Source organism: Sciurus vulgaris, assembly GCF_902686455.1.
Source record: "Sciurus vulgaris genome assembly, chromosome: 11".
Lineage (NCBI taxonomy): Eukaryota > Metazoa > Chordata > Mammalia > Rodentia > Sciuridae > Sciurus > Sciurus vulgaris.
In genome coordinates, this window is record NC_136472.1 from 53,403,487 (window position 1) to 53,475,575 (window position 72,089).

The 72,089-nt window shown below is 38.9% G+C and overlaps 3 protein-coding genes and 5 pseudogenes across 8 annotated transcripts; 6 read left to right on the forward strand and 2 right to left on the reverse strand.

Moving 5' to 3' along the window:
* The first annotated feature begins 14,278 nt into the window (after window positions 1-14,278).
* On the forward strand, window positions 14,279-15,184 carry LOC306639824 (mas-related G-protein coupled receptor member X2-like; annotated as a pseudogene). Its single transcript has 2 exons — window positions 14,279-14,596; window positions 14,701-15,184. The product of its transcript is annotated as a mas-related G-protein coupled receptor member X2-like (transcript).
* A 2,999-nt stretch (window positions 15,185-18,183) lies between these two features.
* Window positions 18,184-18,717, reverse strand: LOC306639826 (dynein light chain 1, cytoplasmic-like; annotated as a pseudogene). The gene has a single exon. The product of its transcript is annotated as a dynein light chain 1, cytoplasmic-like (transcript).
* A 3,718-nt stretch (window positions 18,718-22,435) lies between these two features.
* LOC306639827 (mas-related G-protein coupled receptor member X2-like) lies at window positions 22,436-23,366 on the forward strand (annotated as a pseudogene). Its single transcript has one exon. The product of its transcript is annotated as a mas-related G-protein coupled receptor member X2-like (transcript).
* An 8,652-nt stretch (window positions 23,367-32,018) lies between these two features.
* LOC306638637 (protein FAM117A-like) lies at window positions 32,019-34,260 on the forward strand (the record flags this gene model as incomplete). The annotated part of the gene is given in 4 exon segments (XM_079101863.1): window positions 32,019-32,111; window positions 32,113-32,783; window positions 32,785-32,933; window positions 32,936-34,260. Coding segments are annotated over 4 exon segments (1,344 nt in total). The 3' UTR covers window positions 33,367-34,260.
* A 15,342-nt stretch (window positions 34,261-49,602) lies between these two features.
* On the forward strand, window positions 49,603-50,508 carry LOC306639828 (mas-related G-protein coupled receptor member X2-like; annotated as a pseudogene). Its single transcript has 2 exons — window positions 49,603-49,920; window positions 50,025-50,508. The product of its transcript is annotated as a mas-related G-protein coupled receptor member X2-like (transcript).
* Window positions 50,509-53,506: 2,998 nt separating this feature from the next.
* Window positions 53,507-54,053, reverse strand: LOC306639588 (dynein light chain 1, cytoplasmic-like; annotated as a pseudogene). Its single transcript has one exon. The product of its transcript is annotated as a dynein light chain 1, cytoplasmic-like (transcript).
* A 3,577-nt stretch (window positions 54,054-57,630) lies between these two features.
* LOC306639830 (mas-related G-protein coupled receptor member X1-like) lies at window positions 57,631-58,626 on the forward strand (the record flags this gene model as incomplete). The annotated part of the gene is made up of 1 exon (XM_079103537.1): window positions 57,631-58,626. The coding sequence occupies one exon, from the start codon at window positions 57,631-57,633 to the stop codon at window positions 58,624-58,626; it is 996 nt and encodes a 331-aa protein (XP_078959663.1).
* An 8,755-nt stretch (window positions 58,627-67,381) lies between these two features.
* On the forward strand, window positions 67,382-69,626 carry LOC306638638 (protein FAM117A-like; the record flags this gene model as incomplete). The annotated part of the gene is given in 2 exon segments (XM_079101864.1): window positions 67,382-67,474; window positions 67,476-69,626. Coding segments are annotated over 2 exon segments (1,350 nt in total). The 3' UTR covers window positions 68,733-69,626.
* Between the last annotated feature and the right edge of the window lie 2,463 nt (window positions 69,627-72,089).

Sequence of the window (72,089 nt, forward strand, 5' to 3'; positions counted from 1 at the left end):
GTACCAACAAATAAAAGTGCTTGAGTAGAGCAGGGACTGGCTTTTGAATACCTCCTCTTGTTGTCATTTCAAAAAATTTAGGGTCTAATACTTATTAGCTTCATAAAATAAGCAAGCATGTCCTTCAAAAAGAAAGAAAGAAAGAAAGAAAGAAAGAAAGAAAGAAAGAAAGAAAGAAAGAAAGAAAGAAAGAAAGAAAGACTAGAAAAGAAAATATTGCTGGCTGTTAAAGCTTTTCTTTTCTTGTATTAAGTGGGGATATTACAATAGATGGCCATTAAGGCACACAGGATTCATTAGTAAAATAAGCATGGTTTATGTCTTATTGAGCTTCTAATTTAAAGGAATCAAATACATCACATCCTAAAAACAGCTGAGTGAACTGTAAGTCCCTTGATTGCAAATAACACAGGTTCTATATTTCCTCCCACATATTTTTCTGGCCAGTCAGGAACATGAAGTTTCTTTCTCTAAGGAAGCACATGATGGAGGCCCTCACTTCAGTCCTGGACTCTTGGATATCTTCAGAAGACATACATTGTCTGTGCTCTTAGTGGTCTCGTTTTCCTGTGAGTGATCTTGGATACCTGTATCATCTATTCCTAACTAATTTCCACCCATCCTTCTTTTGTTCTTTATCTAAGTGATTTCTCTTCCTTTCTGTTTCAGGAATGTGCTTGAGCTAGGCTTCATTTTCATCCACAATTTGACCACCATGTTACATACAACATGGGAATTTCTCCTCTGCTTTTCCTGCATCCATGTGGGATCAGCACACAGAGGGTGTGAGTTACAAGGGCTGGACTGGGGGAAGGCTATGAAGCAGCACTGCAGGGTTCAGATTCACGGTGTATGAGGTCAAGGGCTAAAAACACAACCTGTTTGTAGTACAATTTAATCTTCTGTAAAATGGGAAATACCAATTCTTACATTATTGATTTTTCACAGGATTCAAAGGTGAAAAGCCAGGTATATTCTCAAGCACATGCCAGTTGATTTCCACTCAGGTAGGAGCTTGTCCTCTTTCCCATTTGAAATTTGTATGAGAAACTCTATTTTATTCAAGCTCTGAACTTCTACAACTCCTACAGACACTTGACAAAAACCTTTGATCTCTAAAGTAACTCTGGCAGAGAAAATGAAGAACATTTCTATTGTACACACCCCAGAGCACCACTTAATAGTTCTCCACAGACACTCCAATACTTATCTCTCTCTTCAGTGGCACTCAGACCCTACATTGCTTATTTGTTTCTCATTGGTGCTGCTACACAACTCAGTTAAATACAAATTTCACTCCCATAGTGGATGAAAATGCTTTTAGGTGCTCATTAAAGCCATTTTGAGGCTTCACTTTAAATGCATTCAGTGCTCAATTAATTTCTTTGGTTACACAAAAGGAGTGCTAAACACACCCAAAATATTTCACTAAAATAATGACAATATAAAGTTACTTTCATTTAATGTTTTATGCATTTTCTAATATTTTTTGTTGAATTTTCATTCCAGCAAAATCTTCATTATGGTTAGACTCCTCTTTCTTTCATGCATTCAAAGAATGTATATGAATACACAAGATGCTGCACATAGAACTAGATGCTGGAAATACAAACACTGCTTCTGTCTTCACTGACACACTTGAGTCACTTCTAGTTCACCAGGCCAAGACATCCTCCCACTTGTCCAAAAAGAACGCACATTCCCTCCTGGGCCCTAAAACAAGGTCTTCTTCTGTTGCTAGGAAGGGACATCTTTTACTCATGGTGGTGTCATGGCCACCTCTACATTTTTATGAATTCCTGAACCTGAGAGAAAATTTCTGAAAGCTGCTCACACTCAGTGGTACTTCTCTCCTTTGCTAAAGGATGTTGACTGGGGACGTTGGGAATAGAATTTCCCATGCAATGGAGAATCTGCTTTGCAATGCAAAGTACAAACTTTAGAGAAGCTCAGAAGTAGGATTGTATCAGGTTCCAGGACTGTCTAGCCTTTGATAGGTTATATAAACTCTGTAAATCTCTCTTTCCTCGCTTTTAACAGCCTGATAGTAAATTGAATGTATGGTTCTGAGAATAGTAATCATGCACCAGATGCTCACATAGGAAAATGTCCCCTAGGGCAACATGGAGGTTTCTCAACATTAACCCAAACATCTCAACCTGAGGGATGGAACTTATACCAACAAATGGAAAGGACAGGACATTATGGCAACTTTTTCTTTTATATTTATTAAATTGTTGATGGGCCTTTATTTTACTTATTGATTTATATGAGCTGCTGAGAATCAAACCCAGTGCCTAATTTTTAACAAGAACAATCTGATCTAGAATGTGGTTGTTCTGGTAGGTAATGTGGTTGTGCTGTGATTTCTGGGTTTTTACAGGTAGAGAAACTCTACTCCATCTACATCCTCAACCTAACGTGTGTCTACTTTCTCTTCACCAGCTGCAACATTATAGATTTCCTGCTGGGACTCATCAGAGATTTCCATTCCAACACTATCTTCCTCCAGGTCTTTGCCATAGATCATATTGTGTACATTGCAGGCTTCTGCATGCTCAGTGCCACTAGTACCAAGCACTACCTGTCCTAACTGTGACCTATCTGGAAACACTGCTGCCACCCAAAATACACTTCAGGTATGTGCATGCCCAACTCTGGGTCTGCTCATTGCTTCTGAGCATTCTGATCAGGTATTTTCATGGAGTCCTGGATATAAAATATGAAGATCATACAAAAGACTTCAAAGCCTGATGCCGTGCATCTAGGGTGTTCAATGCAATGCATCTAATATTTTTAGGTGTGAATTGCTCTGGGTCCTGAATGGAACTGTTTTCTAGGTATTTTTTGTGGATTCTTGCAGATGTAGCTGAGCAGGTCTTATGTGAAAATCCAGCTCTTGTGTCAGACTTCTTCCCCAGAATCCTGTACACCCTCTTTAAAAGATTATTTTCTCCTGACTTTACTAGTTTTCTTAAGTAAAAAGTTCATTTGGAAGTATAATTTCCCCATCTTACATGATATTACCAGCAAATGTCTCAAGTTAAGTTCCTCCTAATTTTTCTTATTAAATGTTATCTCTTTTAAATTTTGTTCTGCACTGGAAAGGATTCCTATCAAAAACCACAATTGTCTGGGTTTCTACCAAATATTGCAGAAAAAGAACAAACCAGGTTTGCAAACAAGCATCTTCAAGGTTCAACATTCTCACCATTTCTCTACATTCATGAAATCAAAAGACTCATTATGTCAAATAGCCCTCATGCTACACTCTCACATCAAAGCAAAATGTTTACTACTAAAAACATTTTTAGATGGAGAACCTCCAGGTACTTAGACCACAGGCATTGCTCCACTTCCTACTCCCACTACCCTGTGATCTAGCAAAAGATTGCTTCTCTCCAGCCTGCTCACCTCAGCAACCAGAACAAAAATTACCTAAGGATGCACATCCTGAGTATGTAATGGGGAAGAGCACCTCACTTGGGTTCACTTGGGTAACCTGTATTCTCAGACTGATCAGTGACCACCTGAGCCCACATGCCCATCCAGAGCAACTCAAGCAGGTAATGAAGTTACAGATTTCCAGTGGTCTGATCTTAACACCATGAGAAGTATAGAATCTGTGCTCAGAATAAATGTGTGGTGTTTGAGATTGACTGTATGCAACTACCATACTAATGAGGAAAGGCTCACAAGTTAGTATCTATATACCATAAGTATAAATATAATGGACATAGACTCTTTGTGCCTGTTTGTCCCATACCTGCAATTTGCAAACACTGCTGTAATGCTCTTTCTGTATGTCAGTATATTATATACTGAACCCAAATACTGTCAATTCACCAAGGCTGGCCCTAACAATACGTGAGATTTGGTTTCAATGCCTGGAAACTTACTATAGAGTAGGGAAGAAGAGATTTCCTTATACACACAAAAATGTAGGTACAACTGGCTCTCAATCCTTCCAGGATACAAGATGACATGGGAAGAGAGAGGGAGACGATCTCATTAGCAATTGTGTATACAGAGATAAGTGAATCTGGGAAATCTTCATGATATATTTAATTTATACTGAGGAATCTACATTTTTGCCAACTACATCACCTTTTGTTTGTAGGTGTTCAAGGATAAATAGAACCTAGACAAAACAAAATGGGAGAGAAGTAATTCATAGGGTGTTTTTAATGAATGTTGATGCTTCTTTAGTGAATGACTATCAGGATGCATAAGTTTCATTCCCTGTGCCTCTCCATGTGTTTGGTCATAGTGAAATATTCCTCTTAAGAAGCTAGAGTGCTCAAGCAAACTGCCAAGTCTTTCAGGGGCATGAAGTGACTAAAATTGGCATAATGTTTAAAAATTCATTGGATTCAACTCCAAAATACTGTAAATTGAAGACAAAGCCAGGTGAATCCAGGACAAGGCCACAACCTGTTCATCCTACCCTCTTCCAAGGAATATGTACAACCTACTGGGTCAGAAGCCACAAATGAAAAGCAAAGAGAAGTAGAACAAGGAAAAGCTTGAGAGTAAGGGGCAAAGATAGAAGCAATGGAATATATCCACTTTCCTGATGCGTTTTAGACCTGGAAAAAGCACTGATTGAGAGTAGACAAGGTAATTCATTTTGAAAATAAATTAAAAATATTATTCCTCACATAAAAATTCAACACTAAACTTGTTTGTAGTCTTGATATGGCTTAAGAGTTGGTAACAAATTTTCATAAGTGTGTTTAAATTTTGCATGTCTCCAGCACCTCTTTGGGCATATAGCACCAATAGTATCTCTTTGGTTTCTTCACTTCAGTACAGGTCCTCTTACATGCCAGCTAGTGTTCTACCCCTGAGCTCCACCATAGCTGATTTCCTCCTTAATTTTCAGATTAAATCTTTGTTTTAACATCCTGTGATGATGTGATAGAATAATGCTTATCTACTGGACAAGAGCTGAAGAGCACAGTGGGAGAGTAGATACAGAGTTGAGCCTATAGTTCTACCTATAAATATTTGTTCTTTACAAATTACTTTTGAATGAAAATATCATAAAATTTTAACATTTGTTTAATTATAGTGGAGAGTATGCAAATGCTTATATTTTCTACAGGCCTTGGACCTGGCTTGCAAATTCTCTCTAGCATACCCTATGTCCTCACTTATGGCGACTTCAATATTCATGTAGTTTGTGCATCCCACAAAGAAACATTTCAATTGTCTTTAAGCAATTCCTTCCGTATTAACTGAGGACTAGCAAAAATTTTAGAGTTTCTGTACACCTACCATCCTGACCACACTATTAGTGATATTTTACATTAATGTAGTATATGACCAAAACCACACAGTTGATGGTAGTACAACCAAATCACCTACACTACAGATCTCATTTGGATTTCATTGTTTAATGCATGCACTACTTGTGTGTGAAAATCTATGACATTTAATATTTTTAAAAAATGGAAGTTTAACTGAATGCCTGAATTACTCTTCTACTCGTCATATATAAAAAATCCAGTTTATCCAAATTCTTCCCACATTTATATTAACAATTATTATATATAAGGGGAGTATAGCAGTCTCTTATATGGGTGTGTTATGAAACATTATTCAGTGCCTGTAAGTGGAGTCATTTTCTTCTTTTTTCTCCTTTTTGGTCTGCCTTTGGCATGGCTGTTTTGTAATCTCCTCTTAAGTACACCATTTACTTCAGATAATACCCATCATAATGGATTTCTCTTAATTCTCCTGAAGGATTCCATCTCCAAAGAGATATATTCTGAGATAACAGAGGTTAGGACTTTCAAGTAAATTTTTCTAAGACAAGTCAGAACATAATTCAGGTTCTTATGAAACATTTGTTGAATCACTCCACAGAAGAAAATTTCTGAATTTTCAAATTATCTTCTTTATTATTTAGCTTTACTTACTATAACAAAATTTCTGACACAAGCTATTCATGAAATAAAGAGGTTAAATTAGCTTACAGATTTGACTGAAAGTCAAAACTTCATACCCTAGGTTCTGGGTCAGGCCCCATAGTGGGTGGTGGAAGTACAAGAAGGAAAAGTGGTAATAAAGTGGTGCTAGAAAGTCCCAGAATGGGAACTCTATCAAGGAAGAGAAGAAGGATGGAATAAAAACTGTCATAACACATGAAACTGTGCCTCACCACCCCTTCTATCTTCCTACACTCTGGGGTTTTTATCAGTCTAATATCATTGAATCCATTCCCAATTTATCTCCTTTGAAATAATATTTCCTATTTTCTCTTCCATCAATTTTATGGGACGATAACCTACATTAATTAAAAATGCCTTGAAAATGGAATGTCATTTTAAATGGCAAAATCTTCCTTCTTGTTTAGAGTGAAAGTGTGGCTAAAAAGAACCACTAATGACTGTCACCGGATATGTGTTAGACCTGTGCTGTAAGCTCCAGAGCATCAGACCCAAGGTATACTTTGATAGTGCTGCTCTCCAGGCCTGGGAGTGTCCCATCATCCTGTGGTCCTCAATGACTCCTAGCCATATCAGAATGGATGTCTGGGGAAAATCAGAGAAGGAAATGCAGGCTAGTCTCCTTCTATTAGTCCTATAACCCAGGAGTTGGTTACATTACTCTCCTCACTGGCTTTGGTCAATGCCTAGTCACGTGATGATATCAGCAGTAAAAAAGGAAGGTAAATGGAATCCTTGAGACCTAAAACTCAATCACTGTTACAGAACAGAAAATTGGTGTTATTGGGGTAATCTAGAAGTTGTGACATGTGTTGATGGTGTCTCAAATTCTATGGTCACATGAAGATTCTTTGGAAGCTCTGAAAACAAAATAAGGCAAGATGGGGCAGAGAACAGTGCCAAAGCATCATATAGGGCTCCAGGAGAACAGGGGCTGGAATTAACTTACTCTGAAAGATGTGATATTGGAAAATTCCTTAGTTTTAGCCTTAGATTTTTGTTGTTGTTGTTTCTTTGTTTTTTGTTTTTGTTTTTTTTTGTTTGTTTGCTTTTTTTTAAACACATTCTTTTTATTTAAAAATATGAGTATAACTGTTTTGTGGAATTCTGAAAACAAAAATTGTATTCAGAGAATAATAATAGTGTATATATTAATAATATATAATAATATATATACTATATACTATTATTTTATTATTATTTCTTTTAATTAAAAATCATAAATTTATATAGGGCAATGTTGTTTGATTCATTCTGTTATTTTTTTCCCTTCCCCCCCACCCCTCCCACCCCTCTTTTCCCTCTATATAGTCCTTCTTTCCTCCATTCTTACCACCCTCCTTATCCCTAAACCTAAACCTAACCCTAACCCTAACCCTAACCCCTCCTACCCCCCATTATATGTCTTCATCCGCTTATCAGCAAGAACATTTGTCCTTTGGTTTTTTGAGATTGGCTTATCTCACTTAACACGATATTCTCCAATTGCATCCATTTGCCTGCAAATGCCATAATTTTATCATTCTTTATGGCTGAGTAATATTCTATTGTCTATATATGCCACAGATTCTTTATCCATTCATCAACTGAAGGGCATCTAGGTTGGTTCCACAATCTGGCTATGGTGAATTGAGCAGCTATGAACATTGATGTGGCTGTATCTCTGTAGTATGCTGATTTTAAGTCCTTTGGGTATAGGCCAAGGAGTGGGAGAGCTGGGTCAAATGGTGGTTCCATTCCAAGCTTTCTGAGGAATCTCCATACTGCTTTCCAGAGTGGTTGCACTAATTTGCAACCCCACCAGCAATGTATGAGTGTACCTTTTTCCCACATCCTCGCCAACACCTATTGTTGCTCGTGTTCTTGATAATAGCCATTCTAATTGGGGTGAGATGAAATCTTAGGGTAGTTCTGATTTGCATTTCTCTTATTACTAGAGATGTTGAACATTTTTTCAAATATCTGTTGATTGCTTGTACATCTTATTCTGTGAAGTATCTGTTCATTTCCTTAGCCCATTTGTTGATTGGATTATTTGTATTCTTGGTGCAGAGTTTTCTGAGTTCTTTATAGATTCTGGAAATTAGTGCTCTATCTGAAGTATGAGCGGCAAAGATATTCTCCCACTCTGTAGGCTCTCTCTTCTCATTGCTGATAGTTTCCTTTGCCGAGAGAAAGCTTTTTAGTTTGAATCTATCCCAGTTGTTGATTCTTGCTTTTATTTCTTGTGCTATGGGAGTCCTGTTAAGGAAGTCTGATCCTAAGCCAACAAGTTGAATATTTGGACCTACTTTTTCTTCTATAAGATGCCGGGTCTCTGCTCTGATTCCAAGGTCCTTGATCCATTTTGAGTTGAGTTTTGTGCAGGGTGAGAGAGAGAGGTTTAATTTCATTTTGTTTTTTGTTTTTCAGTATGTGTGTGTGTGCTAGGTAAGAATATTACAATAGATGATCTAAAAAGAACACATTAAGATTGTGATACATTAATAAATAGAGGGAACAAGACATGCCTTGAAAGAGGGTAATTTTTAGTTTAAATCTTTTTATATTTACAGGCTGCATTTTGGTTCATTGAACACAAATGGGGTACAAATTTTCATTTCTATGGTTGCACACAATGTAGATTCACACCACTCGTGTAAACATATATATACATAGGGTAATGCTGTCTGTTCATTCTACTATCTTTCTGTCTTCTACCTCTTTTCACCCCATTTTCCTTTATACCTTCCAAAGTCTTCATTCTTCTCTTTCCCCACCACCTCCCCTCATTATAAATTGTCACTGATCAGAGAAAATATTTGGTCTTTGATATTTTGGGCTTGGCCTATTTCACTTAGCATGATATTTTCCTACTTCATCCATTTACCAGCAAATGCCATAATTTTATTCTTCTTTATGGCTGAATAATATTCCATTGCATATATATATATATATATATATATATATATATATATATATACCATATATATATATACCATATATATATATACCATATACCATAGTTTCTTTATACACTCATCAATTGAAAGACATCTTGGTTGGTCTAACAATCTAGTTATTGTGAATTAAGAAGCTATGAATATTGATGTGGCTGCATCACTGTAGTATGCTGATTTTAAGTCATTGGATATAAACTGAGGAGTGGGAGCTGGGTCAAATGGTGGGTCCATTCCAAGTTTTCTGAGGAAACTCCATATTGCGTTCCAGAATGGCTGCACCAATGTGCAACTCCACCAGCAATGTATGAGTGTTCCTTTTTCCCCATATTCATGCCAACACTTATTTTTGCTTGTATTCTTCATAATAGTCATTCTAATTGGAGTTAGATGAAATCTTAGGGTGATTTTCATTTGCATTTCTCTATGATTAGGGATGATGAACACTTTTTCATGTATTTGTTAATCACCTGTATATCTTCTGTGAAGTGTCTGCCCATTTCCTTAGCCCATTTATTGATTGGGTTCTTTGTATTTTTGGTGTAAATTTTTTTAAGTTCTTAATAAATTTTGGAGATAAGTGCTCTGTCTGAAGTGTGTGTGGAAAAGATTTTCTCCCACTCTGAAGGCTGTCTTTTCACATTATTGATTGTTTTCTTTGCTGAGAAAAAACATTTTACTTTGAATCTATTCCATTTATTGATTCTTGCTTTTATTTCTTGCATTATGGGGTTCTTGTTAAGGAAGTCTGGTCCTAAGTCCACGAGATGGAGATTCGGCCCTACTTTTTCTTCTATTTGGTGAAGGATCTCAGGTCTAATTCCTAGATCCTTGATCCATTTTGAGTTGAGTTTTGTACCGGGTGAGAGATAGGGGTTCAGTTTCATTTTACTGCATATGGATTTCCAATTTTGCCAGCACCATTTGTTGAAGAGGATATCTTTTCTCCATTGTATGCTTTTGGCACCTTTGTCTAATATGAGAAAACTGTACTTATGTGGGTATGTCTCTGTGTCTTCTATCTTGTACTTGACTATTTGGTCTACCTGTCTATTTTGGTGCCAATACCATGCCGTTTTTGTTACTTTTGCTCTGTGGTAGAGGTTAAGGTCTGGTATTGTGATACCTCCTGCCCAGGATTGCTTTGGCTGTTCTGGGTCTTTTGTTGTTCCAGATGAATTTCATGATTGCTTTTTCTGTTTCTATGAGAGATGACATAGGGATTTTAATTGGAATTGTGTTAAATCTGTATAGCATCTTTGGAAGTATGGCCATTTTGATAATATTAATTCTGCCTATCCAAGAACATGGGAGACCTTTCCATCTTCTAAGGTCTTCTTCAATTTTGTTCTTTAATGTTTTGTAGTTTTCATTGTTGAGATCTTTCACCTCTTTGGTTAGATTGATTCCCAAGTATTTTAATTTTTTTTTGTTTGAGGCTATTGCGAATGGAGTTGTTTTCCTCATTTTCCTTTCAGATGTTTCATCACTTACGTATAAAAGTGCTTTAGATTTGTGCATGTTGGTTTTGTGTCCTGCTATTTTGCTGAATTCATTGATGAGGTCTAGAAGTTTTCTGGAGGAGGTTTTTGGATCCTCTAAATATAGAATCAGTCATCAGCAAATAGTGACAGCTTGAGTTCCTCTTTTCCTATTCGTATCCCTTTTATTTCTTTAGTCTGTCTAATTGCTCTGGCTAGTACTTCAAGGATGATGTTGAATAGAAGTGACACAAGAGGGCATCCCTGTCTTGTTCCAGTTTTTAAAGGGAATGCTTTCAGTTTTTCTCCATTAAGAATGATGTTGGCCAAGGGCTTAGAATAGACAGCCTTTACAATGTTGAGGTATGTTCCTACTATCCCTATATTTTATAGTGTTTTGAGCATGAAGAGGTGTTGTATTTTGTCAAAAACTTTTTCTGTACCAACTAAAATAACTACATGATTCTTATCCTTAAGGAACTCAAGCTGTCACTATTTGCTGATGACATGATTCTCTATTTAAAGGATCCAAAAAATCTCCTCCAGAAAACTTCTAGACCTCATAAATGAATTCAGCAAAATAGCAGGACACAAAACCAACATGCACAAATCTAAAGCACTTTTATACATAAGTGATGAAATATCTGAAAGGAAAATGAGGAAAACAACTCCATTCGCAATAGCCTCAAACAAAAAAAATTAAAATACTTGGGAATCAATCTAACCAAAGAGGTGAAAGATCTCAACAATGAAAACTACAAAACATTAAAGAACAAAATTGAAGAAGACCTTAGAAGATGGAAAGGTCTCCCATGTTCTTGGATAGGCAGAATTAATATTATCAAAATGGCCATACTTCCAAAGATGCTATACAGATTTAACACAATTCCAATTAAAATCCCTATGTCATCTCTCATAGAAACAGAAAAAGCAATCATGAAATTCATCTGGAACAACAAAAGACCCAGAACAGCCAAAGCAATCCTGGGCAGGAGGCATCACAATACCAGACCTTAACCTCTACCATAGAGCAAAAGTAACAAAAATGGCATGGTACTGGCACCAAAATAGACAGGTAGACCAAATAGTCAAGTACAAGATAGAAGACACAGAGACATACCCACGTAAGTACAGTTTTCTCATATTAGACAAAGGTGCCAAAAGCATACAATGGAGAAAAGATATCCTCTTCAACAAATGGTGCTGGCAAAACTGGAAATCCATATGCAGTAAAATGAAACTGAACCCCTATCTCTCACCCGGTACAAAACTCAACTCAAAATGGATCAAGGATCTAGGAATTAGACCTGAGATCCTTCACCAAATAGAAGAAAAAGTAGGGCCGAATCTCCATCTCGTGGACTTAGGACCAGACTTCCTTAACAAGAATCCCATAATACAAGAAATAAAAGCAAGAATCAATAAATGGAATAGATTCAAACTAAAATGTTTTTTTTCTCAACAGAGAAAGATCTTTACAGAGCTTCATAATTGATAACAGAGACAAATACACCACACCCTAAACAGAAAAGTAGAGACTGCATTCAGTAAGGACATCAAGATTTCCATTTTTCCTCCTGTTTCCTGTGCAAATCAATTATTGCTGATGGAACTTGGTATATAAGAAAATGTGTGATGGATACCTTCACTTTAGGATGCCCCTCTGCAGGCCCAGAGGAGAATGTGCCCTCTATCCACTTGGGTGCCTCCAGTACCTGTGTGTCTTGGGTGCCTCCAGTACCTGTGTGTTCTCTGGACTCTGAAGTCATAGTTTCACTTGTGTGCTAGCAAAAGATTTCAGGATTCTCTTATCTGCTCCTGATTCCTTCCAAGATTCCTTTTGTGCCCTATTTGACTGGCTTCTCTTCCCATTTGTTTCTGAACTTTGCTTCTTCTAGATTTATTGTATCTACATTTGACAGTCATCTGAGATATAACTTGGGATTTACTGTTCTGTTCTTCTCTCATCCACATATAATCAACACAGAGAAGTGGAGGATTCAAACTGCTGGCAAACATGTAGAACCTGGGGTGTCCAAATCCACAATGTGTAATATCAGGGGTAATCACTCATCTAGTTTGTGCTCCAAGTCTATCCTGTGTAAAAATGAGATGAATATATATTTTTACCTTAGGTTCTTTGGAAAATGCAATGAGAAATTATGTGATAAACTCTTAAATTAACTATTGTTAATAATTAAGTTACCAGTGGGTCCCTTTAACTGTTTGGCACATTGTCCTAGGGAAGCTACAGGAATTGAGTACAGACACATCAACAGGAAGGTCACTTGGGCTACAACAAATAAGGCCACAGGGGCAGAGCTGCACATGCCATTTTCAGAGAATATCAAGATGCCATGTGCTCCAGGTGCCAGACATGGAGCTAAAGGACTTGTTTGCCCAGCAGGATTTCTGTCTTACTTTGGCCCTATCCCTTATTCCTACACCCCTATTTTTGTAAATGTAAATGTTTACTCAGTACATTTATGTGTTGGATGTTTGTAAATTGCTTTTAATTTTATAGGAACTCACAATGCAAGATTGCCTTGAGCCTCAGAGATGACTTGGACTTGAACTTTGAGCAATCTTGGGACTGTTGAGACTATGGGCACTCTTGGGAATGGATTAAATGTATTTTGCATTGTGAGATGGTTATGAGCTTTTGAGAGCCGGGGGGGAATGGTACAGTTTGGATGTGAGGTATCCCCCAAAAGCTCATGTGTGAGTCAATGCAAGAAGGTCCAGAGGAGAAATGATAGAATTTTGAGGGTCTAAACCCAATTAGTGAATTAATCCCCTGATAAAGATTCACACAGTGGTAAAGTGGTAACTGAAGTGGTAGGGTGTGGCTAGAGGAGGTGGAAATTGAAGCATGGCTTTGGAGTATATATTTGTATCTGGCCACTGGAGTCTCTCTCTCTGATTCCTGATAGCCAGGATGTGAGCTGTTTCCCTCTGCCACACTCTTCCACTATGATGTGCAGCCTCACCTCAAGCCCCATGGAATTTAGCAAGAATTCTATGGACTAAGACTTCTGAAACAGTGAGCCCTCAAATAAACATTTCCTCCTTTAACATTGTTCTGGTCAGATCATTAGATCACAGCAGTGAAATAGATGACTAAAACAGCAGTCCTCTGTAGATATTCTTTTTTCACACTTCAAAGGAACATCGCTTGTCAACATCAGTTATTGGGTTAGATGTAATTCTAAATACACCCAGTACTGCTGACATTAAGGTTTGTGGTGAATGCTATTTCCTTCATCTCATTATGCACATGTGTAAGGTCTTTCACTGTGTTTTTGTATTTATTTTCCATTTAACCCACATCATCCTGTACTGTAAGTCTTCAAGTTCATATATTAATTCACTAAATAGATACTGAGGGCATGTGGGCCACAGGGGATTAAAAGTGAACCTGTCTCCAATGCTTGACTCAATGAGCTATTTCTATGATCAACCATTCTCACTCCCTCTTTAGCAAAAACTCACATTGCCCTCATGGCAATAAAGTCAGGTCTTCTTTTACCTCCTTGAATGAAACTTTCTTTATGATTGGGATATTATAATCACTTATGTGTCTGTCTACATTTCTGCACCTGAGAAAAAAACTGTCCCAGGACACAGTAATGCTGGTCCCCTCTGAGTGAGAGTGTTCAGATTATAGTATATTTCTTTGTCATTTATGCTCAGGTCAGAGAGCTCAGGCTGTTCAGATAATAACTACTGGATTGGAATTCATATCTCAAGAATCCCCAGCTGGTGATAGATTACCTCACCTATTCCATCCTGTTTTCCTTCTTTTTTAAATGTAATCCCCACATAGCAGGGTGATCCTGAGAATCTGAGCTGTTGCTGCAAGTGCTCAAGTCTTCTTTATGTTCTCAGGAGTCCCACTGAAGAGATGAGGAGCCTTGATCCAACCATCTCAGCCTGGAGGACAGAAGCCACACCAACCAATGGAAGCTATGAGAATCATCCTCCAATTTGTGACATGAATAATCTGATTCCACATGTGCTCATCTTCATCATTTCCCTGACTGGGCTGGCAGGAAATGCATCTGTGCTGTGATTCTTGGTCTTCCACATGCCCAGGAATGCCTTTTACATCCTAAACCTGGCTGCTGCTGACTCCCTCCTTCTCTGCCTCTATGTTACTATTTGCCTGATAGAATTCATCCTTCACATTAACATTTTTACAGATGGCATCATACAAACTGGGGTATTCATTTTCCAGACTGCAGGCCAGAGCATGCTCTGTGCTAGAAACACTGAGCATTGCCTGTCAGTCCTGTGGCCCATTTGGAACAACTGCCATCACCCAAGACACACATCAGCTACCATGTGTGCCTTCTGACCCTGTCTCTATTTCTGAGCATCATGGACAGTGTCTATTTTTTTCATGTCAACAAAGCTAAAGATCATAATAAAATAGTTGATTTTACTGTAATGGTATTACTGGTTTTTTTATTGGTGAATCTCTCACGGTCTAGCCTGGCCCTACTGATAGGATGCTCTGTGGATCCAAACACAAGTCTCTGACCAGGCTTTATGTTACCATCCTGCACACTGTGTTGGTCTTCTTCTTCTGTGGTTTACCCTTTGGAGTCTGTTTGTTCCTGTTAATGGGATTCAGAATTATATTGCACCAAACAGTTTCCTTTTTCTCGATTCACTTGTCTTGTCCTCTGTTAACAGCTCTGCCAACCCCATCATTTACTTCTTCATTGGCTCCTTTAGGCAGCAGTTGTGGGGGCAGAACCTCAAGCTGGTGTTTGAGCGGGCTCTGCAGGACACTCCTGAGAAGTAGGAATGTGGAGGCAGCCTTTATCAGGGGACCTTAGAGATGTCAGGCAGCAGGGTGGAGCAGGAATGAAGAGCCTCTGCTCTGGTCCATCAGTTGTGACTTCAAGAGGCAACAGTGCCCAGCCACAATTGACAGTTGTCTGCTCTCCTCTCAGTCTTGTGTCCCTGAAATACTTCCTAGCCCCTAAGAGTACTTCTGTCTTCACTGACTGCTGCATTTAGCCATTTCTAGCTCATTAGGCTCAGCCATCATTATATGTGTCTTAGCAAGAACCCACATTCCCTTCAAGTCCCTAAACCGAGGTCTTCTTCTCTTCCTAGGATGGAATATCTCTTAGTCATGGTGGTGTCATGATCACCTCTACATCTTTATGAATTTCTATGCCTGAGAAAATTTTGAGTGGTGCTTGGGGACTTCACCCAAGCATGTTGAGTGGGAATGCTGGAACCATAGAATTTCCCATGAAATAGAGCAACTGCTGTACAGTGCGGAGTCAAGGCTTTAGAGTACTCTAGACATGACTTTGTATCCAGCCTCCAAGACTCCCTGGACTGTGATTAGTACTTGAACACTTCAAGTCTCTGTATCCTCCCTTGTAATGGCCTAACACTAAATTCCACACAGAAGTGTGGCCCTGAGAATAGTAATCACACATCATGTGTTAATGTCTGGTTTGTGTTCCCAAGAGTAATAGTAGAGTATTCTGAGCATAAGCCCATATATCTCAGTCTGGTAGATGTAACTCACCCAACCATTAGAAAGAAGAGGGACATTTCTGGAACTTTCCAAAAGAAGACTGATCTCTACAATGGTGATCCTCATCTCTGAACTTCCTCTTCTGGCAGGCAACACAGTTGTGCTGTGACTTCTGAACTTTTGCATGTGAGGAACACTACTCCATCTACATTCTTACCCTATGTGGGTTGAACAGAAGACCTCTGTGATGGGATTTGCCTGTGATCATTCCCTGAGTGTACCTGAGAAGCTCTTGTGATTTACAACCCTATGTGTATACATCCAAGTTCTATCTTCTTATAAGAACACCTTTCATCTTATAGAAGCTCCACCCTAATACTGATACTTCTTAATTTCATTTGCTCTTGAAGGAATCCATCTCCACAGATAGTCATATTCTGAGATAATGAGGAATTATAGCCTGCAAAGGTGAGTACTGCAGATCTTTCACAACTAAATATTGAAAGGACATAATTCAACCCATAACATCATCCTTATTAAAAAAATTTCTAAACTTACCCACTGAAGAAATTTTCTGAATTTTGTTAACTTATTTATGAGATAGTGCTTTTTTACAACAAAATTTCTGGAACAGTTGACTCATGGTTTCAAAAGGTTAAATTAAATTATCTCTGGGCCAGGATCCATGGTGAATAATAGGAGTGCCTACAGAAGAAGGATCATAGTTCCAACCAAGAAGTAGAGAGCCGATTGAGTGAGGGCAGCCATGTTCTTTCATAACAAGTCTCTCACAAGAACTCTATGAGTAGCTGAGAATCAAATTCTCAGAGCCCATCCCAAGGACCTAAGGACCTCCCACCAGGCCCCATATCTTAAGGGTTCCACAGAACATCCCAATACTGCCACCCTATAGACCAATCAAAATCGCATGAATGCTTGAGTAGGAGATACAATGAAACAATATCCAAATCATAGAATTCCACCAATGACCCTCAAACTTCATATCCATCTTGGCTCCTAATATAAATTAAATTTTGTAAAAAATACAGTAGCCTAACATAACTATAGTAAGAAGAGCAAAAAAATGAAGCCATGTGAGACAAGACTTCAGATATTGAGTGCCTACCCTGCATGAAAATAAATTTAAAAAATTCATGAGGTGTAGAGATGACAAAAAAAATGTGCTCAATACATCATATTTCATAAGGGAAGTTAGGTAATTAAGTTCCTCATACTGACAATTTAAAAAGAGAAATGTGAATTTGTTCTTCAGGGATAATAATGAGGAAATAAAAATTGGTGGAGGTAGGAAGTGATGAGTTCAGGAGAATAGAATTCAATGAAATTTTAATTTTGTTTACATTTCTCTGTAATTTGGAACACAATTACAGAAGTAAATGCATTTCTGCAGAGGTAAAGTACTAAAAAACATGAGGTCAGGATGCGATGAGCCTTGAATGACCCAATGATATACTTTATTACTTAGTAATAAAGCTCCATTATGAAAGCTCACATTGCTTATGTTACTACCTAGGATCATAGTTGGCAATTAAAGAAAGAACGGCAATAACTTATAAGGAGGTGGATCAAAAGGGAAGAGCTGGAAGAGACTGAAATATGAGTAGAAGCAGGGCAGATTCCCAGAAACATCTCCATGAAGTTTGAAGTCTGAAATGGCCCTGGTCATAAAAGGAAAGTTTGAGAAGCTGAGAAAACTGAGAAACACCATGCAGATTAGACAAAGGAATTCAACATGTGAATCTCAACCTAGATCCTTTTGCTAGAAAGAGGATTCTTAATGAAACTTGAATGGGCTTTCTGAGAGAAAGTATGCAAGATTACATTGTACTGTTTAAACTTTTATGGAAATTTGAAAATTTCAATCAAAATGAAAGAAAAATCAATAAGTCTACATTTTCATTTTTGAAGAAGAAACATGAAGTTTTCTTGAGGAAGATCCCCCAAATACAGCATAAATATAGAAACAATGAATATAAATAATGAATAATGAATATAAATAAATAATGAATATACAAAGTTTTAAAAATTCATTGAAATCAACTCCAAAATACTGTTAAATCTAAGACAGTCAGGAGAGCCCAGGGCAAGGCCACAACCTGTCCTTTCTTCCCACTTCCTAGAAATATGTCCATCTTACTGACCTACTGGGTCAGAAGCCACATGCAAACAACAGAGAAATAGAACCCAGAAAAGTTTTTTGTGAGGTAATGGGCAAAGAAAGAAGCAGTGGAATAAATCCACTGTTCTGGTGCTTTTTTTAAATCTCCAACAGATTCATTTTTTAAAGGAATGGATTGAGAGGAAAAATCATGGGGCAAAATAATATGGGATAGAAAATAAATAGAAATGTAAAATGTTTTGCTAATTGTTTTATAACCATAACAAACTAGTACAGAGAATGCCCTGTACAAAACACAATAAATATTCAAAGATCAAGCTGTTCCCTTAGCAAGGCTAAAGATTTAAGTCTCTGGTATTTGGAATCTAGGCCTCAGTCATTATTTTTGGATGGATCACTGGGTGTGTGGCACAGTCTATGCTTTGAACCAGATTTGAAGAGAAGAATGGCCACTTGGCCAGGTAGAAGTAGATGAAGAGTTTGGTTTCGAGTGTCACTCAACTACCTAAGTTCCTCCCCACAATGGAGTGCCAGGTGGGGTTGTACTTCTTGTCAAACTCCTTTTTGATCTGGGCTGCAATATCCTTTTCTATGTTATATTTCTCCAATGCCTGAGTAGCACACTTCACCGAATCCTGTTGCATCTCTTCTGACAAGTCCACATTTTTATCATTGCCTTCGGGTCGCACGTGATGACCATGGGGCAGTGACTGGGCAACTGCAATGGTCTCCTGAGGGGTCTCTGTTCTGATGCTTTTTTTTTTAAATTTTTTTTAATTTATTTATTTTTTAATTTTATTGTAAACAAATGGGATACATGTTGTTTCTCTGTTTGTACATGGCGTAAAGGCATACCATTTGTGTAATCATAAATTTACATAGAGTAATGTTGTTTGATTCATTCTGTTATTTTTTCCCTTCCCCCCCACCCCCCCCCCCCCCCTTTTCCCTCTATACAGTCCGTCCTTCCTTCCTCCATTCTTGCCCCCCTCCCTAACCCTAACTCTAACCCTAACACTAACCCTTCCCTCCCCCCATTATGTGTCATCATCCACTTATTAGCGATATCATTCGTCCTTTGCCTTTTTGAGATTGGCTTATCTCTGATGCTTTTTGACCCGCAAAAACACCTGGTGAGAGCTGGAAAAATAACTCATCTTCAAAATAAATTCAAAATGCTATGCCTCACATAGGAATGCAACACTCATCTTTTTTTATAGCCTCTATGTTTTACGCTTACGAGTTGGTTAAAGAATTTTCAGAAATGTCGTGTTTAAATCTGTATGTGACCAGCACCTCTTTGGGCATTTAGTACCAATACTATCTTTTTGGTTTGTTTGTTTCTTTGTTTCAGTGCAGGTCCTCTCACATGCTTACCCTTTGCTCACCCCCTGAGCTGTACCCCAGCCAATATGCTCTTTGACACTCAGATTAAATCTTTGTTTTAACATGCCGGTGCACATGTGATAGAATAAGGCTTATCAACCAGTTTCTGAAAAGTGCTGAAGGAGAGCACTGATTTCTTTTAAAATTGCTATTGAAAGAAAATATCACAAAATTTGAACATTTGCTTAATTATAGTGGAGAGTATGTGAATTCTTATGATATTTCTACTGGCCTTGGTACCTGGCTTATAAAATTCTCTCTAGACTTTCCCTATGTCTTCTTTGATGGTGGCTTCCTTATTCATGTAGGTTGTCCACTGAACAAATAAACGTTCAATCATTTTTAAGTAATCTTTCAGAATTAAGTATGGACTTGCAAAACTAGTAGAGTTTCTGTATACCCACTACTCAGACTACAGATATTTACATTAATGCTAGTACATTACCAAACAAAGAAGTTGATGTTAGTACAACCAAATCCCTACATACAGACCTCATTTGGGTTTCACTATTTTATGCATGCACTGCTTATGTGTGAAAATCTATGACATTTAATTTTTTAAAATGTAAAAAATATGGCTGAGTAGCTGAAACATGTAATTTTCCCCACTAGCGATATTATAAATACCCCAGTTTATTCAAATGCTTCCCACATTTAAATAAAAAATTATTGTATCTATTATAAGTGAAGTATAGTGTTCTGATATGTGTGTGTTTTGAGGCCCTTCTCCAGCTCTTATAAATGGGATCCTTTTCTTCTCGTGTCTCCTTCTTGACCCTCCTTCCAGGGTGTCTGTTTTTTAACCTCCTCTTCCTATAAGTACACCATTTATTTTAGATAGTACTCACAGTAAGGGATTCCTCTTGACTTAATTATGTCTTGAAGGATACCATCTTCAAATAAAGTATTCTAAGATAATGGAGATTAGGACTTCCAAATAAATTTTGCTGTGACACACAGAAAGATGTTTGCTAATCAGAGAAAAATCACAATGGTATAGGTAATAAGTAGAGAATAGGATTCAGTGAGAATAGGATTCACATCCTTTTGTTCTGTCATTTGAAACAAACTTATAGAAATAAATGCATTACTGATGAGCAAAGGAAATTAAAAAATATATATATATGGGGCCAAGCCTGATGAACCTTTAATGATTTCAATGGTATATTTTGTTATTTAATAATAAAACTCAGTATGAAAGCTCACATTGCTTACATTGTTACCTAGGACAATAGTTGGCAAAGGAAACAGAAACACAACCCACTTAAAAGTAGGTGGAGTAAAAAGAATGGGATGGGAGGGGCTGATATGTGAGTGGGAATGGTGCAGATGCCCAGAAACATTTTCATTAAAATGAAGTCCCAATGTCTGTGGTCTCCAATTTGCTCCCAATCCCAAGGACAATAAAGCACAGGTGCCGTTCAGAACCTTAAAAGCCTCAATTGGTCACCAGCCTTAAATACAGCTTCCATAGCATCTCTGTACTTGGAAAACGAAGGATCATACCATTTTGTCACTCCCTCTGAGAAAAGACTCTCTGTTGTCAGCAGAGCTCAGCTCTCCACCTCTGCAGGGAAGAATGGAAGAAAGGTAAGAGCTGTCAGAATTCCTGTAAGGTATGGTGTTTACTCTAAGTTCACACCCCTGCTGTTTCTTCTACCATAGTGTGCGACATGGAGTGGGTCATGGTGCTTCTTTTAGGGAAAGGCAGGAGACAGAATCATACATCAGAAGACTGGCTGCTCAAAGCTCTGAATTGGGGAGTCTAAAATGGGGTAATGAGACCTTTTCCCTTTGGGCTTGAGCCCCTCATTATCCCCCATTAATTTTAACCATTTAAATTTGCTGTCATAGATAGATTTTTGCCTTTTTAAGATTTGTTTAAAAATTTAAGCCACGTAGAGTATAACTCATAAGAGCTAAGATGCTATATAATGGGTTTCATTGTTTTCACCTGCTTTTCAAAAATATTTCTTTGTATATTTCTCAAGTTTCTCATAAGAAACCAATGGTTCAAATTGGAATAATTGAAGTGTACTCCAGGAGAGAATATTTAAGAGCTTGTCCAAAATAAGGGGAAGATGCCAATGCGTGGTGAAGTGCCTTGAGGAAAGCAAGAAGGAAACAGTATTTTTTCAACCCTGGTGTATAAGAGAAAGGGAAGGAGCAGCTACAGGGGACAGAGCATAGCCATAGCTGTAGCTTGTATTAGTAGGAGATGACCAGGCAGGTGGAGAAGCAGTGCCGTGCCAACACCAGTCATCACAGCAGAGAGCTAGGGGTTTTCATTTTATTTTCATTTAACCCACATCATCCTGCACTGTAAGTTCTTCAAGTTCAGTCTATTACTCACTAAATAGATACTGAGGGCATGTGGGCCACCCATAGAGCTCCTCACAGGGGATTAAAAGTGAACCTGTCTCCAATGCTTGACTCAACTGCAAGCTATTTCTATGATCAACCATTCTCACTCCCTCTTTAGCAAAAACTCACATTACCCTCATGGCAATAAGTCAGATCTTCTTTTACCTCCTTGAATGAAACTTTCTTTATGATTGGGATATTACAATCACTTATGTGTCTGTCTTCATTTCTGCACCTGAGAAAAAACTGTCCCAGGACACAGTAGTGCTGGTCCCCTCTGAGTGAGAGTGTTCAGATTATAGTATATTTCTTGTCATTTATGCTCAGGTCAGAGAGCTCAGGCTGTTCAGATAATACTACTGGATTGGAATCCATATCTCAAGAATCCCCAGCTGTTGATAGATTACCTCACCTATTCCATCTGTTTCCTCTTTTTTAAATGTAATCCCCACATAGCAGGGTGATCCTGAGAATCTGAGCTGTTGCTGCAAGTGCTCAAGTCTTCTTTATGTTCTCAGGAGTCCATTGAAGAGATGAGGAGCCTCGATCCAACCATATCAGCTGGAGGACAGAAGCCACACCAACCAATGGAAGCTATGAGAATCGTCCTCCAATTTGTGACATGAATAATCTGATTCCACAAGCGTTCGTGTTCATGATTTCCCTTGATTGGACTGGCAGGAAATACATCCGTGATCTGGTTCTTGGGCTTCCGCATGCGCAGAAATGCCTTTTTACACCTACATCCCTAAACTGGCTGCTGCTGACTTGCTCCTTCTCTGCCTCCATATCACTTATTTCCTGGTTGGAAGTCCTTGTAAAGATCTTTCACTTCTCTATTTCTACATATGGTTTCATACGAACTGGGGCACAGCATTTTCTATATTGCAGGACTGAACATCCTCAGTGCTATTAGCACTGAGCGCTGCCTGTCAGTCCTGTGGCCATTGGTACCACTGCCATCGCCCAAGACACACATCAGCTATCATGTGTGCCCTGCTCTGGGTCCTGTCTATGCTTCTAAGCATCCTGGACCGGGGTGTACTGTTTTCATTTCAAAGAATCTGAAGTTGATTTGTGTGAAAAAGTTAATATTACTCTAACTGCATGGGGTGCTTTTTTTTCTTTTGTGGTTCTGTTAGGGTCCAGGCCTGGTCCTGCTGGGTAGGATGCTCTGTGGATCCAAACAAAAGCCTCTGACTAGGCTGTATGTTACCATCCTGCTCACGGTGTTGTGGTCTTTCTCTTATGTGTTGTGCCCTTTGGTGTCAGTTTGTTCCTGTTATCCTGGATTAAGATCCTTATGAGACACTTATTGCCTTTTTCTGTCTTCACTTGTCTTGTCCTCTGTTAACAGCTCTGCCAAACCCATCATTTACTTCTTCGTTGGCTCCTTTAGGCAAGCGGGTTTGCAGGCACGGACCCTCAAGCTGGTGCTTGAGCGGGCTCTGCAGGACACTCCTGAAGAGGATGAATGTGGAGGCAGCCTTTCTCAGGGAACCCTGGAGATGTTCAGGCAGCAGAGTGGAGCGGGGTGAAGAGCCTCTGCTCTGTCCTTCAGATGTGCCTTCAAGAGGCAACAGTGCCCAGCCACACTGACAGTTGTCTGCTCTTCTCTCAGCCTCCTGTCCCTGAAATTCCTTCATGTCTTCTAGGGTTTTTATTACCTGGATTTTCTTCTTTCTCTCATGGAAACCAATCTTATGTAAGAACATCTCAATACAAGTTTTTATATTTTCATAAATGTCTCATTATATCTTCACCTAAATCTTTTTTTTGATGCTTTCTTGACATATCATTCCATGTGTAAGACTCCGTGTACTAAATTATAAATCTTTTTTTTCTTTCTTTCTTTCTCTCTCTCTCTTTTTTCCCTTACTATTTCCTACCTGAAGTTGTAGAAAATAATGCTCTTCTTTTATGGATCTGTCCTGCAGAGTGAAAGAGTAGTTAACTGAATACAGGTTATGAGTGGCTCACAAAATGAAACTCAGATGAATTACATTTATTGATTTCCATATGTTGAATCAACCCGGCATCTCTGGGATGAACCACACTTGATCATGGCACATGAACTTTTAAGTATGTTTCTGTATGCAGTTTGTCAGTACTTTATTGAGAATTTTTGCCTCTATGTTCATCAGTGATATTGGACTGATGTTTTCTTCCCTTGCTGTGTATGTGTTTGATTTGGGTATCAGGGAGATACTGGCTTCATAGAGTGAGTTTGGAAGGGTTCCCTCCTTTTCTATTTCATGGACTACTTTGAAAATTATTTGGATCAGTTCTTCTTTGAGGATCCTGTAGAACTTGACTGAGAATCCCTCTGGTCTGGGGATTTTCTTAATTGGTAGTCTTTTGATGCATCATCTATTTCATTGCTTGAAATTGATCTGTTTAAATTGTGTATGTCCTTTTGATTCAGTTTGGGTATATTTTATGTATCTAGAAATTTGTTGATGTCTTTGAGATTTTCTATTTTATAGGAGGTTAAATTTTAAAAATAGTTTCTGATTATCTTCTGCATTTCAGTAGTGAGTGTTGTGATATTTCCTTTTTCTTTTTTTTTTTTTAGATTTCTGATTTTTATTTATGTATATTGAAGCTAAATATGCACATAGTTTAAATAATCAAATAATTCTTCTATGTTACTAATTACAAAACATAACAGTTCTCCACCACCACCCACTTCTTAACCATCAGAGGAAATCACATTCACTGTTTTTTTTTTTTGTTGTTGTTGTTGTCTTTTTTTTTTTTATTGTAAACAAATGGGATACATGTTGTTTCTCTGTTTGTACATGGCGTAAAGGCATACCATTTGTGTAATCATAAATTTACATAGAGCAATGTTGTTTGATTCATTCTGTTATTTTTTCCCTTCCCCCCACCCCTCCCACCCCTCTTTACCCTCTATACAGTAGTTCCTTCTCTATACTTGCCCCCCTCCCTAATCCCCTCCCTAACCCTAACTCTAACCCTTCCCTCCCCCCATTATGTGTCATCCTCCACTTATCAGCGATATCATTCGTCCTTTGGCTTTTTGAGATCGGCCTATCTCACTTAGCATGATATTCTCCAATTTCATCCATTTGCCTGCAAATGTCATAATTTTATCATTCTTTATGGCTGAGTAATATTCCATTGTATATATATACCACAGTTTCTTTATCCACTCATCAATTGAAGGGCATCTAGGTTGGTTCCACAGTCTGGCTATTGTGAATTGAGCAGCTATGAACATTGATGTGGCTGTATTTCTGTAGTATGCAGATTTTAAGTCCTTTGGGTATAGGCCAAGGAGTGGGATAGCTGGGTCAAATGGTGGTTCCATTCCAAGTTTTCTAAGGAATCTCCACACTGCTTTCCATAGTGGCTGCACTAATTTGCAGCCCCACCAGCAGTGTATGAGTGTACCTTTCTCCCCACATCCTCGCCAACACCTGTTGTTGCTCGTATTCTTGATAATCGCCATTCTAATTGGGGTGAGATGGAATCTTAGGGTGGTTTTGATTTGCATTTCTCTATTACTAGAGATGTTGAACATTTTTCCATATGTTTGTTGATTGCTTGTAGATCTTCTTCTATGAAGTGTCTATTCATTTCCTTAGCCCATTTGTTGACTGGACTATTTGAATTCTTGGAGTAGAGTTTTTTGAGTTCTTTATAGATTCTGGAGATTAGTGCTCTATCTGAAGTATGATTGGCAAAGATATTCTCCCACTCTGTAGGCTCTTTCTTCGCATTGCTGATAGTTCCCTTTGCCGAGAGAAAGCTATTTAGTTTGAATCTATCCCAGTTATTGATTCTAGCTTTTATTCTTGTGCTATGGGAGTCCTGTTAAGGAAGTCTGATCCTAGACCAACAAGGTGAAGTGAATTTTAGTAAGTTGAGTTTTCTCTTCCTTTGTCTTCATTACCATGGCTAAGGGTTTATAAATTTATTTATTTTTTCAAAGGATCAACTTTTTGTTTTGTTAATTTTTTGAATTGTTTCTTTTGTTTAAATTTCATTGATTTTTGATCTGCTTTTAATTATTTCCTATCTTCTACTAGTTTTGGTGTTGATCTGCTCTTTTCCTAGGACTTTGAGATGTAATGTTAGGTCATTTATTAATTGACTTTATGTTAATGAAATGCAATGAAATTTCCTTTTAGCACTGCCTTCACAGTATCCCAGGAATTTTGGTATGTTGTATCACTATTCTAGTTTACTTCTAAATATATTTTTATTTCATCCCTGATTTCTTCAGCTATCTGCACATCATTCATTTTGTTTAGTCTCCAGGTTTTAGGGTAACTTCTTTTTTTTATTTTATTATTGATGTTTAATTTCACTCCATTATGATCTGATTGAATGTAGGATATTATCCCTATGTTTTGTATTTGGAAACTGTTGTTCTGTGGCCTAAGATATGGTCTATTTTAGAAACGGAACTTTATGCTGCTGAGAAGAAAACATATTTGCTTGCTGATAGATGAAATATTCTATATGTCTGTTAAGTCTAAATTATTGATTGTATTATTTAGTTCTATTGCATTATTTAGTTCTTTGTTTACTTTTTCGTTTGGAGGATTTATCCAGTAGTGAGAGAGATGTATTAAAGTCTCCTGGTATTAGTGTTTTGAAATGTTTGATTCTTGAAATTGAGAAGGGTTTGTTGGATGAACATAAATGTTCCTCTGTTTGGGGCATAATGTATAATTTTTATGTCATGTTGATGTATAATTCCCTTAAGCAGTATGAAATGTCCTCCTTTGTCCATTCTGATTAACTTTGGCTGGAAGTCCACTTTATCTGATATGTGAATAGAATCCCCTGTTTACGCAATGCATGTGGATGTTTTTCCCCCCATTCCTTCACCTTCTGTAGATTTCTTTGCCTATGAGGTAAGTCTAAGAGCATTTTGTTGGGCCTTGTATTTTAATGCAATCTGCCAGTCAGTCTTTTGATTGATCAGTTTAGGCCATTAATGCTCAAGGTTATTATTGCGATATGATTTGTATTCCTGGTAATTTTGCAATCCACATTTTCTATATACATTCATCCGCTGAAGGGCACTAAGGATGGCCCATAGTTTGATTATTGTGAATTGTGCTGCTATACACATTGATGTGGTTGTGCTGCTTCAGCATTTTGATTTCAAATCCTTTGGATATATACTGAGGAGTGGTATAGCTGAGTCATATCAGTGTTCCATTAGTTTTTTGAGGAATCTTAATACTGATTTTGGAAGTTAATCCAAAATAATGGGGGCATAGGAGAATAGAAGGAAGATTAGTGGAGTAGACAAAGGGGAGTGAAGGGAAGGGAAGAGAGTTGGAATAGGGAAGGATCATGGATTAAATCTGACCTAACATTTCTATGTACATATATGAATAGATCACAGTGAATCTCACCATTGTGAACATGCACAAGACACTAATTTGAAAAGGGAACATGAAGTAGGAAGAAGGGATGTGAAGGGGAAGTAATGGGGACTGAATTAGAACAAGTTATATTCCATGATTTAATTATATCAAAATTAATCCTATTGTTACATATAACTGAAAAGAACAACAAAAAATGTCCATTCTCTACTCCATGGCTATAATCACTGTGAGTATACATTCTTCAATCTATGCAGTAGGTTGGGTATGGAGATGGCATGGTATATATTGAGAACCAATATTGTTCATTCATAAAAGCTCACATTAAAAATAACTGATTTTTTTCTTTTGCTCTTCTTTGGGATATTAGCATAGGGTTAAAAGAAGGTATCTCCTTAGAGATCTGATGTAATTGGTCTAATCTCCCCAGCTTGCAAACACAGACTCAGGGATAAGCGTGCAAGAAGATTTCACTAGTAAGTGTGTGTGTGTGGTTAGTTAGACAGGGAAGGCTTGTTGAAATACTTGGAATTTGAACTGATAATTCTACAATTACCTAGCATGTGCCTCTGCCACCTTTTCAGTCACATCAATATCTGGCAAAGAAAGATAAATAGAACTTGGAGGGATGGAAATGGGAAATGGGTGAATCATGATGACAATAAAGGAAAGAAATGTATATAGATCACCATAAGTAAAAGTGGAATAAAATGAGTTCTGCCTGGATTTATCTATCAATAATTACCTTGTAAATTTATGATTACACAAATGGTATGCCTTTATGCCATGTACAAACAGAGAAACAACATGTATCCCATTTGTTTATAAAAAAAAAATTACCTTGAATTTAAATGAATTACATTACCAAATACAAAGACAGAGAATGAATGATAGGATTTTAAAATAAAAACAAGACCCTTCTATATACTGCCTATAAGATATTTGCTTCACTCCAAAGGGCACACATAGATTTAAAGTGAAAACATGAAGTGTGAAGATGTCACTGTTTCAGAGCAATTTCCCAGCATGCTAAGGGCGTAGGTTCAATGACCAGACTCCAAAAATATGGGAAAGAAAAAAAATGATATTCTATACCACTGTAAACTAAATGAAGCCAGAAATGGATAGAAGATAGATAGATAGATAGATAGATAGATAGATAGATAGATAGATAGATAGAAAGTAGATCAGGTGAATTAGGCTTTAGGTCAAATAGACAAAAAGAGAAAAAATACACATTGTGTAATAAAAAGGATATCAATTAATCAAGAGGACATATTGATTATAAATATACACACCCAACAGTGGCCCATAAACATGCAAAGCAAATATTAAAGAATCTAAAGGATCAGATAGATACATTGGAATATAATAATAGTGGGAGATTCCAATATGCCACTTTCAATAATGGATGCCTAATCCAGACAGAAAACTGATAAAGATAATTGAACTTGAAAAGTACTTTAGATCAAATGAAACTAACAGCCATATAGAGAAAACTTTATCCAACTGAAAGACAAACCACATTCCCCTCAGGAGCACGCAGAACATCTGCCAGGATGGATCATAAGTAGGACACAAACAAATAATGGGAAATATGAGCATTCTGAATAATTTTTCTAACAACAATGCTATAAAATCAAAAGAAAAACAAAAACGAAGACAAATGTGACAATAAAAGAAAGCATAGAAATTTTGGAAAATGATGGCCAATGGAGAATGGGATCCAGGGAGATTCACTTTATAAATGATCCTTTGTGGTTGTGAAAGAAATCATACACAGGAATGCTTTATTTCTGTGATGGAAACAATACCCCAAACCATATGGACAAGCCATGGTGATCCTTTAAGACCTATTCATATATATTTTTTTCTTTAGTTACGAAGCTCCACATTGCAAGATCACATTGCTAACATGGTTACCAAGGCTGACAGTGGTTATTGAAGGATGCATAACAACAATGACTTGCAGGAGGTTGAACTCATTGGGATGGGAGAGCCTGAAGTGAGTGGAAATGGAACAGCAGTCAAGAAATGTCTTGGTGATAGTGCATACCTGGAGTGGCTCTGGTTTCTGACTTGCCCACAGTACTGTACAGGAAGTCCCAGGGGTTTTCAACATGTTCATTGCTTTGTGGTCACCATCTTTCACTCCACTCTTGTAAATCTCCCAAATAGAGGATGGAACAGGGTCCTCTGGCATGACTTGATCCTATAAAGGCTATACCCCTTCATCCTGGGTAAATTCTCCACTTCTGAATAGAAATATGTACAAAATAAAAGTGATATATCTGGAAGTTTTTAATCCCAATTTGAGTTATGAATTTTTTCTTACTACATCCCTTATTTCAACCTTGTGTTATATGTAGTTTCCTTCTGAGGAAAGCAAGTTACATGAATCTTTTTCTGGAAACTAGGTACTGGCAGCCCTGAAAGTTGGATTTCAGATGGGAATGACCAGAACTTTCTCTATTCTGATCCATCTCCCCATAAGATTTCTTACATTCATCCTTTGGAAATGTGCTTTCCTAGAAAGAATGGCAATTTCTAATGAATTTAAGGAACAAGGTGACAGGTAGGCATTGTGTCCAGATATGAGCTGTTATGAATGCAATTTAACTGATTTACTTGCTTTTCAAAATGATTCTACTTTGAGTATCTGAAAGGTGTAAATCTGAAATAATTGAGGATCATTCCTTGCAATTCTATGTATAAAAAGTGGAAGGACTAAAAGAAGTTTACAATGCACAGTAAAGCATCCTAAGCGATAGGACAGCATCATTTCTATTCTGGGCTCAAAGTAACAGGGAAGGAGCAGATTTCAAAGACAGCAGCCATAGCTGCAGCTGCAGCAGCAGGAAACAATGACCAGACAGGAGAAGGGGCCCTGCCATTGGCGCACAGGGCCTGTGGGAAAATGCACTCCTCATTCATTAGAGGACAAATTTGTCTGCTCTAAAAAGATACCAATTTTCATAAATTCTTAGACACAAAAAAATGTTTCATACCTGAGCTAGAGACTCCAACACAATCAAGCCTCAAAATTCCTTCCAAATTTCTACTCTACAACTACAGAAAAGGTACCTTCATCTTGGTTGTTGTACATGTTTTTAGGTATTGTGAATTCTACTCTAAACATTGATGTGGCTGTATCACTGTAGTATTCTGATTCTAAATCCTTTGGATATATAGGGAAGTGATTCAATTACTATTTTTTTGAGGAATTTCCATACTGAGAGAAGAACTTAATCCAAAAAATGGAGGCAGTATGGAAAGAAGACAGATCAGTGGAGTACAAAGGGAAATGAAGGGAAGGGAGGAGAAAATGGATAGGAAAAGACAATGAATGAAATGAATCTGACCTAACATTTCTACATACATATATGAATATACCACAATGAATCCCACCACTGTATACACCCACAAGACATTATTGTTTTAAAAAATATAAGTAACTAGAAGAAAGATCAGAGGAGTAGAGAAAGGGTAACAGAGATGGAAAGAAGGGAAAGGAAGGGGAAGTAGTGGGAAACTGACTTCTTTAACACCCAAAGTGCAAGAAGTAAAATCAAGAATCAATAAATGGGATAGATTTAAACTAAAAAGCTTTTTCTCAGCAAAGGATACAATCAATAATATGAAGAGAGACTCTACAGAATGGGACAAAATCTTCTCCACATGCACCTAAGACACAGCATTAATCTCCAGGAAAAAGAACAAACAAACAAACAAACAAAAAACACATTAACAACAACAAAAAAGTACTGAGTCAATAAATGTGCGAAGAATCTGAACAGACACTTCAATGAACAAATATATGAAAAAGTTTTCAACATTTCTAGCAATTAAAGAAATGCAAATAAAAACGACACTGAGATTCCATCTCACTCCAGTCAGAATGGCAATTATCAAGAATACAAGTAACAATAAATGTTGACAAGGACATGGGAGGAAACGTATTCTTAAACATTGGTGGTGAGACTGCAAATTGGTGCAACCAGTCTGGAAAGCAGTATGGAGATTTCTTAGAAAACATGGAATGGAACCACCATTTGACCCAGCTGTCCCACTCCTCAGTTTATACCCAGGGGACTTAAAGTCAGCATATTACACACAGCCACATCAATGTTTATAGCCAAAAATTCACAATAGTTAAACTATGGAACAAACATAGATGTCCTTCCACAGAGGAAAGGATAAAGAAAGATGGTATGTTACACAATGGAATATTACACAGCCCTTAATGAAGAATGAAATGGTTGCATTTGTAGGTAAATGGATGGAGCTGGAGAATATCATGCTAAGTGAAATAAGACAATACCAAAAAACAAGTGCTGGAACTTTTCTCTGATATGAGAATGCTGACTCATAACAGAGGGAAGTGAGGGAAGAATGAAGAAATTTTGGATTGAGTAGAGGTGAGTAAATGGAGGGGAGGGGACTTGGAGGTGGAAAGAATGGCAGAATGAGATGGACATTATTACCACATGTACATGTATGATTACATGACTGGTATGACTTTGAATGGTGTACAGTCAGAGGATTGAGAAATGGTACTCTATTTGTGTATAATGTGTCAAAATTCATTCTTCTGTAATCTAACTAATGAGAACAATACAAAAAAACTGCTGGTAAAATGTAGAACCTGGGATGTTGAAACCCACACTGTATGATACCAGGGATATTCACTCATCCTGCTGTGTTCTAATTCCAAATTCTGTAAATGGGACAAGTAGAAATTCTTACCACATAGGTTCTTTGGAGGATTTGAAGAGAACTTATGTGAAAAACTCTAAATTAACTTCTGATAATCATTAAAACACAAGTGGGGACTGTGCGGGGCTCGCTCTGGGGCCAAGGTAAGCGGGCGGCCGGGCGGGCGATGGCAGGGGCCGCAGCGGGCGGCAGAGGCGGAGGTGCCTGGGGGCCCAGGGGGCTCCGGCGGGGCTGCTCTCCACCAGTCCCCGCCGGCTCCCCCCCGGGCTGGGCTGCAGCCGCTCAGGGCCACAGTCCCCTTCCAGCTGCAGCAGCCGCATCAGCGCCGGGACGGGGGTGGCCGCGCAGCCAGCGTCCCATGTTCGGTGCCCCCAGAAAAGTCAGTGTGTAGGCCTCAGCCACCCCAGGTCCGATGTACCTTCTCCCTGGACACCATCCTCAGCTCCCACCTTCTGGGCCAGTGGCCACGAGATGCTGATGGGGCCTTCGCCTTCACCTGCTGTACCAATGACAAGGCCACCCAGACACCCCTGTCCTGGCAAGAGCCAGATGGCGAGCGGGCCAGCTCCTGCACACATAAGTGCTCAGCGTCCTGGGGCAGCACAGACCACAGAAAAGAGATTACCAAGTTGAAGCAACAATTGCAGAGGACAAAGCTGAGCCGTAACGGAAAGGAGAAAGAGCGGGGTTCCCCACTCCAAGGGGACCATGCCGTGCGGGGAGCACTGAGGGCATCACCTCCCAGCTTCCCCTCAGGGTCCCCTGTCCTGCGACTCAGCCCCTGCCTGCACAGGAGCCTGGAAGGGCTCAACCAAGAGCTGAAGGAGGTGTTTGTGAAGGAGCAGGGTGAAGAGGAACTGCTGAGGATCCTTGAGGTCCCTGATGGACACCGTGCTCTTGCTCCTCCCCAGAGTGGCAGCTGTGATCACCCTCCTCCTGCTGGAGCCCAGCAACCTTGCCAGCTCTCCTTCCATGCTCCTGGCATCCCCCCAGCCTTCAGGCCAGGCCAGCCGTGAGGAGCACCGGGGTGCCAGTGAGCTGGCATCTGTCCCCACTGACAAAGCCTATTCTCCAGGCCACCCAGCTTCCTTGAAGATGGCAGTCCATCTCCAGTCCTTGCCTTTGCCACCTCCCCTCGGCCCAATCACAGCTATGTCTTCAAACGGGAGCCCCCAGAAGGCTGTGAGAGAGTGCGTGTGTTTGAAGAGGCCACGTCCCCAGGTCCTGACCTGGCCTTCCTGACTTCCTGTCCTGACAAGAACAAAGTCCATTTCAACCCCACCGGCTCAGCCTTCTGCCCTGTCAGCTTGATGAAACCACTCTTCCCTGGCATGGGCTTCATCTTCCGTAACTGCCCCTCAAGCCCAGGGTCTCCCCTTCCCCCTGCCAGCCCCAGGACACCGTCTCGGAAGGATCCAGAGGCCTCCAAGGCCTCCCCACTGCCATTTGAGCCATGGCAGCGCACCCCACCATCAGAAGAGTCCGTGCTTTTCCAGAGTTCCCTGGTGGTTTGAAGGGAGCCCCTCAACTTCACCATGGAGACCAGTGCCTTGGTGGCAGGCCCTTCTCTAGCTCCCCAAGGGGGATGGAGGAGTCCTTCCCTCTCGGCCTTCGAGCACTTTCACTTATTGTGTCAAAGCCCCAGGTCTTCTTTCTGATGGACACCAGCCCCTCCAAATGTGAGGGGACTTGCCTTCTCCACTAGCAGCTGGGCAGCTTACAACTCACACCTGTGTACCTGCGCTTCCCTCACTCAGTGGAAACTCACCCAAAAAGGTCTTGAGGCCCCCACCCCAGGGTGCGAGTCCAAATGACTTATAGGAGGCTCCTATTGTTATGGCGGAGTAAGCTGGCTGTGCTTGAAGGAGAGGGGAAGGCCAGATTCCCTTCCCTCTCCACCTCCAGAAACACAGAAGAGCAGACCAGAAGACAGACAGCCCAGCTCTGGGCCTCCCTCTCTTTGGAGGAGCTGACCAAAGCGGCCCTAGAGGGCACAACACTTGACCAATTCAGCTGCTGGCAGAGGGAGGAACCAAGTGTTTCCCAAGTGGCATTTTCATCTCACGTTCACCCTGACTAAAGATTGTCTTAAGCAGCAGCCAGCCCCTGGTGGGTGGTGGGGGAGAGGGAGGGCTGGCATTCCTCCAGGTGGCAAGTGGTGACTCTACACCCTCCACCTGCCCCAGGGCCGGGCTGGATTAGAAAAATGCCTATTTTTCTTCTATTGATTTAGAAACTCTATTTTCTCCCAAAGACACTATTTTTGCAGCTGTTTGAAGTTTGTATATTTTCCGTACTGCAGAGCTTACACAAAATTGAAGAAGAATGTTAATGTTTGAGTTTTCTTATCTTGTGTTTAGAGATTGTTTTTTGCAGATCTTGGTGTTAATAGACCAAATAAATCAATAAGTATTAAAAAATTTTAAAAAATACAAAAAAAAAAACAAAAAACACAAGTGGGTTCCTTTACTTGTTTGAAATTTGCTTGAGCAACTCCCTTTATGACTCCTTCTGTTTCACTTCATACTCGTCTCATACAAATACTTCCACCAAAAGAAAAATACTGCTGTGGATTTTCTGGCAGAGAATGGAGCAGGTTTATATCGTACACACCACCTAGTAGTCCTCCGTAGACAGTCTCCGATTTCAAATACTCTTTTCAGTGGCACTCACTCCTCACCCTCATTCACACCCTCCTGGGCTACACTGTTGAACATTTCAGCTGAGGCACAAAGCTCACCCACACTGCTCACCAAATGCCTCTGGGTGCTAAACAAAGCCATTTTGAATCCACACTGCAAAGGCACATGAGTAGTCAACAGCAGTTATTTGGTCACACATAAGTAATTCTAAATAACCCAGGACTGTTCACATTTAGGATTAGGGTGAATGGTATTTTCTTCATCTCATTATGTGTATATGTTAAGGCCTTTCATTCTTTTTCATGTTATTTTCCATTTAACCCACATCATCCTGCACTGTAAGGCTTCTTGTTCAAATATTCATTCATTAAATAGATACTGAGGGCATGTGAGCCATGGGCAGAGCTCAGCACTGGGGATTAAAAAGTGAACCTGTCTTCAATGCCTGACTCACTGAGCTAATTCTATGGCCAGCCATTCTCACTCCCTTTAGCAAAAACTCACAGTACCTTCACGGCCATAAAGCCAGATCTTTTTTTGCCTCCTTTTGGTGTTAAGTTTTTGAGTTCTTTCTTTCTTTCTTCTTTCTTTCTTTCTTCTTTCTTTCTTTCTTTTCTTTCTTTCTTTCTTTCTTTCTTTCTTCTTTCAATTTTGATTCACTTTATATACAAATGGAGTATAACTATAGTTTCTTGGTTTTACACAAAGTAGAGTCATACCATTGTGTATTCATAGATGCACATAGGGTAATAATGTTTGTCTCATTTTATTATCTTTCCCTCCCCACGCCTTCCCACTCCTATTTCCATCTACACAGTCCATCCTTTGTCCATTCTTCCCTTACCTCCCACTGTTTCCATTATGTATCATCATCGACTTATCAGAGAAATCATTTGGCCTTTGGTTTTTTGGGCTTGACTTATTTCACTTAGCATGATATTATCCAACTCCATCCATTTACTGCAAAAGCCTTAATAAAAGAAAGAAAGAAGAAAGAAAGAAAGAGAAAAAGAAAGAAAGAAAGAAAGAAAGAAGCTAGAAAAGAAAATATTGCTGGCTGTTAAGCTTTTCTTTTCTTGTATTAAGTGGGGATATTACAATAGATGGCCATTAAGGCACACAGGATTCATTAGTAAAATAAGCATGGGTTATGTCTTATTGAGCTTCTAATTTAAAGGAATCAAATACATCACATCCTAAAACAGCTGAGTGAACTGTAAGTCCCTTGATTGCAAATAACACAGGTTCTATATTTCCTCCCACATATTTTTTCCTGGCCAGTCAGGAACATGAAGTTTCTTTCTCTAAGGAAGCACATGATTGGAGGCCCTCACTTCAGTCCTGGACTCTTGGATATCTTCAGAAGACATACATTGTCTGTGCTCTTAGTGGTCTCGTTTTCCTGTGAAGTGATCTTGGGATACCTTTATCATCTATTCCTAACTAATTTCCACCCATCCTTCTTTTGTTCTTTATCTAAGTGATTTCTCTTCCTTTCTGTTTCAGGAATGTGCTGAGCTAGGCTTCATTTTCATCCACAATTTGACCACCATGTTACATACAACATGGGAATTTCTCCTCTGCTTTTCCTGCATCCATGTGGGATCAGCACACAGAGGTGTGAGTTACAAGGGCTGGACTGGGGGAAGGCTATGAAGCAGCACTGCAGGGTTCAGATTCACGGTGTATGAGGTCAAGGGCTAAAAACACAACCTGTTTGTAGTACAATTTAATCTTCTGTAAAATGGGAAATACCAATTCTTACATTATTGATTTTTCACAGGATTCAAAGGTGAAAAGCCAGGTATATTCTCAAGCACATGCCAGTTGATTTCCACTCAGGTAGGAGCTTGTCCTCTTTCCCATTTGAAATTTGTATGAGAAACTCTATTTTATTCAAGCTCTGAACTTCTACAACTCCTACAGACACTTGACAAAAACCTTTGATCTCTAAAGTAACTCTGGCAGAGAAAATGAAGAACATTTCTATTGTACACACCCCAGAGCACCACTTAATAGTTCTCCACAGACACTCCAATACTTATCTCTCTCTTCAGTGGCACTCAGACCCTACATTGCTTATTTGTTTCTCATTGGTGCTGCTACACAACTCAGTTAAATACAAATTTCACTCCCATAGTGGATGAAAATGCTTTTAGGTGCTCATTAAAGCCATTTTGAGGCTTCACTTTAAATGCATTCAGTGCTCAATTAATTTCTTTGGTTACACAAAAGGAGTGCTAAACACACCCAAAATATTTCACTAAAATAATGACAATATAAAGTTACTTTCATTTAATGTTTTATGCATTTTTCTAATATTTTTTGTTGAATTTTCATTCCAGCAAAATCTTCATTATGGTTAGACTCCTCTTTCTTTCATGCATTCAAAGAATGTATATGAATACACAAGATGCTGCACATAGAACTAGATGCTGGAAATACAAACACTGCTTCTGTCTTCACTGACACACTTGAGTCACTTCTAGTTCACCAGGCCAAGACATCCTCCCACTTGTCCAAAAAGAACGCACATTCCCTCCTGGGCCCTAAAACAAGGTCTTCTTCTGTTGCTAGGAAGGGACATTCTTTTACTCATGGTGGTGTCATGGCCACCTCTACATTTTATGAATTCCTGAACCTGAGAGAAAATTTCTGAAAGCTGCTCACACTCAGTGGTACTTCTCTCCTTTGCTAAAGGATGTTGACTGGGGAGTTGGGAATAGAATTTCCCCATGCAATGGAGAATCTGCTTTGCAATGCAAAGTACAAACTTTAGAGAAGCTCAGAAGTAGGATTGTATCAGGTTCCAGGACTGTCTAGCCTTTGATAGGTTATATAAACTCTGTAAATCTCTCTTTCCTCGCTTTTAACAGCTGATAGTAATTGAATGTATGGTTCTGAGAATAGTAATCATTGCACCAGATGCTCACATAGGAAAATGTCCCCTAGGGCAACATGGAGGTTTCTCAACATTAACCCAAACATCTCAACCTGAGGGATGGAACTTATACCAACAAATGGAAAGGACAGGACATTATGGCAACTTTTTCTTTTATATTTATTAAATTGTTGATGGGCCTTTATTTTACTTATTGATTTATATGAGCTGCTGAGAATCAAACCCAGTGCCTAATTTTAACAAGAACAATCTGATCTAGAATGTGGTTGTTCTGGTAGGTAATGTGGTTGTGCTGTGATTTCTGGGTTTTTACAGGTAGAGAAACTCTACCTCCATCTACATCCTCAACCTAACGTGTGTCTACTTTCTCTTCACCAGCTGCAACATTATAGATTTCCTGCTGGGACTCATCAGAGATTTCCATTCCAACACTATCTTCCTCCAGGTCTTTGCCATAGATCATATTGTGTACATTGCAGGCTTCTGCATGCTCAGTGCCACTAGTACCAAGCACTACCTGTCCTAACTGTGACCTATCTGGAAACACTGCTGCCACCCAAAATACACTTCAGGTATGTGCATGCCCAACTCTGGGTCTGCTCATTGCTTCTGAGCATTCTGATCAGGTATTTTCATGGAGTCCTGGATATAAAATATGAAGATCATACAAAAGACTTCAAAGCCTGATGCCGTGCATCTAGGGTGTTCAATGCAATGCATCTAATATTTTTAGGTGTGAATTGCTCTGGGTCCTGAATGGAACTGTTTTCTAGGTATTTTTTGTGGATTCTTGCAGATGTAGCTGAGCAGGTCTTATGTGAAAATCCAGCTCTTGTGTCAGACTTCTTCCCCAGAATCCTGTACACCCTCTTTAAAAGATTATTTTCTCCTGACTTTACTAGTTTTCTTAAGTAAAAAAGTTCATTTGGAAGTATAATTTCCCCCATCTTACATGATATTACCAGCAAATGTCTCAAGTTAAGTTCCTCCTAATTTTCTTATTAAATGTTATCTCTTTTAAATTTGTTCTGCACTGGAAAGGATTCCTATCAAAAACCACAATTGTCTGGGTTTCTACCAAATATTGCAGAAAAAGAACAAACCAGGTTTGCAAACAAGCATCTTCAAGGTTCAACATTCTCACCATTTCTCTACATTCATGAAATCAAAAGACTCATTATGTCAAATAGCCCTCATGCTACACTCTCACATCAAAGCAAAATGTTTACTACTAAAAACATTTTTAGATGGAGAACCTCCAGGTACTTAGACCACAGGCATTGCTCCACTTCCTACTCCCACTACCCTGTGATCTAGCAAAAGATGCTTCTCTCCAGCCTGCTCACCTCAGCAACCAGAACAAAAATTACCTAAGGATGCACATCCTGAGTATGTAATGGGAAGAGCACCTCACTTGGGTTCACTTGGGTAACCTGTATTCTCAGACTGATCAGTGACCACCTGAGCCCACATGCCCATCCAGAGCAACTCAAGCAGGTAATGAAGTTACAGATTTCCAGTGGTCTGATCTTAACACCATGAGAAGTATAGAATCTGTGCTCAGAATAAATGTGTGGTGTTTGAGATTGACTGTATGCAACTACCATACTAATGAGGAAAGGCTCACAAGTTAGTATCTATATACCATAAGTATAAATATAATGGACATAGACTCTTTGTGCCTGTTTGTCCCATACCTGCAATTTGCAAACACTGCTGTAATGCTCTTTCTGTATGTCAGTATATATATACTGAACCCAAATACTGTCAATTCACCAAGGCTGGCCCTAACAATACGTGAGATTTGGTTTCAATGCCTGGAAACTTACTATAGAGTAGGGAAGAAGAGATTTCCTTATACACACAAAAATGTAGGTACAACTGGCTCTCAATCCTTCCAGGATACAAGATGACATGGGAAGAGAGAGGGAGACGATCTCATTAGCAATTGTGTATACAGAGATAAGTGAATCTGGGAAATCTTCATGATATATTAATTTATACTGAGGAATCTACATTTTTGCCAACTACATCACCTTTTGTTTGTAGGTGTTCAAGGATAAATAGAACCTAGACAAAACAAAATGGGAGAGAAGTAATTCATAGGGTGTTTTTAATGAATGTTGATGCTTCTTTAGTGAATGACTATCAGGATGCATAAGTTTCATTCCCTGTGCCTCTCCATGTGTTTGGTCATAGTGAAATATTCCTCTTAAGAAGCTAGAGTGCTCAAGCAAACTGCCAAGTCTTTCAGGGGCATGAAGTGACTAAAATTGGCATAATGTTTAAAAATTCATTGGATTCAACTCCAAAATACTGTAAATTGAAGACAAAGCCAGGTGAATCCAGGACAAGGCCACAACCTGTTCATCCTACCCTCTTCCAAGGAATATGTACAACCTACTGGGTCAGAAGCCACAAATGAAAAGCAAAGAGAAGTAGAACAAGGAAAAGCTGAGAGTAAGGGGCAAAGATAGAAGCAATGGAATATATCCACTTTCCTGATGCGTTTTAGACCTGGAAAAAGCACTGATTGAGAGTAGACAAGGTAATTCATTTTGAAAATAAATTAAAAATATTATTCCTCACATAAAAATTCAACACTAAACTTGTTTGTAGTCTTGATATGGCTTAAGAGTTGGTAACAAATTTTCATAAGTGTGTTTAAATTTTGCATGTCTCCAGCACCTCTTTGGGCATATAGCACCAATAGTATCTCTTTGGTTTCTTCACTTCAGTACAGGTCCTCTTACATGCCAGCTAGTGTTCTACCCCTGAGCTCCACCATAGCTGATTTCCTCCTTAATTTTCAGATTAAATCTTTGTTTTAACATCCTGTGATGATGTGATAGAATAATGCTTATCTACTGGACAAGAGCTGAAGAGCACAGTGGGAGAGTAGATACAGAGTTGAGCCTATAGTTCTACCTATAAATATTTGTTCTTTACAAATTACTTTGAATGAAAATATCATAAAATTTTAACATTTGTTTAATTATAGTGGAGAGTATGCAAATGCTTATATTTTCTACAGGCCTTGGACCTGGCTTGCAAATTCTCTCTAGCATACCCTATGTCCTCACTTATGGCGACTTCAATATTCATGTAGTTTGTGCATCCCACAAAGAAACATTTCAATTGTCTTTAAGCAATTCCTTCCGTATTAACTGAGGACTAGCAAAAATTTTAGAGTTTCTGTACACCTACCATCCTGACCACACTATTAGTGATATTTTACATTAATGTAGTATATGACCAAAACCACACAGTTGATGGTAGTACAACCAAATCACCTACACTACAGATCTCATTTGGATTTCATTGTTTAATGCATGCACTACTTGTGTGTGAAAATCTATGACATTTAATATTTTTAAAAAATGGAAGTTTAACTGAATGCCTGAATTACTCTTCTACTCGTCATATATAAAAAATCCAGTTTATCCAAATTCTTCCCACATTTATATTAACAATTATTATATATAAGGGGAGTATAGCAGTCTCTTATATGGGTGTGTTATGAAACATTATTCAGTGCCTGTAAGTGGAGTCATTTTTCTTCTTTTTTCTCCTTTTTGGTCTGCCTTTGGCATGGCTGTTTTGTAATCTCCTCTTAAGTACACCATTTACTTCAGATAATACCCATCATAATGGATTTCTCTTAATTCTCCTGAAGGATTCCATCTCCAAAGAGATATATTCTGAGATAACAGAGGTTAGGACTTTCAAGTAAATTTTTCTAAGACAAGTCAGAACATAATTCAGGTTCTTATGAAACATTTGTTGAATCACTCCACAGAAGAAAATTTCTGAATTTTCAAATTATCTTCTTTATTATTTAGCTTTACTTACTATAACAAAATTTCTGACACAAGCTATTCATGAAATAAAGAGGTTAAATTAGCTTACAGATTTGACTGAAAGTCAAACTTCATACCCTAGGTTCTGGGTCAGGCCCCATAGTGGGTGGTGGAAGTACAAGAAGGAAAAGTGGTAATAAAGTGGTGCTAGAAAGTCCCAGAATGGGAACTCTATCAAGGAAGAGAAGAAGGATGGAATAAAAACTGTCATAACACATGAAACTGTGCCTCACCACCCCTTCTATCTTCCTACACTCTGGGGTTTTTATCAGTCTAATATCAGTGAATCCATTCCCAATTTATCTCCTTTGAAATAATATTTCCTATTTTCTCTTCCATCAATTTATGGGACGATAACCTACATTAATTAAAAATGCCTTGAAAATGGAATGTCATTTTAAATGGCAAAATCTTCCTTCTTGTTTAGAGTGAAAGTGTGGCTAAAAAGAACCACTAATGACTGTCACCGGATATGTGTTAGACCTGTGCTGTAAGCTCCAGAGCATCAGACCCAAGGTATACTTTGATAGTGCTGCTCTCCAGGCCTGGGAGTGTCCCATCATCCTGTGGTCCTCAATGACTCCTAGCCATATCAGAATGGATGTCTGGGGAAAATCAGAGAAGGAAATGCAGGCTAGTCTCCTTCTATTAGTCCTATAACCCAGGAGTTGGTTACATTACTCTCCTCACTGGCTTTGGTCAATGCCTAGTCACGTGATGATATCAGCAGTAAAAAAGGAAGGTAAATGGAATCCTTGAGACCTAAAACTCAATCACTGTTACAGAACAGAAAATTGGTGTTATTGGGGTAATCTAGAAGTTGTGACATGTGTTGATGGTGTCTCAAATTCTATGGTCACATGAAGATTCTTTGGAAGCTCTGAAAACAAAATAAGGCAAGATGGGGCAGAGAACAGTGCCAAAGCATCATATAGGGCTCCAGGAGAACAGGGGCTGGAATTAACTTACTCTGAAAGATGTGATATTGGAAAATTCCTTAGTTTTAGCCTTAGATTTTTGTTGTTGTTGTTTCTTTGTTTTTTGTTTTTGTTTTTTTTTTGTTTGTTTGCTTTTTTTTAAACACATTCTTTTTATTTAAAAATATGAGTATAACTGTTTTGTGGAATTCTGAAAACAAAAATTGTATTCAGAGAATAATAATAGTGTATATATTAATAATATATAATAATATATATACTATATACTATTATTTTATTATTATTTCTTTAATTAAAATCATAAATTTATATAGGGCAATGTTGTTTGATTCATTCTGTTATTTTTTTCCCTTCCCCCCCACCCCTCCCACCCCTCTTTTCCCTCTATATAGTCCTTCTTTCCTCCATTCTTACCACCCTCCTTATCCCTAAACCTAAACCTAACCCTAACCCTAACCCTAACCCCTCCTACCCCCCCATTATATGTCTTCATCCGCTTATCAGCAAGAACATTTGTCCTTTGGTTTTTTGAGATTGGCTTATCTCACTTAACACGATATTCTCCAATTGCATCCATTTGCCTGCAAATGCCATAATTTTATCATTCTTTATGGCTGAGTAATATTCTATTGTCTATATATGCCACAGATTCTTTATCCATTCATCAACTGAAGGGCATCTAGGTTGGTTCCACAATCTGGCTATGGTGAATTGAGCAGCTATGAACATTGATGTGGCTGTATCTCTGTAGTATGCTGATTTTAAGTCCTTTGGGTATAGGCCAAGGAGTGGGAGAGCTGGGTCAAATGGTGGTTCCATTCCAAGCTTTCTGAGGAATCTCCATACTGCTTTCCAGAGTGGTTGCACTAATTTGCAACCCCACCAGCAATGTATGAGTGTACCTTTTTCCCACATCCTCGCCAACACCTATTGTTGCTCGTGTTCTTGATAATAGCCATTCTAATTGGGGGTGAGATGAAATCTTAGGGTAGTTCTGATTTGCATTTCTCTTATTACTAGAGATGTTGAACATTTTTTCAAATATCTGTTGATTGCTTGTACATCTTATTCTGTGAAGTATCTGTTCATTTCCTTAGCCCATTTGTTGATTGGATTATTTGTATTCTTGGTGCAGAGTTTTCTGAGTTCTTTATAGATTCTGGAAATTAGTGCTCTATCTGAAGTATGAGCGGCAAAGATATTCTCCCACTCTGTAGGCTCTCTCTTCTCATTGCTGATAGTTTCCTTTGCCGAGAGAAAGCTTTTTTAGTTTGAATCTATCCCAGTTCTTGATTCTTGCTTTTATTTCTTGTGCTATGGGAGTCCTGTTAAGGAAGTCTGATCCTAAGCCAACAAGTTGAATATTTGGACCTACTTTTTCTTCTATAAGATGCCGGGTCTCTGCTCTGATTCCAAGGTCCTTGATCCATTTTGAGTTGAGTTTTGTGCAGGGTGAGAGAGAGAGGTTTAATTTCATTTTGTTTTTTGTTTTTCAGTATGTGTGTGTGTGCTAGGTAAGAATATTACAATAGATGATCTAAAAAGAACACATTAAGATTGTGATACATTAATAAATAGAGGGAACAAGACATGCCTTGAAAGAGGGTAATTTTTAGTTTAAATCTTTTTATATTTACAGGCTGCATTTTGGTTCATTGAACACAAATGGGGTACAAATTTTCATTTCTATGGTTGCACACAATGTAGATTCACACCACTCGTGTAAACATATATATACATAGGGTAATGCTGTCTGTTCATTCTACTATCTTTCTGTCTTCTACCTCTTTTCACCCCATTTTCCTTTATACCTTCCAAAGTCTTCATTCTTCTCTTTCCCCACCACCTCCCCTCATTATAAATTGTCACTGATCAGAGAAAATATTTGGTCTTTGATATTTTGGGCTTGGCCTATTTCACTTAGCATGATATTTTCCTACTTCATCCATTTACCAGCAAATGCCATAATTTTATTCTTCTTTATGGCTGAATAATATTCCATTGCATATATATATATATATATATATATATATATATATATATATACCATATATATATATACCATATATATATATACCATATACCATAGTTTCTTTATACACTCATCAATTGAAAGACATCTTGGTTGGTCTAACAATCTAGTTATTGTGAATTAAGAAGCTATGAATATTGATGTGGCTGCATCACTGTAGTATGCTGATTTTAAGTCATTGGATATAAACTGAGGAGTGGGAGCTGGGTCAAATGGTGGGTCCATTCCAAGTTTTCTGAGGGAAACTCCATATTGCGTTCCAGAATGGCTGCACCAATGTGCAACTCCACCAGCAATGTATGAGTGTTCCTTTTTCCCCATATTCATGCCAACACTTATTTTTGCTTGTATTCTTCATAATAGTCATTCTAATTGGAGTTAGATGAAATCTTAGGGTGATTTTCATTTGCATTTCTCTATGATTAGGGATGATGAACACTTTTTCATGTATTTGTTAATCACCTGTATATCTTCTGTGAAGTGTCTGCCCATTTCCTTAGCCCATTTATTGATTGGGTTCTTTGTATTTTTGGTGTAAATTTTTTTAAGTTCTTAATAAATTTTGGAGATAAGTGCTCTGTCTGAAGTGTGTGTGGAAAAGATTTTCTCCCACTCTGAAGGCTGTCTTTTCACATTATTGATTGTTTTCTTTGCTGAGAAAAAACATTTTACTTTGAATCTATTCCATTTATTGATTCTTGCTTTTATTTCTTGCATTATGGGGTTCTTGTTAAGGAAGTCTGGTCCTAAGTCCACGAGATGGAGATTCGGCCCTACTTTTTCTTCTATTTGGTGAAGGATCTCAGGTCTAATTCCTAGATCCTTGATCCATTTTGAGTTGAGTTTTGTACCGGGTGAGAGATAGGGGTTCAGTTTCATTTTACTGCATATGGATTTCCAATTTTGCCAGCACCATTTGTTGAAGAGGATATCTTTTCTCCATTGTATGCTTTTGGCACCTTTGTCTAATATGAGAAAACTGTACTTATGTGGGTATGTCTCTGTGTCTTCTATCTTGTACTTGACTATTTGGTCTACCTGTCTATTTTGGTGCCAATACCATGCCGTTTTTGTTACTTTTGCTCTGTGGTAGAGGTTAAGGTCTGGTATTGTGATACCTCCTGCCCAGGATTGCTTTGGCTGTTCTGGGTCTTTTGTTGTTCCAGATGAATTTCATGATTGCTTTTTCTGTTTCTATGAGAGATGACATAGGGATTTTAATTGGAATTGTGTTAAATCTGTATAGCATCTTTGGAAGTATGGCCATTTTGATAATATTAATTCTGCCTATCCAAGAACATGGGAGACCTTTCCATCTTCTAAGGTCTTCTTCAATTTTGTTCTTTAATGTTTTGTAGTTTTCATTGTTGAGATCTTTCACCTCTTTGGTTAGATTGATTCCCAAGTATTTTAATTTTTTTTTGTTTGAGGCTATTGCGAATGGAGTTGTTTTCCTCATTTTCCTTTCAGATGTTTCATCACTTACGTATAAAAGTGCTTTAGATTTGTGCATGTTGGTTTTGTGTCCTGCTATTTTGCTGAATTCATTGATGAGGTCTAGAAGTTTTCTGGAGGAGGTTTTTGGATCCTCTAAATATAGAATCAGTCATCAGCAAATAGTGACAGCTTGAGTTCCTCTTTTCCTATTCGTATCCCTTTTATTTCTTTAGTCTGTCTAATTGCTCTGGCTAGTACTTCAAGGATGATGTTGAATAGAAGTGACACAAGAGGGCATCCCTGTCTTGTTCCAGTTTTTAAAGGGAATGCTTTCAGTTTTTCTCCATTAAGAATGATGTTGGCCAAGGGCTTAGAATAGACAGCCTTTACAATGTTGAGGTATGTTCCTACTATCCCTATATTTTATAGTGTTTTGAGCATGAAGAGGTGTTGTATTTTGTCAAAACTTTTTCTGTACCAACTAAAATAACTACATGATTCTTATCCTTAAGGAACTCAAGCTGTCACTATTGCTGATGACATGATTCTCTATTTAAAGGATCCAAAAAATCTCCTCCAGAAAACTTCTAGACCTCATAAATGAATTCAGCAAAATAGCAGGACACAAAACCAACATGCACAAATCTAAAGCACTTTTATACATAAGTGATGAAATATCTGAAAGGAAAATGAGGAAAACAACTCCATTCGCAATAGCCTCAAACAAAAAAAATTAAAATACTTGGGAATCAATCTAACCAAAGAGGTGAAAGATCTCAACAATGAAAACTACAAAACATTAAAGAACAAAATTGAAGAAGACCTTAGAAGATGGAAAGGTCTCCCATGTTCTTGGATAGGCAGAATTAATATTATCAAAATGGCCATACTTCCAAAGATGCTATACAGATTTAACACAATTCCAATTAAAATCCCTATGTCATCTCTCATAGAAACAGAAAAAGCAATCATGAAATTCATCTGGAACAACAAAAGACCCAGAACAGCCAAAGCAATCCTGGGCAGGAGGCATCACAATACCAGACCTTAACCTCTACCATAGAGCAAAAGTAACAAAAATGGCATGGTACTGGCACCAAAATAGACAGGTAGACCAAATAGTCAAGTACAAGATAGAAGACACAGAGACATACCCACGTAAGTACAGTTTTCTCATATTAGACAAAGGTGCCAAAAGCATACAATGGAGAAAAGATATCCTCTTCAACAAATGGTGCTGGCAAAACTGGAAATCCATATGCAGTAAAATGAAACTGAACCCCTATCTCTCACCCGGTACAAAACTCAACTCAAAATGGATCAAGGATCTAGGAATTAGACCTGAGATCCTTCACCAAATAGAAGAAAAAGTAGGGCCGAATCTCCATCTCGTGGACTTAGGACCAGACTTCCTTAACAAGAATCCCATAATACAAGAAATAAAAGCAAGAATCAATAAATGGAATAGATTCAAACTAAAATGTTTTTTTTCTCAACAGAGAAAGATCTTTACAGAGCTTCATAATTGATAACAGAGACAAATACACCACACCCTAAACAGAAAAGTAGAGACTGCATTCAGTAAGGACATCAAGATTTCCATTTTTCCTCCTGTTTCCTGTGCAAATCAATTATTGCTGATGGAACTTGGTATATAAGAAAATGTGTGATGGATACCTTCACTTTAGGATGCCCCTCTGCAGGCCCAGAGGAGAATGTGCCCTCTATCCACTTGGGTGCCTCCAGTACCTGTGTGTCTTGGGTGCCTCCAGTACCTGTGTGTTCTCTGGACTCTGAAGTCATAGTTTCACTTGTGTGCTAGCAAAAGATTTCAGGATTCTCTTATCTGCTCCTGATTCCTTCCAAGATTCCTTTTGTGCCCTATTTGACTGGCTTCTCTTCCCATTTGTTTCTGAACTTTGCTTCTTCTAGATTTATTGTATCTACATTTGACAGTCATCTGAGATATAACTTGGGATTTACTGTTCTGTTCTTCTCTCATCCACATATAATCAACACAGAGAAGTGGAGGATTCAAACTGCTGGCAAACATGTAGAACCTGGGGTGTCCAAATCCACAATGTGTAATATCAGGGGTAATCACTCATCTAGTTTGTGCTCCAAGTCTATCCTGTGTAAAAATGAGATGAATATATATTTTTACCTTAGGTTCTTTGGAAAATGCAATGAGAAATTATGTGATAAACTCTTAAATTAACTATTGTTAATAATTAAGTTACCAGTGGGTCCCTTTAACTGTTTGGCACATTGTCCTAGGGAAGCTACAGGAATTGAGTACAGACACATCAACAGGAAGGTCACTTGGGCTACAACAAATAAGGCCACAGGGGCAGAGCTGCACATGCCATTTTCAGAGAATATCAAGATGCCATGTGCTCCAGGTGCCAGACATGGAGCTAAAGGACTTGTTTGCCCAGCAGGATTTCTGTCTTACTTTGGCCCTATCCCTTATTCCTACACCCCTATTTTTGTAAATGTAAATGTTTACTCAGTACATTTATGTGTTGGATGTTTGTAAATTGCTTTTAATTTTATAGGAACTCACAATGCAAGATTGCCTTGAGCCTCAGAGATGACTTGGACTTGAACTTTGAGCAATCTTGGGACTGTTGAGACTATGGGCACTCTTGGGAATGGATTAAATGTATTTTGCATTGTGAGATGGTTATGAGCTTTTGAGAGCCGGGGGGGAATGGTACAGTTTGGATGTGAGGTATCCCCCAAAAGCTCATGTGTGAGTCAATGCAAGAAGGTCCAGAGGAGAAATGATAGAATTTTGAGGGTCTAAACCCAATTAGTGAATTAATCCCCTGATAAAGATTCACACAGTGGTAAAGTGGTAACTGAAGTGGTAGGGTGTGGCTAGAGGAGGTGGAAATTGAAGCATGGCTTTGGAGTATATATTTGTATCTGGCCACTGGAGTCTCTCTCTCTGATTCCTGATAGCCAGGATGTGAGCTGTTTCCCTCTGCCACACTCTTCCACTATGATGTGCAGCCTCACCTCAAGCCCCATGGAATTTAGCAAGAATTCTATGGACTAAGACTTCTGAAACAGTGAGCCCTCAAATAAACATTTCCTCCTTTAACATTGTTCTGGTCAGATCATTAGATCACAGCAGTGAAATAGATGACTAAAACAGCAGTCCTCTGTAGATATTCTTTTTTCACACTTCAAAGGAACATCGCTTGTCAACATCAGTTATTGGGTTAGATGTAATTCTAAATACACCCAGTACTGCTGACATTAAGGTTTGTGGTGAATGCTATTTCCTTCATCTCATTATGCACATGTGTAAGGTCTTTCACTGTGTTTTTGTATTTATTTTCCATTTAACCCACATCATCCTGTACTGTAAGTCTTCAAGTTCATATATTAATTCACTAAATAGATACTGAGGGCATGTGGGCCACAGGGGATTAAAAAGTGAACCTGTCTCCAATGCTTGACTCAATGAGCTATTTCTATGATCAACCATTCTCACTCCCTCTTTAGCAAAAACTCACATTGCCCTCATGGCAATAAAGTCAGGTCTTCTTTTACCTCCTTGAATGAAACTTTCTTTATGATTGGGATATTATAATCACTTATGTGTCTGTCTACATTTCTGCACCTGAGAAAAAAACTGTCCCAGGACACAGTAATGCTGGTCCCCTCTGAGTGAGAGTGTTCAGATTATAGTATATTTCTTTGTCATTTATGCTCAGGTCAGAGAGCTCAGGCTGTTCAGATAATAACTACTGGATTGGAATTCATATCTCAAGAATCCCCAGCTGGTGATAGATTACCTCACCTATTCCATCCTGTTTTCCTTCTTTTTTAAATGTAATCCCCACATAGCAGGGTGATCCTGAGAATCTGAGCTGTTGCTGCAAGTGCTCAAGTCTTCTTTATGTTCTCAGGAGTCCCACTGAAGAGATGAGGAGCCTTGATCCAACCATCTCAGCCTGGAGGACAGAAGCCACACCAACCAATGGAAGCTATGAGAATCATCCTCCAATTTGTGACATGAATAATCTGATTCCACATGTGCTCATCTTCATCATTTCCCTGACTGGGCTGGCAGGAAATGCATCTGTGCTGTGATTCTTGGTCTTCCACATGCCCAGGAATGCCTTTTACATCCTAAACCTGGCTGCTGCTGACTCCCTCCTTCTCTGCCTCTATGTTACTATTTGCCTGATAGAATTCATCCTTCACATTAACATTTTTACAGATGGCATCATACAAACTGGGGTATTCATTTTCCAGACTGCAGGCCAGAGCATGCTCTGTGCTAGAAACACTGAGCATTGCCTGTCAGTCCTGTGGCCCATTTGGAACAACTGCCATCACCCAAGACACACATCAGCTACCATGTGTGCCTTCTGACCCTGTCTCTATTTCTGAGCATCATGGACAGTGTCTATTTTTTTCATGTCAACAAAGCTAAAGATCATAATAAAATAGTTGATTTTACTGTAATGGTATTACTGGTTTTTTTATTGGTGAATCTCTCACGGTCTAGCCTGGCCCTACTGATAGGATGCTCTGTGGATCCAAACACAAGTCTCTGACCAGGCTTTATGTTACCATCCTGCACACTGTGTTGGTCTTCTTCTTCTGTGGTTTACCCTTTGGAGTCTGTTTGTTCCTGTTAATGGGATTCAGAATTATATTGCACCAAACAGTTTCCTTTTTCTCGATTCACTTGTCTTGTCCTCTGTTAACAGCTCTGCCAACCCCATCATTTACTTCTTCATTGGCTCCTTTAGGCAGCAGTTGTGGGGGCAGAACCTCAAGCTGGTGTTTGAGCGGGCTCTGCAGGACACTCCTGAGAAGTAGGAATGTGGAGGCAGCCTTTATCAGGGGACCTTAGAGATGTCAGGCAGCAGGGTGGAGCAGGAATGAAGAGCCTCTGCTCTGGTCCATCAGTTGTGACTTCAAGAGGCAACAGTGCCCAGCCACAATTGACAGTTGTCTGCTCTCCTCTCAGTCTTGTGTCCCTGAAATACTTCCTAGCCCCTAAGAGTACTTCTGTCTTCACTGACTGCTGCATTTAGCCATTTCTAGCTCATTAGGCTCAGCCATCATTATATGTGTCTTAGCAAGAACCCACATTCCCTTCAAGTCCCTAAACCGAGGTCTTCTTCTCTTCCTAGGATGGAATATCTCTTAGTCATGGTGGTGTCATGATCACCTCTACATCTTTATGAATTTCTATGCCTGAGAAAATTTTGAGTGGTGCTTGGGGACTTCACCCAAGCATGTTGAGTGGGAATGCTGGAACCATAGAATTTCCCATGAAATAGAGCAACTGCTGTACAGTGCGGAGTCAAGGCTTTAGAGTACTCTAGACATGACTTTGTATCCAGCCTCCAAGACTCCCTGGACTGTGATTAGTACTTGAACACTTCAAGTCTCTGTATCCTCCCTTGTAATGGCCTAACACTAAATTCCACACAGAAGTGTGGCCCTGAGAATAGTAATCACACATCATGTGTTAATGTCTGGTTTGTGTTCCCAAGAGTAATAGTAGAGTATTCTGAGCATAAGCCCATATATCTCAGTCTGGTAGATGTAACTCACCCAACCATTAGAAAGAAGAGGGACATTTCTGGAACTTTCCAAAAGAAGACTGATCTCTACAATGGTGATCCTCATCTCTGAACTTCCTCTTCTGGCAGGCAACACAGTTGTGCTGTGACTTCTGAACTTTTGCATGTGAGGAACACTACTCCATCTACATTCTTACCCTATGTGGGTTGAACAGAAGACCTCTGTGATGGGATTTGCCTGTGATCATTCCCTGAGTGTACCTGAGAAGCTCTTGTGATTTACAACCCTATGTGTATACATCCAAGTTCTATCTTCTTATAAGAACACCTTTCATCTTATAGAAGCTCCACCCTAATACTGATACTTCTTAATTTCATTTGCTCTTGAAGGAATCCATCTCCACAGATAGTCATATTCTGAGATAATGAGGAATTATAGCCTGCAAAGGTGAGTACTGCAGATCTTTCACAACTAAATATTGAAAGGACATAATTCAACCCATAACATCATCCTTATTAAAAAAATTTCTAAACTTACCCACTGAAGAAATTTTCTGAATTTTGTTAACTTATTTATGAGATAGTGCTTTTTTACAACAAAATTTCTGGAACAGTTGACTCATGGTTTCAAAAGGTTAAATTAAATTATCTCTGGGCCAGGATCCATGGTGAATAATAGGAGTGCCTACAGAAGAAGGATCATAGTTCCAACCAAGAAGTAGAGAGCCGATTGAGTGAGGGCAGCCATGTTCTTTCATAACAAGTCTCTCACAAGAACTCTATGAGTAGCTGAGAATCAAATTCTCAGAGCCCATCCCAAGGACCTAAGGACCTCCCACCAGGCCCCATATCTTAAGGGTTCCACAGAACATCCCAATACTGCCACCCTATAGACCAATCAAAATCGCATGAATGCTTGAGTAGGAGATACAATGAAACAATATCCAAATCATAGAATTCCACCAATGACCCTCAAACTTCATATCCATCTTGGCTCCTAATATAAATTAAATTTTGTAAAAATACAGTAGCCTAACATAACTATAGTAAGAAGAGCAAAAAAATGAAGCCATGTGAGACAAGACTTCAGATATTGAGTGCCTACCCTGCATGAAAATAAATTTAAAAAATTCATGAGGTGTAGAGATGACAAAAAAAATGTGCTCAATACATCATATTTCATAAGGGAAGTTAGGTAATTAAGTTCCTCATACTGACAATTTAAAAAGAGAAATGTGAATTTGTTCTTCAGGGATAATAATGAGGAAATAAAAATTGGTGGAGGTAGGAAGTGATGAGTTCAGGAGAATAGAATTCAATGAAATTTTAATTTTGTTTACATTTCTCTGTAATTTGGAACACAATTACAGAAGTAAATGCATTTCTGCAGAGGTAAAGTACTAAAAAACATGAGGTCAGGATGCGATGAGCCTTGAATGACCCAATGATATACTTTATTACTTAGTAATAAAGCTCCATTATGAAAGCTCACATTGCTTATGTTACTACCTAGGATCATAGTTGGCAATTAAAAGAAAGAACGGCAATAACTTATAAGGAGGTGGATCAAAAGGGAAGAGCTGGAAGAGACTGAAATATGAGTAGAAGCAGGGCAGATTCCCAGAAACATCTCCATGAAGTTTGAAGTCTGAAATGGCCCTGGTCATAAAAGGAAAGTTTGAGAAGCTGAGAAAACTGAGAAACACCATGCAGATTAGACAAAGGAATTCAACATGTGAATCTCAACCTAGATCCTTTTGCTAGAAAGAGGATTCTTAATGAAACTTGAATGGGCTTTCTGAGAGAAAGTATGCAAGATTACATTGTACTGTTTAAACTTTTATGGAAATTTGAAAATTTCAATCAAAATGAAAGAAAAATCAATAAGTCTACATTTTCATTTTTGAAGAAGAAACATGAAGTTTTCTTGAGGAAGATCCCCCAAATACAGCATAAATATAGAAACAATGAATATAAATAATGAATAATGAATATAAATAAATAATGAATATACAAAGTTTTAAAAATTCATTGAAATCAACTCCAAAATACTGTTAAATCTAAGACAGTCAGGAGAGCCCAGGGCAAGGCCACAACCTGTCCTTTCTTCCCACTTCCTAGAAATATGTCCATCTTACTGACCTACTGGGTCAGAAGCCACATGCAAACAACAGAGAAATAGAACCCAGAAAAGTTTTTTGTGAGGTAATGGGCAAAGAAAGAAGCAGTGGAATAAATCCACTGTTCTGGTGCTTTTTTTAAATCTCCAACAGATTCATTTTTTAAAGGAATGGATTGAGAGGAAAAATCATGGGGCAAAATAATATGGGATAGAAAATAAATAGAAATGTAAAATGTTTTGCTAATTGTTTTATAACCATAACAAACTAGTACAGAGAATGCCCTGTACAAAACACAATAAATATTCAAAGATCAAGCTGTTCCCTTAGCAAGGCTAAAGATTTAAGTCTCTGGTATTTGGAATCTAGGCCTCAGTCATTATTTTTGGATGGATCACTGGGTGTGTGGCACAGTCTATGCTTTGAACCAGATTTGAAGAGAAGAATGGCCACTTGGCCCAGGTAGAAGTAGATGAAGAGTTTGGTTTCGAGTGTCACTCAACTACCTAAGTTCCTCCCCACAATGGAGTGCCAGGTGGGGTTGTACTTCTTGTCAAACTCCTTTTTGATCTGGGCTGCAATATCCTTTTCTATGTTATATTTCTCCAATGCCTGAGTAGCACACTTCACCGAATCCTGTTGCATCTCTTCTGACAAGTCCACATTTTTTATCATTGCCTTCGGGTCGCACGTGATGACCATGGGGCAGTGACTGGGCAACTGCAATGGTCTCCTGAGGGGTCTCTGTTCTGATGCTTTTTTTTTTAAATTTTTTTTAATTTATTTATTTTTTTAATTTTATTGTAAACAAATGGGATACATGTTGTTTCTCTGTTTGTACATGGCGTAAAGGCATACCATTTGTGTAATCATAAATTTACATAGAGTAATGTTGTTTGATTCATTCTGTTATTTTTTCCCTTCCCCCCCACCCCTCCCACCCCTCTTTTCCCTCTATACAGTCCGTCCTTCCTTCCTCCATTCTTGCCCCCCTCCCTAACCCTAACTCTAACCCTAACACTAACCCTTCCCTCCCCCCATTATGTGTCATCATCCACTTATTAGCGATATCATTCGTCCTTTGCCTTTTTGAGATTGGCTTATCTCTGATGCTTTTTGACCCGCAAAAACACCTGGTTGAGAGCTGGAAAAATAACTCATCTTCAAAATAAATTCAAAATGCTATGCCTCACATAGGAATGCAACACTCATCTTTTTTTATAGCCTCTATGTTTTACGCTTACGAGTTGGTTAAAGAATTTTCAGAAATGTCGTGTTTAAATCTGTATGTGACCAGCACCTCTTTGGGCATTTAGTACCAATACTATCTTTTTGGTTTGTTTGTTTCTTTGTTTCAGTGCAGGTCCTCTCACATGCTTACCCTTTGCTCACCCCCTGAGCTGTACCCCAGCCAATATGCTCTTTGACACTCAGATTAAATCTTTGTTTTAACATGCCGGTGCACATGTGATAGAATAAGGCTTATCAACCAGTTTCTGAAAAGTGCTGAAGGAGAGCACTGATTTCTTTTAAAATTGCTATTGAAAGAAAATATCACAAAATTTGAACATTTGCTTAATTATAGTGGAGAGTATGTGAATTCTTATGATATTTTCTACTGGCCTTGGTACCTGGCTTATAAAATTCTCTCTAGACTTCCCTATGTCTTCTTTGATGGTGGCTTCCTTATTCATGTAGGTTGTCCACTGAACAAATAAACGTTTCAATCATTTTTAAGTAATCTTTCAGAATTAAGTATGGACTTGCAAAACTAGTAGAGTTTCTGTATACCCACTACTCAGACTACAGATATTTTACATTAATGTAGTACATTACCAAAACAAAGAAGTTGATGTTAGTACAACCAAATCACCTACACTACAGACCTCATTTGGGTTTCACTATTTTATGCATGCACTGCTTATGTGTGAAAATCTATGACATTTAATTTTTTAAAATGTAAAAAATATGGCTGAGTAGCTGAAACATGTAATTTTCCCACTAGCGATATATAAAATACCCAGTTTATTCAAATGCTTCCCACATTTAAATAAAAAATTATTGTATCTATTATAAGTGAAGTATAGTGTTCTGATATGTGTGTGTTTTGAGGCCCTTCTCCAGCTCTTATAAATGGGATCCTTTTCTTCTCGTGTCTCCTTCTTGACCCTCCTTCAGGGTGTCTGTTTTTTAACCTCCTCTTCCTATAAGTACACCATTTATTTTAGATAGTACTCACAGTAAGGGATTCCTCTTGACTTAATTATGTCTTGAAGGATACCATCTTCAAATAAAGTTATTCTAAGATAATGGAGATTAGGACTTCCAAATAAATTTTGCTGTGACACACAGAAAGATGTTTGCTAATCAGAGAAAAATCACAATGGGTATAGGTAATAAGTAGAGAATAGGATTCAGTGAGAATAGGATTCACATCCTTTTGTTCTGTCATTTGAAACAAACTTATAGAAATAAATGCATTACTGATGAGCAAAGGAAATTAAAAAATATATATATATGGGGCCAAGCCATGATGAACCTTTAATGATTTCAATGGTATATTTTGTTATTTAATAATAAAACTCAGTATGAAAGCTCACATTGCTTACATTGTTACCTAGGACAATAGTTGGCAAAGGAAACAGAAACACAACCACTTAAAAGTAGGTGGAGTAAAAAGAATGGGATGGGAGGGGCTGATATGTGAGTGGGAATGGTGCAGATGCCCAGAAACATTTTCATTAAAATGAAGTCCCAATGTCTGTGGTCTCCAATTTGCTCCCAATCCAAGGACAATAAAGCACAGGTGCCGTTCAGAACCTTAAAAGCCTCAATTGGTCACCAGCCTTAAATACAGCTTCCATAGGCATCTCTGTACTTGGAAAACGAAGGATCATACCATTTTGTCACTCCTTCTGAGAAAGACTCTCTGTTGTCAGCAGAGCTCAGCTCTCCACCTCTGCAGGGAAGAATGGAAGAAAGGTAAGAGCTGTCAGAATTCCTGTAAGGTATGGTGTTTACTCTAAGTTCACACCCCTGTGTTTCTACCATAGTGTGCGACATGGAGTGGGTCATGGTGCTTCTTTTAGGGAAAGGCAGGAGACAGAATCATACATCAGAAGACTGGCTGCTCAAAGCTCTGAATTGGGGAGTCTAAAATGGGGTTAATGAGACCTTTTCCCTTTGGGCTTGAGCCCTCATTATCCCCTTAATTTTAACCATTTAAATTTGCTGTCATAGATAGATTTTTGCCTTTTTAAGATTTGTTTAAAAATTTAAGCCACGTAGAAGTATAACTCATAAGAGCTAAGATGCTATATAATGGGTTTCATTGTTTTCACCTGCTTTTCAAAAATATTTCTTTGTATATTTCTCAAGTTTCTCATAAGAAACCAATGGTTCAAATTGGAATAATTGAAGTGTACTCCAGGAGAGAATATTTACAGAGCTGTCCAAAACTAAGGGGAAGATGCCAATGCGTGGTGAAGTGCCTTGAGGAAAGCAAGAAGGAAACAGTATTTTCAACCCTGGTGTATAAGAGAAAGGGAAGGAGCAGCTACAGGGGACAGAGCATAGCCATAGCTGTAGCTGTATTAGTAGGAGATGACCAGGCAGGTGGAGAAGCAGTGCCGCTGCCAACACCCAGTCTCACAGCAGAGAGCTAGGGGTTTTCATTTTTATTTTCCATTTAACCCACATCATCCTGCACTGTAAGTCTTCAAGTTCATATATTAATTCACTAAATAGATACTGAGGGCATGTGGGCCACACATAGAGCTCCTCACAGGGGATTAAAAAGTGAACCTGTCTCCAATGCTTGACTCAATGAGCTATTTCTATGATCAACCATTCTCACTCCCTCTTTAGCAAAAACTCACATTACCCTCATGGCAATAAAGTCAGATCTTCTTTTACCTCCTTGAATGAAACTTTCTTTATGATTGGGATATTACAATCACTTATGTGTCTGTCTTCATTTCTGCACCTGAGAAAAAACTGTCCCAGGACACAGTAGTGCTGGTCCCCTCTGAGTGAGAGTGTTCAGATTATAGTATATTTCTTTGTCATTTATGCTCAGGTCAGAGAGCTCAGGCTGTTCAGATAATAACTACTGGATTGGAATCCATATCTCAAGAATCCCCAGCTGTTGATAGATTACCTCACCTATTCCATCCTGTTTTCCTTCTTTTTTAAATGTAATCCCCACATAGCAGGGTGATCCTGAGAATCTGAGCTGTTGCTGCAAGTGCTCAAGTCTTCTTTATGTTCTCAGGAGTCCCATTGAAGAGATGAGGAGCCTCGATCCAACCATCTCAGCCTGGAGGACAGAAGCCACACCAACCAATGGAAGCTATGAGAATCGTCCTCCAATTTGTGACATGAATAATCTGATTCCACAAGCGTTCGTGTTCATGATTTCCTTGATTGGACTGGCAGGAAATACATCCGTGATCTGGTTCTTGGGCTTCCGCATGCGCAGAAATGCCTTTTACACCTACATCCTAAACCTGGCTGCTGCTGACTTGCTCCTTCTCTGCCTCCATATCACTTATTTCCTGGTGGAAGTCCTTGTAAAGATCTTTCACTTCTCTATTTCTACATATGGTTTCATACGAACTGGGGCAAGCATTTTCTATATTGCAGGACTGAACATCCTCAGTGCTATTAGCACTGAGCGCTGCCTGTCAGTCCTGTGGCCCATTTGGTACCACTGCCATCGCCCAAGACACACATCAGCTATCATGTGTGCCCTGCTCTGGGTCCTGTCTATGCTTCTAAGCATCCTGGACCGGGTGTACTGTTTTCATTTCAAAGAATCTGAAGTTGATTTGTGTGAAAAAGTTAATATTACTCTAACTGCATGGGTGCTTTTTTCTTTTGTGGTTCTGTTAGGGTCCAGCCTGGTCCTGCTGGGTAGGATGCTCTGTGGATCCAAACAAAAGCCTCTGACTAGGCTGTATGTTACCATCCTGCTCACGGTGTTGGTCTTTCTCTTATGTGTTGTGCCCTTTGGTGTCAGTTTGTTCCTGTTATCCTGGATTAAGATTCCTTATGAGACACTTAATTGCCTTTTTCTGTCTTCACTTGTCTTGTCCTCTGTTAACAGCTCTGCCAACCCCATCATTTACTTCTTCGTTGGCTCCTTTAGGCAGCGGTTGCAGGCACGGAACCTCAAGCTGGTGCTTGAGCGGGCTCTGCAGGACACTCCTGAAGAGGATGAATGTGGAGGCAGCCTTTCTCAGGGAACCCTGGAGATGTCAGGCAGCAGAGTGGAGCCGGGGTGAAGAGCCTCTGCTCTGGTCCTTCAGATGTGCCTTCAAGAGGCAACAGTGCCCAGCCACACTGACAGTTGTCTGCTCTTCTCTCAGCCTCCTGTCCCTGAAATTCCTTCATGTCTTCTAGGGTTTTTATTAACCTGGATTTTCTTCTTTCTCTCATGGAAACCAATCTTATGTAAGAACATCTCAATACAAGTTTTTATATTTTCAATAAATGTCTCATTATATCTTCACCTAAATCTTTTTCTTTGATGCTTTTCTTTGACATATTCATTCCAATGTGTAAAGACTCCGTGTACTAAATTATAAATCTTTTTTTTCTTTCTTTCTTTCTCTCTCTCTCTTTTTTTCCCTTACTATTTCCTACCTGAAGTTGTAGAAAATAATGCTCTTCTTTTATGGATCTGTCCTGCAGAGTGAAAGAGTAGTTAACTGAATACAGGTTATGAGTGGCTCACAAAATGAAACTCAGATGAATTACATTTATTGATTTCCATATGTTGAATCAACCCGGCATCTCTGGGATGAACCACACTTGATCATGGCACATGAACTTTTAAGTATGTTTCTGTATGCAGTTTGTCAGTACTTTATTGAGAATTTTTGCCTCTATGTTCATCAGTGATATTGGACTGATGTTTTCTTCCCTTGCTGTGTATGTGTTTGATTTGGGTATCAGGGAGATACTGGCTTCATAGAGTGAGTTTGGAAGGGTTCCCTCCTTTTCTATTTCATGGACTACTTTGAAAATTATTTGGATCAGTTCTTCTTTGAGGATCCTGTAGAACTTGACTGAGAATCCCTCTGGTCTGGGGATTTTCTTAATTGGTAGTCTTTTGATGCATCATCTATTTCATTGCTTGAAATTGATCTGTTTAAATTGTGTATGTCCTTTTGATTCAGTTTGGGTATATTTTATGTATCTAGAAATTTGTTGATGTCTTTGAGATTTTCTATTTTATAGGAGGTTAAATTTTAAAAATAGTTTCTGATTATCTTCTGCATTTCAGTAGTGAGTGTTGTGATATTTCCTTTTTCTTTTTTTTTTTTTAGATTTCTGATTTTTATTTATGTATATTGAAGCTAAATATGCACATAGTTTAAATAATCAAATAATTCTTCTATGTTACTAATTACAAAACATAACAGTTCTCCACCACCACCCACTTCTTAACCATCAGAGGAAATCACATTCACTGTTTTTTTTTTTTTGTTGTTGTTGTTGTCTTTTTTTTTTTTATTGTAAACAAATGGGATACATGTTGTTTCTCTGTTTGTACATGGCGTAAAGGCATACCATTTGTGTAATCATAAATTTACATAGAGCAATGTTGTTTGATTCATTCTGTTATTTTTTCCCTTCCCCCCACCCCTCCCACCCCTCTTTACCCTCTATACAGTAGTTCCTTCCTCTATACTTGCCCCCCTCCCTAATCCCCTCCCTAACCCTAACTCTAACCCTTCCCTCCCCCCCATTATGTGTCATCCTCCACTTATCAGCGATATCATTCGTCCTTTGGCTTTTTGAGATCGGCCTATCTCACTTAGCATGATATTCTCCAATTTCATCCATTTGCCTGCAAATGTCATAATTTTATCATTCTTTATGGCTGAGTAATATTCCATTGTATATATATACCACAGTTTCTTTATCCACTCATCAATTGAAGGGCATCTAGGTTGGTTCCACAGTCTGGCTATTGTGAATTGAGCAGCTATGAACATTGATGTGGCTGTATTTCTGTAGTATGCAGATTTTAAGTCCTTTGGGTATAGGCCAAGGAGTGGGATAGCTGGGTCAAATGGTGGTTCCATTCCAAGTTTTCTAAGGAATCTCCACACTGCTTTCCATAGTGGCTGCACTAATTTGCAGCCCCACCAGCAGTGTATGAGTGTACCTTTCTCCCCACATCCTCGCCAACACCTGTTGTTGCTCGTATTCTTGATAATCGCCATTCTAATTGGGGTGAGATGGAATCTTAGGGTGGTTTTGATTTGCATTTCTCTTATTACTAGAGATGTTGAACATTTTTCCATATGTTTGTTGATTGCTTGTAGATCTTCTTCTATGAAGTGTCTATTCATTTCCTTAGCCCATTTGTTGACTGGACTATTTGAATTCTTGGAGTAGAGTTTTTTGAGTTCTTTATAGATTCTGGAGATTAGTGCTCTATCTGAAGTATGATTGGCAAAGATATTCTCCCACTCTGTAGGCTCTTTCTTCGCATTGCTGATAGTTCCCTTTGCCGAGAGAAAGCTATTTAGTTTGAATCTATCCCAGTTATTGATTCTAGCTTTTATTTCTTGTGCTATGGGAGTCCTGTTAAGGAAGTCTGATCCTAGACCAACAAGGTGAAGTGAATTTTAGTAAGTTGAGTTTTCTCTTCCTTTGTCTTCATTACCATGGCTAAGGGTTTATAAATTCTATTTATTTTTTCAAAGGATCAACTTTTTGTTTTGTTAATTTTTTGAATTGTTTCTTTTGTTTAAATTTCATTGATTTTTGATCTGCTTTTAATTATTTCCTATCTTCTACTAGTTTTGGTGTTGATCTGCTCTTTTCCTAGGACTTTGAGATGTAATGTTAGGTCATTTATTAATTGACTTTATGTTAATGAAATGCAATGAAATTTCCTTTTAGCACTGCCTTCACAGTATCCCAGGAATTTTGGTATGTTGTATCACTATTCTAGTTTACTTCTAAATATATTTTTATTTCATCCCTGATTTCTTCAGCTATCTGCACATCATTCATTTTGTTTAGTCTCCAGGTTTTAGGGTAACTTCTTTTTTTTATTTTATTATTGATGTTTAATTTCACTCCATTATGATCTGATTGAATGTAGGATATTATCCCTATGTTTTTGTATTTGGAAACTGTTGTTCTGTGGCCTAAGATATGGTCTATTTTAGAAACGGAACTTTATGCTGCTGAGAAGAAAACATATTTGCTTGCTGATAGATGAAATATTCTATATGTCTGTTAAGTCTAAATTATTGATTGTATTATTTAGTTCTATTGCATTATTTAGTTCTTTGTTTACTTTTTCGTTTGGAGGATTTATCCAGTAGTGAGAGAGATGTATTAAAGTCTCCTGGTATTATTGTGTTTTGAAATGTTTGATTCTTGAAATTGAGAAGGGTTTGTTGGATGAACATAAATGTTCCTCTGTTTGGGGCATAATGTATAATTTTTATGTCATGTTGATGTATAATTCCCTTAAGCAGTATGAAATGTCCTCCTTTGTCCATTCTGATTAACTTTGGCTGGAAGTCCACTTTATCTGATATGTGAATAGAATCCCCTGTTTACGCAATGCATGTGGATGTTTTTCCCCCCATTCCTTCACCTTCTGTAGATTTCTTTGCCTATGAGGTAAGTCTAAGAGCATTTTGTTGGGCCTTGTATTTTAATGCAATCTGCCAGTCAGTCTTTTGATTGATCAGTTTAGGCCATTAATGCTCAAGGTTATTATTGCGATATGATTTGTATTCCTGGTAATTTTGCAATCCACATTTTCTATATACATTCATCCGCTGAAGGGCACTAAGGATGGCCCATAGTTTGATTATTGTGAATTGTGCTGCTATACACATTGATGTGGTTGTGCTGCTTCAGCATTTTGATTTCAAATCCTTTGGATATATACTGAGGAGTGGTATAGCTGAGTCATATCAGTGTTCCATTCCTAGTTTTTTGAGGAATCTTAATACTGATATTTGGAAGTTAATCCAAAATAATGGGGGCATAGGAGAATAGAAGGAAGATTAGTGGAGTAGACAAAGGGGAGTGAAGGGAAGGGAAGAGAGTTGGAATAGGGAAGGATCATGGATTAAATCTGACCTAACATTTCTATGTACATATATGAATAGATCACAGTGAATCTCACCATTGTGAACATGCACAAGACACTAATTTGAAAAGGGAACATGAAGTAGGAAGAAGGGATGTGAAGGGGAAGTAATGGGGACTGAATTAGAACAAGTTATATTCCATGATTTAATAATTATATCAAAATTAATCCTATTGTTACATATAACTGAAAAGAACAACAAAAAATGTCCATTTCTCTACTCCATGGCTATAATCACTGTGAGTATACATTCTTCAATCTATGCAGTAGGTTGGGTATGGAGATGGCATGGTATATATTGAGAACCAATATTGTTCATTCATAAAAGCTCACATTAAAAATAACTGATTTTTTTTCTTTTGCTCTTCTTTGGGATATTAGCATAGGGTTAAAAGAAGGTATCTCCTTAGAGATCTGATGTAATTGGTCTAATCTCCCCAGCTTGCAAACACAGACTCAGGGATAAGCGTGCAAGAAGATTTCACTAGTAAGTGTGTGTGTGGTTGTTAGTAGACAGGGAAGGCTTGTTGAAATACTTGGAATTTGAACTGATAATTCTACAATTACCTAGCATGTGCCTCTGCCACCTTTTCAGTCACATCAATATCTGGCAAAGAAAGATAAATAGAACTTGGAGGGATGGAAATGGGAAATGGGTGAATCATGATGACAATAAAGGAAAGAAATGTATATAGATCACCATAAGTAAAAGTGGAATAAAATGAGTTCTGCCTGGATTTATCTATCAATAATTACCTTGTAAATTTATGATTACACAAATGGTATGCCTTTATGCCATGTACAAACAGAGAAACAACATGTATCCCATTTGTTTACAATAAAAAAATAATTACCTTGAATTTAAATGAATTACATTACCAAATACAAAGACAGAGAATGAATGATAGGATTTTAAAATAAAAACAAGACCCTTCTATATACTGCCTATAAGATATTTGCTTCACTCCAAAGGGCACACATAGATTTAAAGTGAAAACATGAAGTGTGAAGATGTCACTGTTTCAGAGCAATTTCCCAGCATGCTAAGGGCGTAGGTTCAATGACCAGACTCCAAAAATATGGGAAAGAAAAAAAAATGATATTCTATACCACTGTAAACTAAATGAAGCCAGAAATGGATAGAAGATAGATAGATAGATAGATAGATAGATAGATAGATAGATAGATAGATAGAAAGTAGATCAGGTGAATTAGGCTTTAGGTCAAATAGACAAAAAGAGAAAAAATACACATTGTGTAATAAAAAGGATATCAATTAATCAAGAGGACATATTGATTATAAATATACACACCCAACAGTGGCCCATAAACATGCAAAGCAAATATTAAAGAATCTAAAGGATCAGATAGATACATTGGAATATAATAATAGTGGGAGATTCCAATATGCCACTTTCAATAATGGATGCCTAATCCAGACAGAAAACTGATAAAGATAATTGAACTTGAAAAGTACTTTAGATCAAATGAAACTAACAGCCATATAGAGAAAACTTTATCCAACTGAAAGACAAACCACATTCCCCTCAGGAGCACGCAGAACATCTGCCAGGATGGATCATAAGTAGGACACAAACAAATAATGGGAAATATGAGCATTCTGAATAATTTTTCTAACAACAATGCTATAAAATCAAAAGAAAAACAAAAACGAAGACAAATGTGACAATAAAAGAAAGCATAGAAATTTTGGAAAATGATGGCCAATGGAGAATGGGATCCAGGGAGATTCACTTTATAAATGATCCTTTGTGGTTGTGAAAGAAATCATACACAGGAATGCTTTATTTCTGTGATGGAAACAATACCCCAAACCATATGGACAAGCCATGGTGATCCTTTAAGACCTATTCATATATATTTTTTTTCTTTAGTTACGAAGCTCCACATTGCAAGATCACATTGCTAACATGGTTACCAAGGCTGACAGTGGTTATTGAAGGATGCATAACAACAATGACTTGCAGGAGGTTGAACTCATTGGGATGGGAGAGCCTGAAGTGAGTGGAAATGGAACAGCAGTCAAGAAATGTCTTGGTGATAGTGCATACCTGGAGTGGCTCTGGTTTCTGACTTGCCCACAGTACTGTACAGGAAGTCCCAGGGGTTTTCAACATGTTCATTGCTTTGTGGTCACCATCTTTCACTCCACTCTTGTAAATCTCCCAAATAGAGGATGGAACAGGGTCCTCTGGCATGACTTGATCCTATAAAGGCTATACCCCTTCATCCTGGGTAAATTCTCCACTTCTGAATAGAAATATGTACAAAATAAAAGTGATATATCTGGAAGTTTTTAATCCCAATTTGAGTTATGAATTTTTTCTTACTACACATCCCTTATTTCAACCTTGTGTTATATGTAGTTTCCTTCTGAGGAAAGCAAGTTACATGAATCTTTTTCTGGAAACTAGGTACTGGCAGCCCTGAAAGTTGGATTTCAGATGGGAATGACCAGAACTTTCTCTATTCTGATCCATCTCCCCATAAGATTTCTTACATTCATCCTTTGGAAATGTGCTTTCCTAGAAAGAATGGCAATTTCTAATGAATTTAAGGAACAAGGTGACAGGTAGGCATTGTGTCCAGATATGAGCTGTTATGAATGCAATTTAACTGATTTACTTGCTTTTCAAAATGATTCTACTTTGAGTATCTGAAAGGTGTAAATCTGAAATAATTGAGGATCATTCCTTGCAATTCTATGTATAAAAAGTGGAAGGACTAAAAGAAGTTTACAATGCACAGTAAAGCATCCTAAGCGATAGGACAGCATCATTTCTATTCTGGGCTCAAAGTAACAGGGGAAGGAGCAGATTTCAAAGACAGCAGCCATAGCTGCAGCTGCAGCAGCAGGAAACAATGACCAGACAGGAGAAGGGGCCCTGCCATTGGCGCACAGGGCCTGTGGGAAAATGCACTCCTCATTCATTAGAGGACAAATTTGTCTGCTCTAAAAAGATACCAATTTTCATAAATTCTTAGACACAAAAAAATGTTTCATACCTGAGCTAGAGACTCCAACACAATCAAGCCTCAAAATTCCTTCCAAATTTCTACTCTACAACTACAGAAAAGGTACCTTCATCTTGGTTGTTGTACATGTTTTTAGGTATTGTGAATTCTACTCTAAACATTGATGTGGCTGTATCACTGTAGTATTCTGATTCTAAATCCTTTGGATATATACTGGGAAGTGATTCAATTACTATTTTTTTGAGGAATTTCCATACTGAGAGAAGAACTTAATCCAAAAAATGGAGGCAGTATGGAAAGAAGACAGATCAGTGGAGTACACAAAGGGAAATGAAGGGAAGGGAGGAGAAAATGGATAGGAAAAGACAATGAAATGAATCTGACCTAACATTTCTACATACATATATGAATATACCACAATGAATCCCACCACTGTATACACCCACAAGACATTATTGTTTTAAAAAATATAAGTAACTAGAAGAAAGATCAGAGGAGTAGAGAAAGGGTAACAGAGATGGAAAGAAGGGAAAGGAAGGGGAAGTAGTGGGAAACTGACTTCTTTAACACCCAAAGTGCAAGAAGTAAAATCAAGAATCAATAAATGGGATAGATTTAAACTAAAAAGCTTTTTCTCAGCAAAGGATACAATCAATAATATGAAGAGAGACTCTACAGAATGGGACAAAATCTTCTCCACATGCACCTAAGACACAGCATTAATCTCCAGGAAAAAGAACAAACAAACAAACAAACAAAAAACACATTAACAACAACAAAAAAGTACTGAGTCAATAAATGTGCGAAGAATCTGAACAGACACTTCAATGAACAAATATATGAAAAAGTTTTCAACATTTCTAGCAATTAAAGAAATGCAAATAAAAACGACACTGAGATTCCATCTCACTCCAGTCAGAATGGCAATTATCAAGAATACAAGTAACAATAAATGTTGACAAGGACATGGGAGGAAACGTATTCTTAAACATTGGTGGTGAGACTGCAAATTGGTGCAACCAGTCTGGAAAGCAGTATGGAGATTTCTTAGAAAACATGGAATGGAACCACCATTTGACCCAGCTGTCCCACTCCTCAGTTTATACCCAGGGGACTTAAAGTCAGCATATTACACACAGCCACATCAATGTTTATAGCCAATAAATTCACAATAGTTAAACTATGGAACAAACATAGATGTCCTTCCACAGAGGAAAGGATAAAGTAAAGATGGTATGTATACACAATGGAATATTACACAGCCCTTAATGAAGAATGAAATGGTTGCATTTGTAGGTAAATGGATGGAGCTGGAGAATATCATGCTAAGTGAAATAAGACAATACCAAAAAACAAGTGCTGGAACTTTTCTCTGATATGAGAATGCTGACTCATAACAGAGGGAAGTGAGGGAAGAATGAAGAAATTTTGGATTGAGTAGAGGTGAGTAAATGGAGGGGAGGGGACTTGGAGGTGGAAAGAATGGCAGAATGAGATGGACATTATTACCACATGTACATGTATGATTACATGACTGGTATGACTTTGAATGGTGTACAGTCAGAGGATTGAGAAATGGTACTCTATTTGTGTATAATGTGTCAAAATTCATTCTTCTGTAATCTATAACTAATGAGAACAAATACAAAAAAACTGCTGGTAAAATGTAGAACCTGGGATGTTGAAACCCACACTGTATGATACCAGGGATATTCACTCATCCTGCTGTGTTCTAATTCCAAATTCTGTAAATGGGACAAGTAGAAATTCTTACCACATAGGTTCTTTGGAGGATTTGAAGAGAACTTATGTGAAAAACTCTAAATTAACTTCTGATAATCATTAAAACACAAGTGGGGACTGTGCGGGGCTCGCTCTGGGGCCAAGGTAAGCGGGCGGCCGGGCGGGCGATGGCAGGGGCCGCAGCGGGCGGCAGAGGCGGAGGTGCCTGGGGGCCCAGGGGGCTCCGGCGGGGCTGCTCTCCACCAGTCCCCGCCGGCTCCCCCCCGGGCTGGGCTGCAGCCGCTCAGGGCCACAGTCCCCTTCCAGCTGCAGCAGCCGCATCAGCGCCGGGACGGGGGTGGCCGCGCAGCCAGCGTCCCATGTTCGGTGCCCCCAGAAAAGTCAGTGTGTAGGCCTCAGCCACCCCAGGTCCGATGTACCTTCTCCCTGGACACCATCCTCAGCTCCCACCTTCTGGGCCAGTGGCCACGAGATGCTGATGGGGCCTTCGCCTTCACCTGCTGTACCAATGACAAGGCCACCCAGACACCCCTGTCCTGGCAAGAGCCAGATGGCGAGCGGGCCAGCTCCTGCACACATAAGTGCTCAGCGTCCTGGGGCAGCACAGACCACAGAAAAGAGATTACCAAGTTGAAGCAACAATTGCAGAGGACAAAGCTGAGCCGTAACGGAAAGGAGAAAGAGCGGGGTTCCCCACTCCAAGGGGACCATGCCGTGCGGGGAGCACTGAGGGCATCACCTCCCAGCTTCCCCTCAGGGTCCCCTGTCCTGCGACTCAGCCCCTGCCTGCACAGGAGCCTGGAAGGGCTCAACCAAGAGCTGAAGGAGGTGTTTGTGAAGGAGCAGGGTGAAGAGGAACTGCTGAGGATCCTTGAGGTCCCTGATGGACACCGTGCTCTTGCTCCTCCCCAGAGTGGCAGCTGTGATCACTCCCTCCTCCTGCTGGAGCCCAGCAACCTTGCCAGCTCTCCTTCCATGCTCCTGGCATCCCCCCAGCCTTCAGGCCAGGCCAGCCGTGAGGAGCACCGGGGTGCCAGTGAGCTGGCATCTGTCCCCACTGACAAAGCCTATTCTCCAGGCCACCCAGCCTTCCTTGAAGATGGCAGTCCATCTCCAGTCCTTGCCTTTGCCACCTCCCCTCGGCCCAATCACAGCTATGTCTTCAAACGGGAGCCCCCAGAAGGCTGTGAGAGAGTGCGTGTGTTTGAAGAGGCCACGTCCCCAGGTCCTGACCTGGCCTTCCTGACTTCCTGTCCTGACAAGAACAAAGTCCATTTCAACCCCACCGGCTCAGCCTTCTGCCCTGTCAGCTTGATGAAACCACTCTTCCCTGGCATGGGCTTCATCTTCCATAACTGCCCCTCAAGCCCAGGGTCTCCCCTTCCCCCTGCCAGCCCCAGGACACCGTCTCGGAAGGATCTGGAGGCCTCCAAGGCCTCCCCACTGCCATTTGAGCCATGGCAGTGCACCCCACCATCAGAAGAGTCTGTGCTTTTCCAGAGTTCCCTGGTGGTTTGAAGGGAGCCCCTCAACTTCACCATGGAGACCAGTGCCTTGGTGGCAGGCCCTTCTCTAGCTCCCCAAGGGGGATGGAGGAGTCCTTCCCTCTCGGCCTTCGAGCACTTTCACTTATTGTGTCAAAGCCCCAGGTCTTCTTTCTGATGGACACCAGCCCCTCCAAATGTGAGGGGACTTGCCTTCTCCCCTAGCAGCTGGGCAGCTTACAACTCACACCTGTGTACCTGCGCTTCCCTCACTCAGTGGAAACTCACCCAAAAAGGTCTTGAGGCCCCCACCCCAGGGTGCGAGTCCAAATGACTTATAGGAGGCTCCTATTGTTATGGCGGAGTAAGCTGGCTGTGCTTGAAGGAGAGGGGAAGGCCAGATTCCCTTCCCTCTCCACCTCCAGAAACACAGAAGAGCAGACCAGAAGACAGACAGCCCAGCTCTGGGCCTCCCTCTCTTTGGAGGAGCTGACCAAAGCGGCCCTAGAGGGCACAACACTTGACCAATTCAGCTGCTGGCAGAGGGAGGAACCAAGTGTTTCCCAAGTGGCATTTTCATCTCACGTTCACCCTGACTAAAGATTGTCTTAAGCAGCAGCCAGCCCCTGGTGGGTGGTGGGGGAGAGGGAGGGCTGGCATTCCTCCAGGTGGCAAGTGGTGACTCTACACCCTCCACCTGCCCCAGGGCCGGGCTGGATTAGAAAAATGCCTATTTTTCTTCTATTGATTTAGAAACTCTATTTTCTCCCAAAGACACTATTTTTGCAGCTGTTTGAAGTTTGTATATTTTCCGTACTGCAGAGCTTACACAAAATTGAAGAAGAATGTTAATGTTTGAGTTTTCTTATCTTGTGTTTAGAGATTGTTTTTTGCAGATCTTGGTGTTAATAGACCAAATAAATCAATAAGTATTAAAAAATTTTTAAAAAATACAAAAAAAAAAACAAAAAACACAAGTGGGTTCCTTTACTTGTTTGAAATTTGCTTGAGCAACTCCCTTTATGACTCCTTCTGTTTCACTTCATATACTCGTCTCATACAAATACTTCCACCAAAAAGAAAAATACTGCTGTGGATTTTCTGGCAGAGAATGGAGCAGGTTTATATCGTACACACCACCTAGTAGTCCTCCGTAGACAGTCTCCGATTTCAAATACTCTTTTCAGTGGCACTCACTCCTCACCCTCATTCACACCCTCCTGGGCTACACTGTTGAACATTTCAGCTGAGGCACAAAGCTCACCCCACACTGCTCACCAAATGCCTCTGGGTGCTAAACAAAGCCATTTTGAATCCACACTGCAAAGGCACATGAGTAGTCAACAGCAGTTATTTGGTCACACATAAGTAATTCTAAATAACCCAGGACTGTTCACATTTAGGATTAGGGTGAATGGTATTTTCTTCATCTCATTATGTGTATATGTTAAGGCCTTTCATTCTGTTTTCATGTTTATTTTCCATTTAACCCACATCATCCTGCACTGTAAGGCTTCTTGTTCAAATATTCATTCATTAAATAGATACTGAGGGCATGTGAGCCATGGGCAGAGCTCAGCACTGGGGATTAAAAAGTGAACCTGTCTTCAATGCCTGACTCACTGAGCTAATTCTATGGCCAGCCATTCTCACTCCCTTTAGCAAAAACTCACAGTACCTTCACGGCCATAAAGCCAGATCTTTTTTTGCCTCCTTTTGGTGTTAAGTTTTTTGAGTTCTTTCTTTCTTTCTTCCTTTCTTTCTTTCTTTCTTTCTTTCTTTCTTTCTTTCTTTCTTTCTTTCTTTCTTTCTTTCTTTCTTTCAATTTTGATTCACTTTATATACAAATGGAGTATAACTATAGTTTCTCTGGTTTTACACAAAGTAGAGTCATACCATTTGTGTATTCATAGATGCACATAGGGTAATAATGTTTGTCTCATTTTATTATCTTTCCCTCCCCCACGCCTTCCCCACTCCTATTTCCATCTACACAGTCCATCCTTTGTCCATTCTTCCCTTACCTCCCACTGTTTCCATTATGTATCATCATCGACTTATCAGAGAAATCATTTGGCCTTTGGTTTTTTGGGCTTGACTTATTTCACTTAGCATGATATTATCCAACTCCATCCATTTACCTGCAAAAGCCTTAATTTTGTCATTCTTTATTACTGAACAATATTTCATTGTCTATATATACCACAGTTTCCACTCATCCACTCATCTATTGAAGGACATCTCCGTTGGTTCCACAATTTGGCTATTGTGAATTGAGCTTCTATAAACATTGATGTGGCTGTATCACTGTAATATGCTGATTTTAAGTCCTCTGGGTATAGGCCAAGGAGTGGAATACCTTGTCCAAATGGTGGTTCCATTCTAAGTTTTCTAAGGAATCTCCACACTGCTTTTCAGAGTGGCTGCACTAATTTGCAAATCCACCAGTAATGTATGAGTGTACCTTTTTCCCCACATTCTTGCCAACACCTATTATTGCTTGTTCTTGATAATTGCCATTTTAATTGGGGTGAGATGGAATCTTAGGGTAGTTTTCATTTGCACTTCTCTTATTACTAGAGATTTCAAACACTTTTTTCATATATCTGTTGATTGCTTGTAGATCCTCTTCTGTGAAGTGTCTGCTCATTTCCTTAGCCCATTTGTTGATTCATTTATTTGTATTCTTGGTGTAAAGTTTTTTGAGTTTTTATGCATTCTGGAGATTAGTGCTGTATCTTAAGTGTGTGTGGCAAAGATTTTCTCTCACTCTGTAGGCTCTCTCTTCACATTTTTTATTATTTCCTTTGCCGAGAAAAAGCTTTTCAGTTTGAATCCATACCAATTATTGATTCCTGCTTTTACTTTTTGTGTTTTGGAAGTCAGGTTAAGGAAATCTGGTCTTAAGTGGATATGATGAAGATTTGCACCTACGTTTTCTTCATTTAGGTGCAGAGTCTCTGCTCTAATTCCTAAGTCCTTGATCCATTTTGAATTGAGTTTTGGGCAGGGTGAGAGATAGGGGTTTATTTTCATTTTGCTGCATATGGATTTCCAGCATTCCCAGTATCATTTGTTGAAGAGGTTATCTTTTCTTTATCGTATATTTTTGGCACCTTTGTCTAGTATGAGATAATTCTATTTATGTGGGTTTGTCTCTGGATCCTCTATTCTGTACCATTGATCTACCTGCCTATTTCGATGCCAATATCATGCCGTTTTTTTACTGTTGCTCTGTAGTACAGTTGAAGGTTAGATGTTGTGATACCACATACTTCACTCTTCCTGTTCAGGACTGTTTTGGCTATTTTGGGTTCTTATTCTTCCAGATGAATTTCATGAGTTCTTTCTCTTTTTCTATAAAGTACGTCATTGGAATTTTAATTGGAAT